General features: G+C 35.5%; 2 protein-coding genes across 2 annotated transcripts; one reads left to right on the top strand and one right to left on the bottom strand.

Moving 5' to 3' along the window:
• Window positions 1-2,886: 2,886 nt before the first annotated feature.
• On the top strand, window positions 2,887-7,416 carry LOC101889532 (cytochrome P450 6d1-like). Its single transcript, XM_005183145.4, has 5 exons — window positions 2,887-3,487; window positions 5,967-6,128; window positions 6,195-6,643; window positions 6,887-7,135; window positions 7,194-7,416. The coding sequence occupies exons 1-5, from the start codon at window positions 2,958-2,960 to the stop codon at window positions 7,352-7,354; spliced, it is 1,551 nt and encodes a 516-aa protein (XP_005183202.1). The 5' UTR covers window positions 2,887-2,957; the 3' UTR covers window positions 7,355-7,416.
• A 19,147-nt stretch (window positions 7,417-26,563) lies between these two features.
• On the bottom strand, window positions 26,564-54,938 carry LOC101888827 (protein FAM107B). Its single transcript, XM_020036608.2, has 3 exons — window positions 54,569-54,938; window positions 33,357-33,666; window positions 26,564-28,098 (listed from the first exon to the last, which is right to left on the bottom strand). Exons 1-3 carry the CDS (start codon window positions 54,624-54,626, stop codon window positions 27,834-27,836), a joined length of 633 nt encoding a protein of 210 aa, XP_019892167.2. The 5' UTR covers window positions 54,627-54,938; the 3' UTR covers window positions 26,564-27,833.
• Between the last annotated feature and the right edge of the window lie 17,151 nt (window positions 54,939-72,089).

Raw genomic sequence — 72,089 nt, forward strand, 5'->3', positions numbered from 1 at the left:
ATTCATATCCTCAATGGACCTAATGCATATTTAGAACACTTTATTGAAGTGAACTTTTTAAATGTTTTGAAAATGAGCAGCAATGTAATGGCCCATAATTTCCTTTAAAATGAAATTATGAAAGTTTTACATTTTTGGGCTAGGCATTCACGACTCTATGTTTGATGATCACCTAAACTTCTTTTTATATGCCATTAAAACTTACATTGTTGTTTGGGGGCAATTGACCCAAGTGCAGATGGGAGTTGTTGTGTTTAGGCACGCGTTCAGTCTGTCGGCCTGTCGGTCATATGCAAAATTGTGTTGCAATAAATTCTATTCAACTGCAGCCACAATAATTCTACACCTTACGATTTTTTACGAGTTTTGACAAGTCTTACATACCAATGTGATGGTGAATTGTGGTAACGTGCCTCCAACTCTTATCTGACATGTGGATCTAATTGAAGAGGTTATTGTAATAACTTGTAGGTTTTCTTACGTTGCTTATTTCTTTCTTTTTTGTTGTTGTAATGGCACTAAAGGCCAATGGCAGCAATAATTTCAAAAGTCATTGGAAATGAAAAACATTTTCAAATCAAAATTGAACATCTAATATGTTTTTTTGCCGCAGAGCTTACGCCATGTTTTGGGAGTGGCATATATTATAAGGTTCAATGAATGGGACTTTGTTATGTATATTTTCTAAATTTTTCAAAATCTCTGAAAATTGTGAATGGCAATTTGTTTAGTTGAAAATAAAAAAGTTAAAAAATATCAGTCAAAAAGTGTATCCCCCAGCCAATGGAGTAGGTACCGAAGGAAATAGGCCAATATTGTCCAATGCGTATAGGACATATATACATATGATATAAATATTGCGACTTGGACTATATCAACTACTTCCTTCACTTTATATCGGATATGTGATAATTTTTAGAAAATGTTCAAATGTGTGTGAGGTACCAGATATAGTCCTCTATGGAGGGTATATGAACTTTGTCATTTCGAGGAGTTACAACCTCGAAATACTCATGTCAGACCCAACAAAGTATATATATTCTTCAACAACGTAAAATTCTAAGTCCATTTAGCGATGTCCGTCTGTCCGTCCGTCTGTCTGTCCATCTGTCTGTTGTAATCACGAACGAATTGAGATAGAAGGCTAGAATTTTGCGCACGTGTTTAGTTTTTCAGTAGACAGGTTAAGTTCGTAAATGGGTCATGTAGGTCCAAGTTTTCATATAGCCCCCATATAGCGGTACCTCTCGATATTCGGTATTTTGATGATTTTAGCGACATTATTCACCGGAATTGTTTCAAATTTGGCATTTGAAGTTCGTAATAGATACTACAGCCTAAGACAGAAAATTATCTGTGCAGGTCCACGTCTTCGTATAGCCCCCATATAACGGTACCCCCGATATTCGGTATTTTGATGATTTTAGCGACATTATTTAACGGAACCGTTCCAAATTTGGTATTTGAAGTTCGTAATAGATACTGCAGCAGGAAACAGAAAATGGGTCATGTAGGTCCACGTCTTCGTATAGCCCCCATATACCGTACCCCCCGATATTCTGTATTTTGATGATTTTAGCGACATTATTTAACGGAACCGTTCCAAATTTGGTATTTGAAGTTAGTAATAGATACTGCAGCAGAAAACAGAAAATGGACCATGTAGGTCCACGTCTTCGTATAGGCCCCATATACCGTACCCCCCGATATTCGGTATTTTGATGATTTTAGCGACATTATTTACCGGGATTGTTTTAAATTTCGCATTTGAAGTTCGTAATGGATACTTCAGCCCATGCCAGAAAATTGTCTGTGCATGTCCACGTCTTCGTATAGCCCCCATATAACGGTACCCCCTATATTCGGTATTTTGATGATTTTAGCTACATTATAAACAAATTTTTCTTCAAGTTTCGCATTTAAATGTTGTAATAACTTATGACAAAAGTTGCCTATGCAGGTATACGTCGTCGTATAGACATTCGGTATTTTTAAGATTTTAACAGAATTTTTAAAGGATTTTTTTTATTTTATTTATTTATTTATTTATTTATTTTTTTTTTTTTTTTTGGAAATTGCCAAATTTGTACCAAATGGTGGAGGGTATTAAAAGTTCGGCCCGCCCGAACTTACAGCTTTTTTACTTGTTTTATCTCACTCCGTATATCATCATCTAATTTCACGGTTATAATGCACCAAAAATGTAATATCAGCCTAAATTGGATAAATTCTTGCACATTCAATCGATTTTTTCCATTTGGCGGAACTCGGCTAGGGTATATATTTTAATTTAATACTTCTCGAAGTGATATCATGTATCCTATAGCGAGGTTATTTGGCATCAGAGGTAAAAATGACTCCGTCAAATTGGGTGAAGATTGTTCTGAGTTAGTTCCCTCCGAAACAAAATTATAACTGCTCTTAAGCCATCTTACCAATTCCCAATATATAATAGTCCAGTTTAACCTTTGCTTACTGGTTTATGCGAAATTAATATGTGGAGAGAATATGGTTCTGCAATCGCTTTCGCGGTGGCCATTTTTTAATATAATTATTTACTGTTCCCTGTTTCCCGAGAGGAATTTTGGGTTGATACGAATGTGGAGTAACATACAACTCGAACATCCCTCACCCCCAATCTAATAATGTATTGTTGTGACAATGATAACGAATTATTTAGTATTTGTCCTGCCGAACACTAACAGCAATGATAAAACTTCGTCACACTCTAATACACCAAATGCACCAGAAAGAGACATCGAAAGAGATTTCTCTTATCTGCACTAGGAGCATTAAGTCGAAGAGTGGTCATCGATTGATAAGAAAAATACATTTATTTTCTCTCTCTCTCTCTCCCTTCCAAAATTACTTAGTTGAGACAATGTTTTGTGCGCGATAACAACGAACCGGCTTTTACTGCGGAACACACACACACCACACCACACACAGAGCACAAAATGTTAATTGTTATTTTATTTATTTTAATAATAACATTTTATTTGACTGTTAAACGTCACTACAGCCAATGGCAACGGCTGGGCATTGCAACGGACGATAGTGGTCCAATACCTTTTGGCTGTTTATATCGTGTCATGAAAAAAGAACTACCCTTGGGTCTGGTGTTTTCAAATATCTATGAAAAATATGAGGAGAAATTTGTCGGAATTTATATGCTATTCAAACCTGCCATCTTGCTGAGAGATGCCATTGTGATACGTCAAATAATGACCACAGATTTTGGTAGTTTCCATGATCGTGGTGTTTATGTGGATGAAGAGTATGATCCTTTATCTTCGCATTTATTCAATTTGAAGGGTCAGACATGGCGTAGTTTGAGGGCCAAGTTGACACCTTCATTTTCGTCGGGAAAGCTGAAGGCAATGTTTGAAACCGTCGATGAGGTGGGGGATAAAATGATACGTCATTTGCTGGAGATGGTTCCGGAGGGGGGAACACATCTTGTGGATGTTAAGGATTTGGCAACGACGTAAGTAAGAATTTGAATTTTATGAGATATTCTTAAACAATTTTTGATATTTTTAAAAATTTTAAGTAGATGCTTCGATGTCCGTCTACCCGTACTTCTTCATGTCTGTCCTTCGGTTGAAAGTTCCATATAGTCCACAGCATTTAATCTAGAGCTTTGAAATTTGGCACAAAGGTTTATATTATATGTAGGTTGATTGGTATTGAAAATGGGCTATATAGGTCCAAGTTTTGATACGGCCTCCGTATGACGATACCTCCCGATTTTCGGTATTTTGAAGGTTTCTGCCACAAATTCCAACCAAATTAGGTGAAACTTGACCATTGAGGTTCGTGGTGGATCTGTTTTCACCCTACGAAATATATTCGCTAAAGGTCCAGGAATTAGTATTGACCTCATATAACGGTACCACCCGATTTTCGGTATTTTGAAAGTTCCTGCAACAATTGCCAATTAAATTAGATGCAAGTTGACAATTGGGGTTTTCTGTAGGTCTGTTTTCTCCCTGCCAAAAATATTCGATTCAGGATTCTCTAATTTGGTATTTCCCCCCTATGACGGTACCTCCCGATTTTCGGCATTTTAAACGTTTCTGCCACAAATTAGCTGAAACTTGAACATTAGGGTTCTTGGTAGGTCTGTTTTCACCCTGCCAAACATATTCGCCAAAGGACCACGAATTGGTATGGACCCCATATAACAATACCTCCCGATTTCCGATATTTTTAAAATTTCTGCCACAATTTCCAACCAAAGTAGCTGAAACATGGCCATCGGGGTCCTCTGTAGGTCTGCTTTCACTCTGCCAAAAATATTCACTAAAGGTCCACGAATTGGTATGGACCCCATTAAACGGTACCTCCCGATTTTCGAAATTTGGAAGGTTTCTGCATCAATTTCCGAACAAATTAGCTGAAACATGGCCATCGGGGTCCTCTGTAGGTCTCCTTTCGCCCAGCCAAAAATATTCACTAAAGGTTCACGAATTGGTTTGGCCCCCATAAATCGGTACCTCCCGATTTTCGAAATTTGGATGGTTTCTGCATCAATTTCCGACCAAATTAGCTGAAACATGGCTATCGAGGTCCTCTGTAGGTCTGCTTTCGCCCTGCCAAAAATATTCACTATTCATTGTCATCGGGGTCCTTTGTAGGTCTCCTTTCGCCCTGCTAAAAAAATTCACTAAAGGTCCACGAATTGGTTTGGCCCCCATAAATCGGTACCTCCCGATTTTCGAAATTTGGAAGGTTTCTGCACCAATTTCCGACCAAATTAGCTGAAACATGACAATTGGGGTCCTCGGTAGGTCTGTTATCCCCATGCAAAAAAAAAAAAAAAAAAAAAAATATATATATATATATATATATATATATATATATATATATATATATATATATATATATATTCGCGACAGGTCCACTAATTAGTATATCCCCCATATAACGATACCTCTCGATTTTCGGTATTTTGAAGATTTCTGCCACGATTTCCAAAAAAAAGTAGCTAAAACTTTACAATTGGGGTTCTTGGTAGGTCCGTTTTCTCTTTGCCCACAATGTTCGCTAAAGGTCCACTAATTTCTATAGTCCCAATATAATGGTACCTTCCGATTGTAGGTATTTTGAAGAATTCTGCCACAATATCCAACCAAATTAGCTAAAACTCGAGCATTAAGGTTCTCGGTAGTTCCGTACTCCCCTTGCAAAAAAATATTCGATTCAGGTCCACTTATTGGTATAGTTCCCATATAATGGTACCTTCCGATTTTAGGTGTTTTGAAGATTTTTTCCATAATTTCCAACCAAATTACTTGAAACTTGACCATTGGGGTTCGGAGTAGGTCTGCTCTTTCCTTGCATAAAATATTCGCTACAGGTCCACTAAGTGGTATAGACCCACATAACGTTACCTCCTGATTTCCGGTATTTTCAAGATTTCTACCATAATTTCCAACCAAATTAGCTGAATCTTGACAATTGGGGTTCTCGGTAGGTCTGTTTTCTCTCTGCAAAAACCGTTCGATTCAGGTCCACTAATTATCTCCCTAATATCTCCCCTTATTCGGTATTTTGAAGATTTTAGAAACTTCATTCACCGGAATTGTTTCAAATATCGTATTTGAAGTTCGTAATGGGTACTACAACCGATCATAGAAAATTGTCAATGTAGGTCCACGTTTTCGTATAGCCCCCATATAACAGCACGTCCTGATATTCGATATTTTGGTCAATTTTTGCGACATTATTCACCTGAACTGTTTGAAATTTTGTATTGGTGGATCTTAATGGGTACTACAACCTATGACAAAAATTACTTATGCAGGTCCAAGTCTTCTTCTAGCCCCTATTTAACGGTTTTTATATAAGGCGTATTTTTCGAAATTCATTGAAATTTTTAAAATTTCTTCCAAATGGTGGAGGGTACTAAAAACTCGGTCCGAAATTGGCTTTTTTTCATTTTTTTTTAATTTTGAATAAAGTTACGCCAATGACATTATTGGATCGGTTATATTTGGTCTGGATATTGATAGTTTCTCGAATCCCAACAACGAATTCCATCTGATGAGTGATGGACTATTCAAGAATCCCAAATCGAATGTTTTGCAGCAAATACGACATGTCATGAACTTCATATGTCCGCCGTAAGTAAAAATTTAAATTTAGCGTAAATAAATAATAATTATATCCTCCCTTCCACCATGCCACAGGATAGCCCAACTTCTCTGTCGTTTGGGTGTTAACGACCCAATAACCTTTAGTGTACGCGATATTGTGCAACGAACAATTGAATTTCGTGAGAAAAATGGAGTGATGCGCAAAGATCTACTCCAGCTGTTGATACAACTGAGAAATACCGGAAAAATATCCGATGATAATGATGACACCATATGGCGTTCTGAATCGGCTGCCGAAAATTTAAAATCAATTTCGATTGATATGATATCGGCAAATTTACTTTTATTTTATATCGCCGGATCGGAAACAACAGCGGCTACCATAGCATTTACCCTATACGAATTGGCGATGTATCCGGAAATATTGTCTAAAGTTCAGCAGGAAATTGACAAATGTTTGACGGAACATAAGTTGAGGGCTGGGGGAGCTTTGAGTTATGATGCCATTAAGGATATGAAATATTTGGATTTGTGTGTCATGGGTAAGTAGATTAGGGTGTAAAATTACCTTATATCAGGGGAACTGAAAAATATTTTGAAATATTAAAAAATATTCTGAACACACTTTATACAAATCTATCAAATCTTTTTGTCTGATGTAGGGAAATAGATTAAAAATAGGTTCCAAAATAGAAAAGGGCTTAAAACTCAGCTGTCCCTCTCAATATAAGCGGTCTATTGGCGAAAATTTTTTATAATACAAATATATCTTCTTTAAATTCTAGAAACAATGCGAAAGTATCCCGGCTTACCTTTCTTGAATCGTGAGTGCACAAACGATTGTCAAATCCCCGGCTTGGACTTCACCATAAAAAAGGGCACGGCCATAATCATACCTTTATTTGGCCTTCACAGAGATCCTGAGTATTTTCCCAATCCAATGGATTATAAACCGGAGAGATTTGATAGAGATATCATGGATTATAATCCCATAGCATATATGCCATTTGGAGAGGGTCCCCGACATTGTATTGGTAGGAGTTCATATATTTTATCATAAAATTTTTGATTAAATAAATTTTTTGTTTTCAGCTCAGCGCATGGGTGTGGTAAATGTGAAAGTTGCCTTGGTCAAATTTTTATCCAACTTTTCAATTGAACCCATGGAACGTAAGGAAGTTGAATTTAAGTTTCACACAACGCCCATCCTTCTGCCAAAAGGAGGTCTACCAATATCCATACGAAGGAGATGATCTGTAGAAAACAATTAGCAAGACGGAGAAGAATAAATATAAATATTTTTAGAGTGGAATAATTGAAAGTTTCTTTTCAAAGAGCAGCTATGGATCATATGGAAATATAGTTTTTCATAAAACAAAAAAAAAGAAGAGAAGGTCTTTTCATTGAAGAGAAGACGAGGTCTTCTCAGAGGACAGCAGAAAAAGGCTTCTTATAGAGAACAAAAAAAGAGATTTTCTCATAAAAGTGCAACATAGGTCTTTTTAGGGAAGAGACGAAGAAGGGATCTTCTTTTGGAGTAGAAGAAGAGATCTTCTTGTAGAAGAGAAGAAAAATTCTTGTTCTAGGAGAGAAGAAGAAGTCTTAATATACAAGAGAAAGGGGGATATTCTCATAGCAGAGAAATAGAGGTCTTCTTAAGGAAGAGAAGAATACAATTCTAGGAGTGAGGAAGAAGCCTTTTTCGAGGGGGAAGACGAATTCTTCTTCCTCGCGAGAAGAAGAATCCGTCTTTTACGAAAGAAGAAGATGTATTTATCTTCTTGGGGAGATGAATAGGTCTAATTCACCTAGGAGATATGAAAAGGTCTTAATCATTTAGGAGTGATAAAGAGGTATTCATCTTCTAGGAGAGATAAAGAGGACGGATGAAGAAGTCTTCTCCCTCTAGGAGAGAAGAGGAGGTCGTCTTCCTCTAGGAGAGAAAAAAAGCCTCAGGAAAATAGAGGTCTTCTTAAGGAAGAGAACAATACAATTATGTATGTCTTCTTCTAGGAGAGATAAAGAAGCTTTTTTCGAGGGAAGAAGACGGATTCTTCTTCCTAGTGAGAAGAAGAATCCTTCTTCTACGAAAGAAGAAGTTCTTCTTCTACAAGAAAAGAAGAGGTATATATCTTCTTGGAGAGATGAAGAGGTCTAATTCATCTAGGAGTGATGAAAAGGTCTTAACCTAGGGGAGATAAAGAGATCTTCATCTTCTAGAAGATGTGAAGAGGTCTTTATCTTCTAGAAGATATGAAGAGGTCTTAATCCTTTAGGAGTGATGAAGAGGTCTTCATCATCTAGAACGGATGAAGATGTATTCCTCCTCTAGAAGAGAAGAAAAAGTTTTACCCATCTAGGAGAAAAGAAGAGGTATTCCTAATTTGGGAGTGATGAAGAGGTTTCCATCTTCTACGAGAGATTAAGAGATCTTCACGCTCTAGGACGGATGAAGAGGTCTTCTTCCTCTAGAAGAGAAGAGGTCTTCCTACTCCAGGAGAGAAGAAGAAGTCTCCCTCTTCTTGAAAAGCTGAGGTCTTCTTCTAGAATATAAAAATCTGAGATCTTTTTCTGCTAGAAGGGAAGAGGTCTTCTTCTTCGACGAAGGAAGAAATAGTTACATGAGAACTTCTTCTAGACGATGTCTTCTCCTTTTTCTAAAAGAAAATAAGTTTGACGTCTTCTTCTTCTAGAAAAGAAGAAAATGAGGACTTCCCCTTCTACAAAATAGGAAAAAGAGTTCTTCTTCATCTCCTCTCGATGAGTAGAAGAAGGTGTCTTCTCTCATAGGATGGTAGAAAAAGATGTCTTGTTTCATAGATGAGAATTGGGTCTTCTCTGATGGATGAGTAGAGGATGAGGTCTTCTCTCATAAATGAGTAGAGGATTAGGTCTTCTTTGATGGGTTTGTAGAAAAAGAAGAGGTATTCTCTCATAGATGAGTAGAGGATTAGATCTTCTCTCATATATCAGTAGAAGATGTGGCCTTCTCTCATAGCTGAGTGGAAGATGTGGCTTTTTCTCAAAGATGAGTAGAAGATGTGGTCTTCTCTCATAGATGGGGGCAAGTAGAGGTCTTCTCTTGAGATGAGCATTAGAAGAGGTCTTCTCTCGTAGATGAGTAGAAGATGTTGTCTTCTCTCATAGATAAGGAGAAGAAGAGGTCTTCTCTCATAAATAAGGGGAAGGAGAGGTCTTCTCTCATAGATGATGGGAAGAAGAGTTCTTCTCGCACTGATGAGGGGAAGAAGAGGTCTTCCCTCACTGATGAGAAGAAGAAGAGGTCTTCTTTTTCTGATGAGTAGAAGAAGAGGTCTTCTCTCACTGATGAGCAGAAAAAAGGTATTTGAGAGTAAATGACTTTTCATAGAAGAGAAGTAGAGGTCTTTTTAAAGAAGATAGGTAAGACTTCATCTTCAAAGGGTCTCCTTTAGAAAAAGACAACTAGGTCTTATAATAACATTATTATATTATTCTAGGAGAGCAGTAGATCTTACTTTATAAGACGATCAGTTCTTCTTTAAGAACTTGACTTTTATATATATTGTCAAAGAAGAGATCTTGGGCATTTTTCAAAAAAGACATCCTGGGACATTTCCATTCGATATTTTTTTCAAAGTAGACCCTCAGCTCTTCTTTTACAACAATACTGTCTGTACTTATAGAAGAAGATCTGTAGGTCTGCTTATAGATTAAGACCTCCTCTAAATTATATTACAGCCGGAGACCTCTGGGTCATCTTATAGACGGAGAACTCTAGGTCATTTTAAAGAAGAAGATCTCTGGGTCTTTTCATAAACAAATGTCTCTTGGCCTTTTTAAAAAATTACATATAGATCTTCATAAAAATAAACCAAAGGATCTTTTTATAGGAGACCATCTCTAGTACCTCATATGGGGTAAGTGCTCTAGCTAATTTTATAGAAGAAAGGTATTTTTTCTTCTTGTTAAAAAAGACCTCTGGATCTTCCCTATATAAGTGTTATGTGGCTTCTTATGTAAAAGCATTGTATCATTTTATTAAAAAAATTGTTTTTTTTAAATACGAAATTTATTGTTAGCCATTTAACAAATTGTCACTTTTTTGAAAAAAAAAACTTAATCTGAAGCAATGCAACCTTATTGAATGGCAGATAATGGAAGCTTTTCTGTGTAAAATACCATAAAATAGTCAAGATGTGGGTCACCATTAAAAGAAGCTACTTACATATTCACTTCATTATTATTATGGCAACTGCAACATCTACGGCATCCACAAATCTTCTACAAAATAATGGAGTGATCAACAGATCGACAAAAGAAAATTTCAACACTTTTCTTTGGCAACAAAAAATTTGTTCAACTGGAGTTTGAAACAAAATAAAATAAATAAAACAGCCAAGACGTAACATTACACAATTCAAACGGCTAAATGCTACAAATATCAGCAACGTAATCGCATACGTAAACACCTCAAAAAACAATGATCTACTGAACAATAATATTAACACAATAATATGATAAAGAAAAGAAAAACAAAAACAACAATGTATGGATATTTGTTAGACAAGTTCGAATATTAGAGACTCTGCTTTTGAAGTGGGGAGGAATATGTAAATCGATGTTATTACGAGGTATGGATTTTATTTTTTAGAAAAAAAATTTATTTAGTCCCCTTTGAGTTATAATCGTAGTTTTTTGAAAAAAAAGAAAAATTCCTTTAAAATCTTAAAAATACCGAATGTAGCCGTATATTAGGGTCTATACGATCTGCATACGCAACTTTTATCATAAGCCTGCACAGACAATTTTCTGGCATAGGTTGTAGTATCCATTACGAACTTCAAATACAAAATTTTAATAATTCCGGTAAATAATGTCGCTAAAATCATCAAAATACCGTTTATCCGGGGTATCGTTATATGGGGGCTTTACGAAGACACAAAAATTTTTCTGTCGCAGGCTGTAATATCCATTACGAACTTCAAATGCGACATTTGAAACAATCCGGTAAATAATGTCGCTAAAATCATCAAAATACCGAATATCGGGGGGTACCGTTATATGGGGACTATACGAAGACGCGGACCTGCACAGACAATTTTCTGTCGTAAGCTGTAGTATTCATTACGAACCTCAAATACTAAATAGGAAGAAGTTTCGGTACATAATGTCGCCAAAATCATCAAAATACCGAATATCGGGGTACCGTTATATGGGGGCTATACGAAGACGTGGACCTACATGGCCCATTTTCTGTCTTATGCTGTAGTATTCAGAACGAACTTCAATACCAAATTTTAAACAATTCCCGCAAATAATGTCGCTAAAATAATCAAAATACCGCATATCGGGAGGCACCGATGCATGGGGGCTATACGAAGACATGGACCTACATGACCCATTTTCAATGCTAAAAGTCCTGCAGACATAATACACATTTGAGTACATTTTTATCAACTTACTTCATTTCGTTCGGAAGCTAGAGTGATTTCGCACCATCGTTGGTTACCGTGATACTGGTAGCGAGCCCCAAGAAAGTGGACAGAAGAAAACAGCAACATCAGCAAAAACGGTTAGAAAAGTAAATATGCGACTTCATCGAAAACCGCGTGGCAGTGGCCAAAAAATAGCTCATGTGCTGAACATATCGCAATATTCCATTCGGCAAATATTAAAAAATGAGCTCGGGGTAAAACCATTGAAATTCCAAAAAGTGCAAGAACTTACACCGCAACAGAAAGAAAATAGTTTTCTCCGTTTCCGATGAGAAAACATTCGTTGTCCAGCAAATTGTAAACATACAAAATGATAGTGTGATCGGCTCTTGCCAAAGAGGTCAGCTGAAAATGTGCAACTTCGGTTGACCACCAGGACTCAAGCGTCGGCCATGGTGATGGTGTGGGCCGCCATAACAGCCGATGGTCGCTCTCCGCTCGTATTAATCGACAGTGGTATAAGAATATATGCCGAATATTATCGCGAAAATATTCTAGAGGATGTATTTAAGCCTTGGGCACGCAAACATTTTGGCCGCAGACCTTGGACATTCCAACAGGACTCAGCACCATTGCACTCAGCACGTGCCACCCAAAAATGGTTAAAAAATGAGGCTCCTCGCATCATTCCAGCTCACAATGGCCACTAAAATCTTCGGTTACCAAACCGTTGGACTATTGTGTCTGGAGTATTTTGGAAAGCAAGGTTGGCACTAAAACATACCAATGTGTCGATCGCCTCAAGCAAGCGCTTCGCCGGGAATGGGGCAAAATATCGCAGAGCAACATTCGGGCAACGTGTGACGGTTTTATTGGCCGTTTGAAGGCCATAATTCGTGCCAAAGGTGACCAATTCAAACAAATCTAAACTTATTCTAAAATTTGAAGCTATTTCCGTATTTTTTTTTTTGCCTTCATTCAATAAAATATACAAAAACAAGTTAGAAAGCAATAAATTTAACCGGCCCGAACTTTGAATACTCTCCACCACTTGGACCGACTTTGGAAATTTTCAAAAAATAAAATCCGTAAACAATTCTGTTAAAACCTTAAAAATACCGAATATTGCCGTTATATTGGGGTCTCTACGACGTGAACCTAAATAAGCTTTGTTTGTCATAAGCCATTACCATATTCAAATTCGAAACTTGAAATAAACGGTGAATAATGTAGCTAAAATCATCCAAATACCGTACATAGGGAGGTACTGTTATATGGGGGCTATACGAAGACCTGGACCTGCATAGACCATTTTCTGTTACAGGCTGTAGCATCCATTACGAACGTCAAATACGACATCTCAAACCATTTCGGTTAGTATTATATATAGGGAGGTACTGATATATGAAGAAATGGACCTGCACAGACAATTTACTGTTTCATATATGGGGCTATATGAAGTCGTGGACCTGCATAGACAATTTTTTGTCACAGACTGTAGTTCCCATTACGAACTCTAAATACGTAATTTGAACCCACTCCGGTGAATAATAACGCTAAAATCATCAAAATACCGAATATAGGCAGGGTCCGTTATATGGGGGCTATACGAAGACGTGAACCTGCACATACAATTTTCTGTCACAGATTGTAGTATCCATTACGAACTTCAACTACCAAATTTGAAACAATTCCGGTGAATAGTGTCGCTAAAATCATCAAAATACCGAATATCGGGAGGTACCGTTGTATAGGGGGTATACGAAGACGTGGACCTGCACAGACAATTTTCTGTCTTAGGCTGTAGTATACATTAGGAACTTATACTACGAAATTTGAAACAATTCCGGTGAATAATGTCGCTAAAGTTATGAACATACCAAATATAGGGAGGTACCCTTGTATGGGGGCTATACGAAGACGTGGACTTGCACAGACAATTTTCTATCACAGATTGTAGTATCCATTACGAACTTCAACTACCAAATTTGAAACAATTCCGATGAATAGTGTCGCTAAAATCATCAAAATTCGGAATATCCGTAGGGGGTCTATATGAAAACTAGGTCCACGGTCCATTTTCGAACTTAATCTGCCTATTGGCAAATGCAAATGTGTGCAAAATTAGTCTTCTGTCTCAATTCGTTTGAAAGATAGCGTGGTTACAACAGACAGACGGAAAGACAGACAGACGGACATCACTAAATCGACTTAGAATTTTACGCTGATCAAGAATATATATACTTTGTTGGGTATGACATGAGTATTTCGAGAAGTTACAAACGGCATGACAAAGTTAATATACCCTCCATAGTATGGTGGAGGGTATAAAATTATAGAGTTTGACTGCAGTTTTTTTATCTCACCCTGTATTATACTCAGATATGAAAAACCTCCATCGAATGAAAACTCATTGTACACACAAAACGATTACTAGTGTCTGAACAAGACAGACAGCAAGGCATTTGATCGGAGGGTGGACGGACGGACGGACGGTCAGGCGGATCGACTTGTATGAACACACCGATCAGACATATGGTCACAAGCCGCAATACAAAATTAAACCACAAACGACTTGTGAGTGTGCGTGTGTGTGCTGAGCGTTCAAACAAACATCTGCGATGCTTTAGCGAGACAATTCCAAAACCGATATAACTTTGCAATTTTATTGCTTAAATTACCAGCTGAAAACACCTGTTGTTGTAACAGCGCACTTCAAAACAAACGGATGGATAAACGATAAAACCTCTACAAACAAAAACAACAACAACAGAAAATGGGACGCACTTGTTGTGAAATGAAATATGAGCAGAGCACGGCAGAGAGAGAGAGAGAGAGAGAGGCAGGGAGGGTAACAGATGTCGGCAGAGAAGCATTAACACGCATTGTAATGCATTGCCATAAAAACAATGTTTAGTGTGGTATTAAATGAATAATTAATTGGAAATTTTATAGCGAGGCGATGAATTAATTAATTGCAGAATAATTACGAAAATATTGTATTTCATTGAAGATGCGAAATCAATGAAAACGGCTGACTGACTTAAGGATTTATCAACACCCAGATGAAACGGCGGAAGCTAGAATCTTCAAACTTTCGATGAGGGTCACTCTTGGTACGAAAGTGTCTGCTAAGGCTGGATTTCTGAAAATTCGTACTAGAATGTCACAAACAGTACATAAAGGTACTAAATATGTAACCCTTTGTATATGACGAACCAGTTGAGCTAGAACTCTTAAATTTGGAATGAAGGCCACGGATGGAGTGCACGATGGATGTACCAAAGGGATTTTGGAAATTCGCATTATAAATCTACGAAAAGTACTAAAATGTACTACATTTGGTACTATTTCATATCATGTGAACGGTTAGAACTAAAAACCAGTAAAGAATGTCTTAAAGTCGGGCGGGGCTGACTTTATGATACCCTACACCACCTTGCCAATTTAGAAGAGGTCCGCATAACAATTAAAAGCTTTTATGGGAGAATTCAATCATACACGCTATGATTATGATTATAATTTAAAGTTCAAAGTTCAAAGGACTAAACATGCCGAAGCATTTGTATCTTTTAAATTCGGACCATTTGGTGCACAATTAATTTGAAATCGGATAAATATATATATATGGGAGCTATATCCAAATCGGAACCGATCTCGATAAAATTTGGCAAAGATATTTCTGAGCTGTATTTGATATATTTCCCCGAATATCGTTATTACGGAGTGCATATTACGGTTGTGGGTAACATATATAACAAATCGGATGAACAATATATATGGGAGCTATAGCTATATCTGAACCGATCTTCACCAACTTTGACATTCTAGCTTCTAGATTCAATTCGGCCTTAAGTACCAAAGTCCATCCCATTTGGATAAATATTAGACGTTTGGTGCACAATAAAAGGTAATTCGAACGAAGTTATATATGGGAGCTATATCCGAATCTGGACCGATCTCGATTAAATTTAGCAAATTTATTTCTGAGCTGCATTTTATATATTTCCACAAATATTGTTGTTACAGAGTGCATATTACGGCTGCGGAGGACAAACAATAACAAATCGGATGAACAATATATATGGGAGCTATAGCTATATCTGAACCGATTTCGATCAAATTTGGCATACTTATTTTCAGATCCAATCTGATCGCACGTGCAAAATTCCTTACTATTAGGACTGATATTGCACGTTTGGTGCACAATAAAAGGCAAATCGGACGAAGATATATATGGGAGCTATATCTAAATTTTGACCGATTATCTCCAAATTCAATAGGGTTCGTCCTTGGGCCAAACAAATGATGCAAAATTTCATCTGGATAGGGCAATAAATGCGAACTGTACTTTGTTTACAAAAATACATGGACAGAATGACAGACGGACGGACATGCATAAATCGACACAGAAGGAACTATGGGTCTATCTCGTTTCCTTTTGCCTGTTACAAACAAATGCACAAAGACATAATACCCTGACCACCTTGTGGTGTAGGGCATAAAAAGAACGTGAAATTTGGAATGGGAATCAAGATTGAGGAGCAGAGTCGATATAAAAGGTAGTTACGAACTTGTGGACTCACGTATACGAAAAGTACCAAACGGTACTAATTTTTGTACAATTTAAATTTCGTGGAACGGATGGAGCTGAAATCCTAAAATGTGAAATTAACATTACTGGCGGGGTGTAGGATTGGAATATGGAGGTGATTTTAGAAATTTTGTAATTGTGCACGAATAGTACTAAATTTGGTACAATTTCAATTTTGGGAGAACCGATAGAGTTGGAATCATGGAATTTGGAAATAAGATTACTAGTGCATTCTAGGACTGAGGTATGTAGGTACTTTTGGAAATTCGTACTTATGTGTACTAATTTACTAAATTTTGTATAATTTTGCTTTCGTGGAACCAATAGAGCTGGAACTCCGAAATTTAGAAATAAAATTACTGATGCATTCTAGTTCTGAAGAATGTAGGTACTTTTGAAAATTCATACTTATGTGTAGTAAATGGTACTAAATTTTATATAATATTAATTTTGGGTGAACCGTTAGACTTTGAATCCTAAAACTTTAAAATAAAATTTGTATTAATGTAGGTAGTTATGACAATTTGTACTTAAGAGTACCGAATAGTACGAAAGTTGGTACAATTTAAATTTGGGAGAACCAGTAGAGCTGGTATTTAAGAAATTGGAAATGAGATTACTGATAATTCGATACCCCAATTGGGATATGCAGTTTTTTTTTTTTTGAAAAATCGTACTTATGTCTACTAAATGGTACTAAATTTGATACAACTTGGATTTGGGTGAACCAATAGGGCTGGTATTCTGAAAATTGGAAAATTGTCGGAGTATAGTATTGTTATATGGAGTTAGTTTTGAAATTTCGTACTTATGTGTACTAAATGGTACTAAATATAGCTTAATTTAAATTTTTGGGAGAACCAATAGAATTTTGAATTAAGATTAGTGTTTGAGTGTTGAATTTGGTTATGTCGGAAGTTTTGGAAGTTCGTACTTATGTGTACTATATGTGTACTAAATTTTGGTATAATTTGTACTTTGGCGAACAGATATTGATGAAATCCCGAAAATGTATAACTGGGGATACTACGGGAGTGTAAGATTATGGTATGAAGGAAGCTTTGGAAATTCGTTCTTATCTCTACCAAATGGTACTAAATTTGGTAAAATTTGGATTTTGGTGAACCAATAGACTTGGAATCCTGAAATGTGGAAATAAGATTACTGTTAGAGTGTAGGGTTGAGATCTGGAGGTGGTTTTGAAAATACGTACTAAAACGTACAAAATCGTACCAAATTTGGCTTTGAGTAAGGGATTGAGTTGGAAGTCCAAAAATTTGATATTAGGATCACGTTGGATCTGTATTTGGAAATATGTACTAAAAAACAAGTAAAAAAACATTAAGTTCGGCCGGGCCAAACTTTTAATACTCTCCACCTTAGGGTAAAAGAAACATTAGAAGAAATGTGGCAAAAACCATTAAAATGCCGAATATCGGGAGGTACCGTTATATGGGGGCTACACCAAAACGTGGACCTATAATTACAATGTTTCGCCACACGAACTAGGACCCATTATGACCCACAAATACCAATTTTTTGGCAAATCCGTGAAAAAATGTGGCAAAAATCATAAAAATACAGAATATCGGGAGGTACCGTTATATGGGGGCTATACCAAATCATGGACCCATACACGCAATGTTTCGCCACCGGAGCTGGAACCCATTATGACCAACAAATGCCAATTTTCAGACAAATCCGTGAAAAAATGTTGCAAAAATCATCAAATTACCGAATATCGGGAGGTACCGTTATATGGGGGCTATACCAAATCATGGACCCATACATGCAATGTTTCGCCACCGGAGCTGGAAACCATTATGACCCACAAATACCAATTTTTATACAAATCCGTGAAAAAATGTGGCAAAAAAAACTAAAATACCGAATATCGGGAGGTACCTTTATATGGGGGCTATACCACAACGTGGACCTATACATGCAATGTTTTTCCACACGTTCAGGGACCCGTTATGACCTACAAATACCAATTTCCAGACAAATCCGTGAAAAAATGTGGCATAAATCATCAAAATACCGAATATCGGCAGGAACCGTTATATGGGGACTATACCAGAACGTGGACCGATATATCTCATTTTCAATACCAACCATCCTAGACACAATACCAATTGCTCTGCTAAATTTTGGCGCTCTACGTCAAATAATGTGGGCTGTATCGTGATTTCAACAGACAGACGGACAGACAGACAGACGGACATCGTTAAATCGACTTAGAATTTTATGCTGATTATGAATATATATACTTTATGGGGTCTAAGACGAATATTTAAGGATGTTACAAACGGAATGACAAAGTTAATATACCCTCCTTTCCAAGGTGGTGGGTATAATAATTAAGTACTAAATAGTATTTCCTTTGGTATTTCGTAGAGGAATCTATCTGAGAATCTGAAATTTAGAGTGAGAATCTTTGATTTCGATTTTTTTTTGAAATTCCTACAATACGTGTACTAAAACTACTAAATTGCACTAAATTTGGTACCATTTGGAATTATGTGCACGGATAGTGGAAAAATCTTAAAATTTGATATAAGAATCAATTTTTGGAAATGGGGTTGATGTAAGGTGGTGGTTTTGGAAATGTTTGCTAAGTGTAAAAACTGTACTAAATGGTACTAAATTCAGTACAATTCCTTTTTTGGGGAACTGCATAAGCTGGTAATTTGAAATTTTGTTATTAGGGGTGTCAGGTTTGTGATAAAGAGGTTGTTTTGGTTTTGTGTATCATGAGTCACGAAAAGTACTAAATACTACTATATTTGCTACAATTTGGTATTGGGTCAAGAGATAGTGCTCAGAATCTGAAATTTGGTATTAGGGCCGCTGTTCATATATAGCCTGGATATATGAAGGTGGTTTCGGAAATGTGTACTATTATTGTACGAAAAGTATAGAGTGGTACTATATTTTGAACTGAGTGAAGTAATAGAGCAGGAATTCCCAAATTTGATATTGAGATTGCTGTTGACATCTGGAATGGTGATATGTAGGTGGTTTTGGAAATGTGTATTATAAATTTACGAAAAGTCCTAAATAGTACCGAAGTTGATATTGGGTGAAGGGATAGTGCTGGAGTCTTCAAATTTGATATTGAGGTTGGTATGGGTTGGTAGGGCTATGTTGGTATCTTCAATTGAGATATGGAGATGGTTATGAAAATGTATTCTATAATTGTACGAAAGGTACTAAGCGGTACTAAATTTAATATTGGGTGATAGAATAGGGCTGGAATCGTCAAAGTCAAAATAAAGCTCTATGTTGGGATCTGGAGTTGAGATATGTAGGTGGTTTTTTGAAATGTCTACTATAATTGTACGAAAAGTACTAAGTGGTACTAAATTTGGTAATGGGTGAAGGGATAGAACTGGAATCCTCATATTTGATGTTGAGGTCTCTGTTGGTACCTGGAATTGAGATATGGCGGTGTTTTTTGGAAATGTACTAAATAGTACTAAATTTGATATTCGCAGAAGGAATATAGCTGATATTTGATGTAGATGTCACTGTTGATGACTGTGGTTATAATGTGGAAAGTTATAATTTGGAAATATGTCCTAAAATTGTTCGAAAAGTACTAAGTGGTACTAAATTGTGCATTGGACGTAGGAATATAGCTAGAATCATCAAATTTAATATTGAGACCTCTGTTGGTATCTTGAATTGAGATATGGAGGTGGGTTTGGAGACGTGCGTTATAATAGTACGAAAAGTGCTGAATAGTACTATATTTGGTATTGGGCATTGGGATAGAGATAAATTTCTGAAATTTGACATTTGGATTACCAATCACATCTGTGTTGGAAATTTGGCGGTGGTTTGGAAATGCGTCTAATTTCTACACAATGTACTAAATAGTACTAAATTTTGGAACGACTAAAGCCATAGAGCTGGAACAGTAAAATTTTATATTGCGAGAACTTTTGGAGCCTAGGATTTAAATATGAAAGCGTTTTGTAAATGAGTACTAAAATTGTACGAATAGTACTAAATGTAACTAAATTTAATATTGAAAGAATGTACAGAGCAGGAATCCCGAAATTTCATATTGAGGTCTCTGTTGGTATCCGGTTTTGAAATCTTGTGATAGTTTTGCAAATGTTTACTATAATTGCTCAAATAATACTTAATGGTACTAATTTTGGATCACTGTGGGCGTCTAGGATAGAGGTATGTAGATTGTTTTGGAGATACGTATTAAATTTTGTATGGGGTCAGAAGATAGAGCGGAAATTCTGAAATTTTAAATTGAGGTCGCTGTTGATTTCTTGGGTGTACATATGGAGACGTTGAAATAGTTTTGGACAGAAAAATTGAATGTGGGTCCATTGTGCAATGGTTGTACTAATATCCTCCTCCGTAAACTTCAAAATTGAAGATTTTGAAGACTTTTTGGTGTAAAATGTAAACATTTTCCTATTATTCTTTCTGAAAAAGGGAATTGAGTAAAATTTATAAAGTTTTGATTTAAAAAAATGTCAAGGCCAAACAGGTACTTGCTAGTCTCTCATAATCCTCTAACAACCCCTTTCCCATAAAAAAATCAAACACATTTTTAAGACTTTGTTTTTTTTTTTAATTTGTTCTTTCTTATTTTTTTGCTACAATAAAACATTTTATTCATCTTCTTCTTTTTTTATTTTCATTTTTTATTGATTATTGAATTGGAATCATCTTTAGACTAAACTATTTTTTACTTGTTTCTTTTTGTTTATAAACTATTTGAAAATAGAGATAATAATAATAATAACATCTAAATAATGTGTATTTAAGAAACTTATCATTCATCGTACATCAAAAATTTAAATTCACTTCTTATTATTTTTTTATTATTAGTAATTAAAATAATTATATATTACTTTACCTCTACTCTTGTTAAACACTGAAAAAAAAAAATTCCAAAAAAATCACATTAACGGAAAAAGTGCTAAAGATGACAGAAAAACAGAATCACAAACTTTATTTAATTTAATTTTTTTTTTTTTTGAGTTTTGATTTTTTTTTTCAACTTTTTCTTGACCTAAATATTTTTTATAATTTTGTTTTTTTGATTTTTTTATATATAGTTTTTTTCTTTTTGTATATATAGATCTGTATATATAGTTAATCATTTTTTTTTTGGTTTTTTATTTTATTTTATTTTTTTCTCTTTTCAAATATATAACCTATGTTATCATCATTCTTTTCCTTAAATAACTTTTCTCAAATTTCCTTATATATTTTTTCAATATATTCATAATTACAAACTTTTTACATCAGGATTAGGAAGGTTTTTTGTTGTGGTGGTGTTCTGGTGAGGGCTACTATTTTGGAAGGTTTGAATTTTAAGCACAAAATATAATAAATAAAACAAAAAAAAAATTAAATAGTGCGAGCTTTGCAATAAGAAAGAGTCATAAAACCCAATAAAAAGAGCAAATGTCGTGCAGGTCTTTTGGGGCACAAAACTACTTTGAATTTTTAACAGAGAGAAAATATACTTAATCGAAATTGTGGTTTCAGATCGCTGCAATGACAACGGGGTCCCTGCAGTTAAAATATAAGCTCTTTCTAAAAAAAATAAAAACTGAAAATTTACAAAAATCGTTGATTTTATTCTTCCCCCTGGATAGGTTGTTATATAGCAGTCTATTTCAATAAAAATCCGTTTGTTCGATTTAGAGTCGACTTAGCTTTCTGATGTCCATATTAACTCTCAGGATTCAGTCCAAACTTTGTTAATGGCAATACTTCTAATAGACCTCAAAGTAGGTTTATATTAGAGCTTTTTGCCGCGTGTATCTATGAGGTTTATTTGACGAATATCCGATGGAATTTACAATTTCAATCCACTTGGTTTCCATTATCCGGTAACCTATAAACGTACTATAAATCGAGTTCGATCACGGTTTTCCCCTCAAAACATCTACTTTATTATTGTGTTAGGTCATATCCCTTCCGATTCACAAAAAAAAGATGTTGACATAAACATTGACAAAGGCCATTCATTCTGCAGAACATGTTCAATGTACGTTTATAGTCTCTCCATTGGTAGAGCAAAGCTTATTCGCTCATATTCCAGTGAGTATTTTCGATTTCTTTGTTTTTCTCCCAGGACTATTCTCGATCTGTATACCGAAATCATTCTGACTTCGGAACGAAATGGAGTAAGTGATAACATTTTACTTACATATTTTATTAAGTCCGTAGACTTGGATATAGGTAAACGATTTGATATATCCTCACACAATTTTTAAAAAAACAGACACTTATACTGCGTTGTGGACCGACAGACTAGTATTGCTAGATCGACTCGAAATACCATAATGTCGATGAGGCAAATTTCGGTCCCCTCGAAATTCAAACAGCTGAGGATTAAGCCAGTAAGGAAAAGTCAAAAGACGGTCAGTGCCGACTAAGAGTTCCCATAACAAAAGAATTTTTTCAAGTAGCAACATATGGCTTTTGAGCAGTTATAGTTTGTTATAGAGTGCATAATATCACTTGGAGAAGGATTATATAAAAAAATATATATCGGAGCCGAGTTGCACAATATAGAAACGTACGTCCCGAATTTCACTCCATTTGGGCTGTTATTAGCCATTATTTGCACAATAAACCTGAAATCGGATTAAGGATATATAGGTGATTGACTTAAACACCAAATCGGATGAAACATATACAGGGTTGCCCATATTCGACGCACGGACGGCCATTTCGATGACTCTTTGGGCCCATTCCAATCGACGAGGCTTGTCCGCAGGCAACATTCTTTGCGTCAATTAAATTTTGTACGGGAACAAATGCAAATCAATGCAAATAATCCGTTGTAAAGTGGACCGAGCCATGCCCAACTGCTGAGAACGGCGTTTTTGGGATGTTCTTGGGGACCTCTCAACACTGGCTCGTACGGCAGCGATATTCTCGGCCGATCGCCTTGGTCGACTTTTATATGGCCTCTTCGGATTAGAAAGAGCCTTACCAGTCGAAAATTTTTCGTATAAACGCTTAATGGTGTTCTTAGAAGGCGCACATCTCACATTCTTTAATGTTTTAAAAGCACGTTGAGTTTTCACAATTGACTTCTTCTGTTGAATGTAAATTTCAACTATTTCAGAGCGCTCGCGTGGCGTGTATTGGTTCATGGTAAAAATCTGCTTGGACTGACGCTTCAAACGCGGTACGTCATTAAGCGATGTGACATCTCTGTCAAAAGTTATGGCGTTGCCAGATGGGTCCGTCGAATGGGCAACCCTGTATATGGGAGCTATACCAATATCTGAACCAATTTTCATGTACTAGCTTCTAGACTGAATTCGGTCGGATGTGCCGAAATTCAGTCCTTTAGGGCTGATATTGGCCATTTAGTGCACAATTAATCTCAAATCGGTTGCGGATATATATGGGAGCTATATCCAAATCTGAAGTGATTTTGTTAAAATTTGATACACTTATTTCAGAGCTGTATTTGATCTCTGGAATGCATATTACGCTTATGAGGGACTTTAAACCCCGAATCGGATAAAACATATGGAAGCTATAGCTATATCTCAACTCCAAATTTTATTAAATGGCTGGTAGACTGAATTCGGTGGGATGTACCGAAATTCAGGTCATTTGGACTTATATTGGCCATTTGGTTTACAATTAAACCGAAATCGTTTGAAGAAATATGGGAGCTATATCTAAATCTGATCCGTTTATCACCAATTTAAATAGGGTTCGTCCTTGGCCCAAACAAATATTGTTTGAAAAATGTCATCTCAATTGGATTATAAATGAGACCTGCATTTTGTTCACAGGAATACATGGACGGACTGGCATGCATAAATCGACTCTGAAAGTAATTCTATGAAGATCCTCAAAAGTAACTATGGGTCTATCTCGCTTCCTTCTCCATGTTACAAACAAATGCACGAAGACATAACACCCTTACCACCCTTATGTGGTATAGGGTATAAAAAGGGTGATATTCGATCAACCAAAAAACCTATATTTGTAGGTTGCTTTTTCATGAACGACACGCCATCACACACCGAAACAAAAAAGGAAAAATATTATGTGAGATATCCCATGAAACCTAGAATCTTCAAAACATTTTAAATTTCTGTAGATCCCACAAAAATAAATAAATAATGATTTCCATTTTTAATTTTTTTCGAATTGGTTCGGTTTTGCCCTCTTAGATAATCATTTTAGTTGGAAGAAATCTATTAAAACAAGTAACAAAGCTGTAAGTTCGATCGGGCCTCATTCTGAATACCCTCCACCAAGTGGGTGGAATTTGGCAATTTTCAAAAAAAAAAAAAAAAAATCTGTTAAAATTAAAAAAAAAAAACGAATATAGTCATTATATTAGACTCTATACGTCAACGTGGACCTAAAAAATCGGTGAATAATAAAAAAACATCAAAGTGCCGCGTATGGAGAGCGTGGACCTACACAGACAATTATCTGCGATAGGCTGTAGTACCCATTACGAACTTCAAATACCAAATTTAAAACAATTCCGGTGAATAATGTCGCTAAAATCATCAAAATACCTATACGAAGACATGAACCTGCACAGACAATTTTCTGTCTTAAATTTGAAACAATTCCGGTGAATAATGTCGCTGAAATCATTAATGTACCTAACATCAGGAGGTACAGTTATTTGGCGGCTATACGAAGACGTGGACATGACCCATTTTCAATACCAAAAATACTGCAGACATAATACACATTTAAGTAAAATTTTATCAACCTACTTCATTTCGTTCAGAAGCTAGAGTTATTTTCACAGATGGTCGGACATCGCTAAATCGAAATAGAATTCTTTGCTGATCAAGAATATATATATATACTTTGTGGAGTCTAAAATGTATATTTCGAGGTGTTACAAACGGAATGACAAACTTAAAGGGATTTTGAATATAAATGTGGCTATAGGTATGTTATTATACCCTACACCACAAGGTGGTCAGGGTATTATGTCTTTGTGCATTTGTTTGTAACAGGCAAAAGGAAACGAGATAGGCCCATAGTTCCTTTTGATGATCTGCATTCTGAGTCGATTTATGCATGTCCGTCCGTCCGTCTGTCCATGTATTTTTGTAAACAAAGTACAGGTCGCATTTATTGCCCGATCCAGATCCTTTGCACACATCATTTGGACTCAAGGACGAACCCTATTGAAATTGGAGATAATCGGTCAAAATTTAGATATAGCTCCCATATATATCTTCGTCCGATTTGCCTTTTATTGTGCACCAAACGTGTAATATCAGCCCTAATTGTATGGAATTTTACATATACACCCAAATTAAGCCTGAAAATGAGTATGCCAAATTTGATCGAAATCGGTTCAGATATAGCTATAGCTCCAATATATATTGTTCATCCGATTTGTCCGGAATATGCACTCTGCAACAAGAATATTTGGGGAAATATATCAAATACAACTCAGAAATACATTTGCCAAATTTTATCGAGATCAGTTCAGATTTGGATATAGCTCCCATATATAACTTCGTCCGATTTACCTTTTATTGTGCACCAAACGTCTAATATTTGTCTAAATGGGATGGAATTTGGCACTTACGACCGAAAAGAGTCTAGAAGCTAGTATTTCAAATTTGGTGAAGATCGGTTCAGATATAGCTATAGAGTCCATCTATATTGTTCATCCGATTTGTTACATTTGTTACCCACAACCGTAATATGCACTTCATAACAACAATGTTCAGGGAAATATATCAAATACAACTCAGAAATATCTTTGCCAAATTATATCGAGATCGGTTCAGATTTGGATATAGCTCCCATATATATTTTTATCTGATTTCAAATTAATTTTGCACCAAATGGGCAACACAAGTCCGAATTTAAAGGATACAAATGCTTCGGCATATTTGGTCCTTTGAATTTTAAATTATAATTATAATCATAACTTGTATGATTGAATTCTCTCATAAAAACATTTAATTGTTATGTGGAGCTCTACTAAATTAGCAACGTGGTGTAGGGTATCATAAAGTCGGCCCCGCCCGAGGTCTAAAGGTCTTAAAATGAAAGCTAAGGTGTGACACCCCAATTCTCAATAGACATCTGATCTAACAAAATCTCGCAACAGTTGCGGGTCTATAGTTGAGAAGTTTATTAACACACCTAATACTTTGTAGTGTTTCTTTTCTATTTAAATAAAAAATTGTTATCCAAGTCAATTGGATCCCCCAAATTCCTCAAATTCAAAATTGTGTCATAATTCAGAACAATTATATATCACTCACAGTCAATTTCAATTTGAATATTGGTTTTTATTTATTCTCTCTTTCTTGTTTTACAAAATACAACTTAAAAAACGAAAAAATAATGATAATCAAAAAAATAATAATAAAGCATATTTATCCACATTTTACTCTTTTTTAATTGTAAAATTAAAAATTTGTCAAATCAGTATTTAAAAAAAAAAAAATGAAAATAAACTCGGTGTAATTCGTTGATTGACATTTAACAAAGAAAAATAAACTTAAATCTATGAAAAATCTTCAAATACATGGAAAATAATTATGACATAGAATATTGGAAATAACACGAAGAAAAAAAGAACATATTAATTTTGGAATACTACAAATTGAATTTTGAAGAAAATATTGGAGGAAATAAATTCTAAATCAAAAATAATAAAAAATTACAAAAATTATTTTTTTAAGATACAAACAAATTTGGATTGATTTTTTCAAACTTAAACTACTCCCTCCATAACGCGAAAGGGAGAAATTTCCATAATTTTTGTTTTATTTTGCATCCGAAAATCATCAGAATGTCAAATTTTCTTAGGGGATTTAAGTTTTTAGAAAATCAACTCCAAATTTGTTTATCTCCATATTTGTTGTTAATTTAAGTGTTCTTTCTTTTATAGTAATATCTTGTATGTATATGTAAGTCTATATGTATTTGTATTTGACAAAGAACAATATATATGTGTGTACTAATAATATAAAGACGAAGAAAATCAGGTTTATATCTTTGCTGTGGGAAAATTTCATTACATTTTTTTTATTTTCCATAGGCTAACATTATCAAATCCATTTTCCATCCATTTTATTTATATTTTTTGTTTTTTGCTTTTTTATAAAACTAAACTAAAATTAAATAATAATTATAATTAATAATAATATATTTTTCTTTACTTATTTCTTTTATTTTTGTTTCTTACAAACGGAAGTGAAGGGAATTACCAAAGTAATGTAGATTTTTTCTTTAAAAAAACAAAAAGAGAAAAACATGTGGAAGAGAGAGAAAAAAGGAGGACAAAAAACTCAACACTCAACTCACAAGATTTTGCAATTAAATTAAAACTAAATGAAAAAAAAAAACATAAATTTTACATACAAATTTGTTTGAATAGAATATAATCTAAGAAAATTTCCTATATCTCGATATAGGTACAATTAAATGTTACTCCAGGGGCAAAGACCTTTCTTTCTTTGTTGGTCTTATTGTCCAAATAATTTTTTTTGCAAAAATAATATTTTTGTTGAATTTCATTTGAATAAAAAATAAATTTCGAGAAGTCCCTCCTTGTTTTGTTTTTTTTTTTTCGTTAGTGTTTGTATGGGAATTGGGGGTTTTCTTTTTCTATATATATTTAGGTATGTGTTTGTGTGGGTGTGTAATTTTCTTAAAAACATAAATTTTTTCTGTTTATTTTATTTTATTTTATTTTATTTTATTTTATTTCAATTCAGTCCTTTGTCCCGCCCGCAGTTTTGCTCTCGCATTCAGATATTCCGGATTGACGTACTGCTTATCGTCGTCATTATTTTCCTGATTTTGAAGGCGGGCTTGTGCATGCTTTTGAGCTCGTTCCATTATCACACGATTGAGTTCACTTTTAAGGCCGTAGGTGGGTGAGGGAGGCTGCTGTTCCATGTTATGCTGTTGCCGTTTCTCATAGGCACGCTGCAGTTCTGTTTTCTGATTTAGAACACTGATGCCCCTGCAAAAATAGAGAGATGGGGAAATGATAAAAAATATATATTAGCAGAAAATATATATTAGCAAAAAAAAAAAAAAAAAAAAAAAAAAAAAAAATAAAAAAAAATTGAAAAAATTTTTTTGAAAAATTTCGGTGGATGCTTTATATTTGGAAGACACCTCTCGAAAACCTCTCAAGTAATGTAACCAATAATTTTGTATAAGCATGCCAATTGCTGCGAACGAGTTCTATAAGATGGGATTTTTTGGAATCCGAGGAAAAAAGTCCCAAAAGGTGTAAAAGATTATACCAATGGTATTGAGGGATGGATAATAGCTAGAACACTTAAGTTATGTAAATATAGGACAGACAATCAAAAAAGTAAAACAGATATAAAAATAGTACTAAGAAGGTACAATAATTACTAAAAGCTACAAATGTACTGAAAGGTAGTCAAGATTGGCGTTAATAGAATGTGCAGAACTTGAAGCTTGAAATTTGGTATGAAGGGGTTTTATGGATTTTAAATATTCGCATTAAAAATGTACGAAAAGTACTCAAAGGTACAAATAAATGTTTATTATTATAAAAAAGTAGTCAAAAAGTATCAGTCGGTTTTGCCGACAGATGTGTACCCTCAACCAATGTTCGATTAAATTGTTGACCTCTATCGAGTAAGTTCAGAAGAAATGGCCCAATGTTGTCCATTTCGTAGCAGGTCACAATAAATATATGATACAAAATACAAAAACCTGCAACCAAACTTAAGCCTGCTGTCATTTCTAAGCCACTCTCCCGACAGTTGTTAAAATTTTTCCCGTGACAGCTCATCATATTGTTTACAAGCGTACAAAAACATTTTGGTGAGAATTTTCCAGAAAAAAAGTTATTCGTGATGGAATTCAAGCGTCATAGTGTGATTTATTTATATTTGGCGTAAAAACTACAAGTGGCTATCGTTAGAGCACTCCAGCATTTAAATGTGAAAAAATCTTGTGTCTCGTACCATCGCTCGTCTGGTGCTGGTAGCGTAGCCCGACGTCAAGGAAGTGGCCGGAAGAAAACAGCAACACCAGCAGAAATGGTTCGAAAAATAAAGAAGCGACTTTGCATCTATATTATCGCAATATTCCATTTGGCAAATATTGAAAAATAAGCTCGGGTAAAGTCTTTGAAATTCCAAAAAGTGCAAGAACTTACACCGCAACGGAAAGAAAATAGACTGACCATCAGAACTCAAGCGCCCGCCATGGTGATGGTGTGGGCCGCCATAACAGCCGATAGTCGCTCTCCGCTCGTATTAATCGACCGTGCATCAGAATAAATGCCGAATATTATCGCGAAAATATTCTGGAGGGTGTATAAAAGCCTTGGGCATGCAAACATTTTGGCCGCAGAACTTGGACATTCCAACAGGTTTCAGCACCATCGCTCTCAGCAAGCGCAACACAAGGCATTAAAAAATACCAAAGTGTTGATCAGTTCCAGCATGCGCTTCGCCGGGAATGGGCCAAAATACCGCAGAGCAACATTCGGGCAGTGTGTGACGGTTTTAGTAGAGCTTGAAGGCCATAATTCGTGCCAAAGGTGACCAATTCGAACAAATCTAAACTTATTCTTAAATTTAATGCTATTTCCGGCGTTGTTTGCTTCCATTCAATAAACGTAAAATTTATGGCGTTTAACTTTTGTTGCAGTGTTTCTATCTCACCCTGTATATTTGCCCCAATCAAAATTATTATGCCCCCAACTCATAGACCTGGCACGTCCTCATATTTGTATCAGACTTTGTCAGTTGTGAAAATGGACACGACTTGTTTTGGCAAGACCTTATAAAAATATTCTTCAAAGATTGACAAATACAAATGTCAAAAAATTTAAATGTTTTAAAAACTCCCCGCGTCTGGTCAAACATGGAACAACATATTAGATGGGCACAAATTAGAACAAATCGGAGACCTCGTTCGCACAGTAAGTGGCAAAACTTTAGCCTTTTGTGAGTAAGGTAGTAATGGAAATAGACCTATGGTTTCTATTAACATTGAAATGACCCAAAATTGAAAAAAAAAACACGGATGACATTGGGATATTTTTGATATTTAAAAAGTAGATATATCTGTGGACGAGATTCCAGAAAGGAAAGGGCAAACATTTATGGAAAACTGCACACAAGATCTAATACTGGTATAAATAATGGCGCTTTAAAAACGAATGCGCATGTCAAATTCAGAATTTTTTACTTTGCGGGGAGGGACAACCAAAATATTTCATTGTAACACCTGAACTATATGACTGCATTACCTTGTGCCAAATTTGGACTACATTGAGTACGTCTTTCGGTTTATATGAGATATTTGTAAATTTATGAGAGATGTACCAGCAAGAGGGGATCTATGTATTCCATTTGATCTAATACTGAGGAAAAAATTGCGAAGTTTGCTCATTTCACATTCTACTTTAGTAATTATTATGTTTTTATTATTCCATATTTTTATACCCTACACCGCATAGTATTAAGGGTGTTATGTCTTCGTGCATTTGTTTCTAACAGGGAGAAGGAAGCGAGATAGACCCATAGTTACTTCAGAGGATATTTATAGAATCATTTCTGAGTCGATTTATGCATGTCAGTCAGTCCGTCCGTCCGTCCGTCTGTTCATGTATTCATGTGAACAAAATGCAGGTCGCATTTATTATCCGATTGAGATGTAATTTTGCAAACAATATTTGTTTGGCCCAAGAACGAACCTTTTTGAAATTGATGATAATCGGATCAGATTTAGGTATAGCCTAACGACCTAACGACCTGAATTTTGGTTCATCTGACCAAATTCAGGCTAGCCGCAAGTACATCAAATTTAGAGAAAATCGGTTCAGATATAGCTATATATCCCATATATATGTTTCACCCGATTGGGGATTTTAAGTCCCTCATATGCGTAATATGCACTACACAACAATGATATTTGGTACCAAACACCTCTGCCAAATTTTATCAAGATCGCTTCAGATTTGGATATAGCTCCCATATATATCTTCAACCCAATTCGGGTTAATTGTGCGCCAAATGGCCAATATCAGCCCAAATGACCTGCATTTTGGCACATTACACCGAATTCAGTCTGGAAGAAAGTACACCAAATTTGGTGAAAATCGGTTCAGATATAGCTACATCTTATATATATATATATATATATATATATATATATATATATATATATATATATATAAGAAATATTTTTGCCAAATTTTATCGAGAACGACTAAAATTTCCATATAGCTCCCCTATATATTCTTGAGCCGATTTCAGGTTTATTGTGCAAATAATGGCTAATATCAGCCAAAATGGAGTGAATTTCGCGACGTACGTTCACATTTTGTGGAACTCCGCTACACATTTTTTATTATATAATCCTTCTCGAAGTGATATCATGCACCCTATAGCAATGTTATTTGTGAAAATCGATTAGTGAAAATCGATTCAGAATTGGATATGCCTACTATATATTAGTTCCCTCTGAAACCAAACTATAACTGCTCAAAAGCCAAAAGTTGGTCGGTCTACTAAATATCCATAGTGGTCTGATAAAAATATTACCATTTCATTAAGTTCACCTATATTAGAAAATACATTTGTTTCGTGTAAGTTTTTTATACCCTCAGCCATATGGCTACAGAGGGTATATATCATTCGATACGGCCAAAAAGTGCCTAGTCGAAATAACGGTCTCTTTGGAGCAAATCCGTTTCAGAACATTTGAAGTCGATCTAACGATGTCCGTCCATCCGTCTGCCTGTCTGGCTGGCTGGTGCGCACGATAACTCTCGAAGGGAGTATCCGATTTGGTCCAAATTGGGTACATCGTAATATTTTTGTCAAACTTAGATCGAATTCGGAGATGGGCAATATCGGTCCACTTCTTCTGGTACCTCCCCCACAAAACGTCGAAATTTGTAAAAAAATATATTTTTTGCACAGAAAGGGAAAGGATAATCCGAATTTGCTCCAACTTTGCAAATCCTAATATTTGCGTCAGTACTAGGTCAACATTTTGAATAATTGCAACTCTCATAAAATGTGATGTAAGAGTCCGATTGTCTTCAAATTTCACACTTCCCAATATTTATATTAATCCAAGGTCTGGTGTTAAGATGAACAATATCGGTCCACTCCATCTGGTATCTCCTCCACAAAAGTTCGAAATGATCAAAAAATATATTTTTGCACAAAAAGAGAAAGGATAATCCGATTCTGCTCCAACTTTGCATATCCTAAAATTTGCGTCAGTACTAGGTCAGGTGTGAAAATGGACAATATCGGTCCACTCCATCAAGTACCTCCCCCACAAATGGTCAAAATTTTGAATAATTACAATCTCATTAAATGTGATGTAAAAGTCCGTTTGTCTTCAAATTTGACACATCCTAATATTTGTATTAACCCATGGTCTGGTGGGAAGGGGGAATACATCGGTCCACTCCCTCTGGTACCTCTCCCACAAAATATTGAAATTTTGTGTACCCATGAAGCTCATAAAACGCCAAATTAACATCCGATTCCATTTAGACTTGGCAGATCTGTCGCAATAATGGCCCACTGCTTCGGGACCTGCTCCATAGAGGGTCAAACGTTTGAATAATCTTAACACTAGTCAAAATATATTTAAATAATCGAACATAGGCTGAGGGTATATATATGGCGGCAATACCGACTGATACTTTTTAACTTGTTTTTTTTTTTTTTTTTTTTTTTTTTTTTGAAAATGTTGAACATTTTTATTGGAGATACTCGAATGAACCAAAAAGTATTTCATTAAACGAAGTATTTCGACAGAAAATTCGAAGCCTTCCAAGCTCCACAAATCTTGATGCATCCATATATAAGAATTGACCTAATGAAAATAATTGCTTTGGAAAGCCCTCAAAGTAAATTGTCTTCTTTTTATCCACTATGAATACACAATACCAAACTTCAGTCAATCCTTTGCAAAATGTTGGCTAGAAATTTCACAATTTCAAAATCTAAAAAATAATAGTCTTCTTTTAGGAAGACTGAATAAAAAAAACTAAACATAGCATCATCAAAATTTCGAAACACTCAACATTTTATTGCGTTCATTGCATTTTTTTAAATAGGCTACAAAATACTTTCAGAATTCGCCCGACAAAAATAATTCCAAAATAGCAACATTACTCCACAAAAAAAAAATCCGCAGCAGCCAACAAATTCACGCCAGTCATCGAAAATAATTTCCGTTTCAAAGTGGGTATCTACTTACATTTTTGTATTGAATTTTAATTCTCGATGCAGTTGTTTGCGATCCGTTGACGTTAGACAGGGATTTATGAGTTTCTTTGGTAATATCAGGCCATTGGCGTCTGTTTGTACTCCCGGTGGTGGAGGTGGTGGTGGCGTTGGCATCATCATTGTTGCTAATTTCTCTTTGATATCACAACCGTTTCCAAGCTCGTCAACTTCGGTTCTGCTATGCGGTCTAAAATCTCCACTGGCTGGACCGTCGACAAAGTCTATCGCCGATGCTGATGGAGATGGAGATGCCGATGATGCTGATGTCTGGTGTTCACAATCTGCAAAAAACAACATCGGAACAGACCGACAATAATAAATGATCAGTACGAGACACAGAACAAAATTAAAAAAAGAAAACGATTCAACAATAGATTTTTAACAATCACACACACACACACACAGAGCAGACACAAAAGAGAAAATTATCAGAATTGAATGGAGAATTATGAGTTTGGCGAACAAAAATAAACGATAAATGGATTAAAAAAAAAAAAAAATCCAAAATAGCAACATAAGGGGGGGTTAACTTTGTGTTAAAAAAAAAATAAATAAATATAATAAACAAAATAATTTATGACAAATCACGGTAGAATTCAGAGAGAAAACTGTAAAAAATACCCCATCTCAGTTGGCGAAGATACCAATGGCATTTGTTCTGCAAAGAATTCGACTAACCATTCTCGTTGACTAGTTAAGTTGAATGATAAATGGTTCGTTCTTCTAATGCTGTCATCCATAACGGAAATTTTGAAAACCATTTCAAAACAAATCAATAAAATCATTTATTTTAATAAAAATCACAAATTATGCGAAAATGATTTGTTGTCTCCGAGAATGAATTGATGGTGTTGAGATTTACAATGGCGTCTAACATAATAAAAAACGGTATTGAATGATAAGGTCATTATTTTTTTTATTAAAAAATATGGCCTAAAAAGTATCAATATGTATATACGGATATACGGATTTAGAATTAGTGGGATAAAAAAAAACGTATTTGTGGGTGATCTGTATATTCTCTTATTTTTTGAGAAGTTGTTGACTCTTTTTTGAAGAAGATAAAGTGTTAAAGGGAACGGAGATTTCTTTTAAAATATATGTGGCCATTTATGCGAGTCGTGAATCGATCAAAGTTTGATGCTCTTCTCAAGAGATTTAGATTTTTTAACTTTTTATACCCTCCGCCATTCTATGGAGGGTATATTAACTTAGTCATTCCTTTTGTAACTCTTCGAAATATTCATAATAGACCCTTCAAAGTATATATATTCTGGATCAGAGTAAAATTCTAAGTCGATCTAGCGATGACCGTCTGTCTGTCTATCTATCTGTTCGTCTGTCTGTTGTAATCACGCTATCTTTCGAACGAAGTGAGATAGAAGCCTAAAATTTTGCATACATGAATAATTTTCCAGTAGGCAAGTTAAGTTTGTAAATCATGTCGGTCCACGTTTTCGTATAGCCCCCATATAACGGTACCTCCCGATATTCGGTATTTTCATGATTTTAGCGACATTATTTACCGGAATTATTTAAACTTTCGTACTGGAAGATACCAATGGGTACTACAGCCTATGGCAAAAATTTTTGTATACAAGTTCAAATCTTCGTATAGCCCCCATATAAGGGTACCTCCCGATATTCGGTATTTTCAGAATTTTTTTCGGAATTTTTTTATTTTTTTTTTTTTTTTTTTTTAAATTTTCAATTTCTTTCGAAATGGTGGAGGGTATTAAAAGTTCGGCCCGGCTGAACTTAGCTTTTTATACCCTACAACACTATGTGTTGGGGGTATTATAAGTTTGATTGGGCCAGAATTTATGTAACACCTCGAAATATTGGTTTCCCATATAGGAAAGTATGTATGGATCTTCCTAGCTCGCCGAGCTGAGTCGATCCAGCTATGTATGTCCGTCCGTCCGTCTGTCCGTCTGTCCATGTTAATTTGTAATTACTCTACAGGTCGCAATTATGGTCTGATCTTCACGAAATTTAAAATGAAGGTGGGGGGGAGGGGTTAGCGTCAGAATAGAAGCCTATTTCTTTTGAGATGATCGCTAAATGTTTAGGGGTTGAAATGGACCAAATCCTGAAAAAATATCGGATTTTGCAGTAGCTATACAGGTCGCAATTATAGACCAATCGACGCGGAATTTTGTATGTAGCGGGCGGGGAAGAAGCCTACCAATTTGGGTGGTCATCGGATAATATTTAGCGGGTAAAATAGACCATATCTTTTGTGTTGAAAACATTCAACATTTTTCATTAAACCGCTATATATATGTCTATCAAAGAAGATATGCTTGAAAGATCTCTTATATGTCGAGAACGGCTGAACTGCTTTCGACAGTTCTCATTAATTCAGAATGGCCTCTTGGCAGGAAAGAAAAAACGTCTAAAAATCGCATAAAAATATCTCTCTAAAGATGAAAATATTGGTTTTGTAAAATTTTCTCATATTTTTTCAATTTTGTCATATTTTTGGCATATTTTCATTTTGAATTAAACATTTGGTTATATTTCTACAGCTAACAAAACTAAGTAGTTAGGATATCAGGATATCATATACAGATCGCATTTATGGCCCGATCTTTACGAAATTTTGCATGGGTATAAGATGAGGGTCAGAATAGAAGCCTACTCTTTTTGGAGATGATCGCAATATATTTAGGGATTGAAATGGACCAAAAAACTGCAAAATTGTCAGCAGGTCGTAATTATCGCCCGATCCTCACGCACATTTGAATGGGGGTTACCGGAGATTGCAAAAGCCAAGCAGTTTTGGATGGCCATCCAAAAATATTCAATGTGTGAAGGAGTTTGCCAACTTTTGTAGACAAAATACGAAAATGTCCATTCCAGTGACTCTTTGGAGAATTCACAAATACAGGAAAGACCCACTTCTGACTATTTCGTTAACGCTGATTTCATGAAGAATATAGTCAAATGTCAGTATCTCATATAGATGCGTTTCAGTCAAAAACCAATAATAAATGTTAATCTTTTGCCACTTCTGAGAGATTATAGGTCTTTGGGAAATATTGGTTCCAGATCTAGGAAGACCATTTACGTGCAACATCTGCCAATAAATTGGAAATGAGCAACTTAGTTTAAGTTGTTATTGGTCTAAAATTAGAGAACGAAACCTGATGGCTTTCTTTTATTATTTGTCACAATATCTTGTGGAATTCTTTCGAGTATCTCGCCTATATAAACAGTATCGTTTATTATAGTGTTGTAGGGTATTCAATGGTCGGCCCCGCTCTACTGTAGCCTTTGCGTACTTGTTTTACTTGTTTTTTTAGAAGGGTTAGTTCCTTCTCCTTCCAAGGTTAGAACTTTTCCTTTATGTGGATGACCTGCGGAAGATCTCCTATTTATAGAAGACCACTGAAAGGTATTTTTTGCTCAGAAGCATTCTTAAGAATCTTGTGTGTGTAGAAGATCTCTGAAAGGTTTACTGTATTGTAAAACCAGTAAGGAAAGATTAAAAATGGGGTAGGACCGACTATATGATACCCTACACCACTATGCATATTTAGTAGAGCTCCCTTAACAAAAGAATTTATTTGAAGTGAATCATACCACCTATCAACATTTGCTTATAGTTTGGTTTGGGAACTAATATGTGGGAGGCATATCCAATTCTGAATTGATTTTCAATAAATTTGACGGAGACATTTTAATCTTTTATACCAAATAACATTGCTATAGAGTGCATGAGTTCCGCCAAATGGAAACGTATTCCCGAAATTCACTCAATTTAGGCTAATATTAGCCATTATTTGCACAATAAACCTGAAATCGGATTATCGATTTATATGGGAGCTATATCCAAATCTTAGCCGATCTCGATAAAATTTGGCAAAGGTATTTCCGAGCTCTATGAGATAGCTGGTACCATATATCATTGTTTTCGAATGCATATTACGAATGTGAGGGATTTTAACACCAAATCGGATGAAACATATATATGGGAACTATAGCTGTATCTGAACCGATTTCACCAAAATCGTATGCGCTTGCTTTTAGGCTGAAATCCATAGGAAGTGCCAAGATGCAGCTCATTTGGGTAGATATTATCAATATGCTGAACAATAAACCTAAAATCGAATAAAGATTTATATGAGAGCTATATCTAAATCTGAACTGATCTAGACCAAATTTTAAACACTTATTTCTGAGCTGTATCTGATATCGGGTACCATATATGATTGTTGTGAAATGCATATTACGCATGTGAGGGACTTTAACACCACATCGGAAAAAACATATACAGCGTGAGATGAAAAAACTGCAACCAATTTCAGACTGCTGTCATTTCTAATCCACTCGTCCGACATCTGTTTAAATTATTCCAGTGACAAGCGTACAAAAGCATTTTGATGAGAATTTTCCAGAAAAAAAGTTATTCGTGATGGAATTCAAGCGTGATAGCGTGATTTCTTTTTATTTGGCTGTAAAACCACAAGTGGTTATCGTTAGAGCACTCCAGCTCTTAGATGTGAATAAATCTTTTGTATCTCGTACCATCGCTGTTACCGTCATGCTAGTAGCGTAGCCCGACGTCAAGGAAGAAAACAGCAACATCAGCAAAAACGGTTCGAAAAGTAAAGAAGCGACTTTATGGAAACCCGCATCGCAGTGGCCGAAAAATGGCTCTTCAGCTGAACATATCGCAATATTCCATTCTGCAAATATTGAAAAATGAGCTCGGGGGAAAGCCATTGAAATTCCAAAAAGTGCAAGAACATACACCGCAACAGGATTAGCTTGGCCGAAAGTGGTGAACTGTCGAATTTGGTTTTCTCCGATGAGGAAACATTCGTTGTCCAGCAGTTTGTAAACAAGCAAAATGATCGACGCTTGCCAAAGAGGTCAGCTGAAAATGTGCACCTTCGATTGGCCACCAGAACTCAAGCGCCGGCCATGTGGTGTGCCGGTGTGGGCCGCCATTACTACCGATGGTCGCTATCGGCTTTAATCGTCCGTGGCATCAGAATAAATGACGAATATTATCGCGAAACTGTTCTGAAGGGTGTATTAAAGCCTTGGGCACGCAAACATTTTGGCCGCAGACCTTGGACATTCCAACAGGACTCAGCAAATTCGCCCTCAGAACCCAAGAATGGTTACAAAATGAGGTTCCTCGTTTCATTTCCCGCGCACAGTGGCCACCAAAATCTCCGAATACCAATCCGTTGGACTATTGTGTCTGAAGTATTTTGGAAAGCAAGGTTGGCACTAAAAAATACCAAAGTGTCGATCACCTCAAGCAAGCGCTTCGCCGGGAGTTGGTCAAAATACCACCGAGCTACATTCGGGCAGTGTGTGACTGTTTCATTAGCCGTTTGAAGGCCATAATTCGTGCCAAAGGTGACCAATTCGAACAAATCTAAACTTATTCTAAAATTTGATGCCATTTCCGACATTTTTTGCTTTCATTCAATAAAATTTAAAAAAAAAATGTAAAAATGATGGTGTTTGACTTTGTTGCAGTTTTTTTTTTATTAGCTCAAGGTCTGATGTGAAGATAGGCAATATAGCCAAAAATGTTCAAAGAAAATATTTTACTCCAAAGAAAGTTAAATGGTCATTCGATTTAATTCAAACTTTGCAAATCCTAATATTTGTATAAGTCAGACAGGTCAGGTTGACAATATCAGCCGACTCCATCCAGTACTTCCCCCACAATATATCAACATTTTGAATAACTCTTATAAAATATGAAATAAGAGTCCGATCGTCTTCAAATTTCTCATTCCAGTATTTCCACTAATACAAGATCTGGAACCTCCCCCACAGAGGGTCTACATTTTAAATAGCTCATAAAGCGCAAAATAACTTCCGATTCATTTTAAATTTCACCCATCCCAACATTATTATCAGTATTTGATGAAGTAGAAAGCATCGATCCACTACATTTTCTAAAAATTATCCCATATCTTCTAAACCCATAAAAGAGGAAAATGTTTGTACGTTTGATTGTTTGTAATTTGTGGACTCGAACCTCGCAGAACAGATTGTTTTGAAAATGTCAAATTGTACTACAACATCGCCTGAAAGTAACATAGGCTATATATGTACATTTTTGAAATTCCACTAGGAACATCAGAATCGGAGGTTCCTCCAAAAAATTTGATTTCATATACACATATCTATTAATCTATTACAGATATGTTACAAATTAAGAACGTGTAACGGAATTTGGAACAAAAAAAAATTGCCAAATTATATTGAAATCGGTTCAGATTTGGATATAGCTCCCACATATATTTTCGACCGATTTCATATATTTGATGCATCAAACACGCTTTGTATACCAAAATTTCAAGGAAATTTTGGAATCTGTGATGGAATTTGGTCTAAAAATGTATTTGCCAAATCATATTGAGATCGGTTCAGATTTGGATATAGCTCCCATATCAATCAAACAAGCTGTATATACCAACATATTAAGGTTTAACGGAAATTGGAACAAAAATAAATTTGCCAAATTATATTGAAATCTGCTTAGATTTGGATATGGATCAGGAGGATATATTGTATATATTGATATAGATTTGGGTATATTTGTAAAATTATATTGAATCACCAAACACGCTGTATTAGTCAAATTTCAATAAAGTTTGGAATGTGTGACAGAAAGTGGCTAACTAAGAGAACAGTAAAAAAAACTACAAAACAACTTAATTGAGGCTACGATTATTACGGGGAAATATGTAAGTTGATATATGTTGCTACCTAGAATCCCTCCAATGTCATCCAATATAATTTTTGTAAATTTTCAAACTTTTCTACTCGAAACCTCTTTCCTTTCCACTGTTTTATTTCTAAAACCAAAAGTGTTATTAACTCTAATTTTAATGACATTTTCACAAATTACCCGCATCATACGGCAATTATATGCACAAATGAACACTTCCAAATATGTGTCTTAATAAAATTCCCCAAAATTACCCTAATCTGATGACAACGAAATGGAAAACCCTCTCAATTTCCATAATCGTTTTCAATATATGCATGTAATTATGTAAAAACACTTAATCATGATTAAGACTGCTGTCGTAATATTTATTGCAGCGCTTAATAACGTTTGTCTGTCTATCTGTACTTATTGTAATTGTTATTGGGATATCATTTCGGCTACTGTCATTTTCTCGGCATTTTCTTTTGAACGACTGCTGGCAGCAGTAGATTTACGATAATCATCTGGGCTGCTCCAAGACTCGTCTTATTGAAAGAGAAATGAACTGAAGTACCCGCAGCAGCCACAGCCACACACACACATGCACAACTGCCAATCACTGCCGCCGATACCATCAGCAGGCCGGCAGGCAGCATCAAGCTTTTAAGAGGAAGGAAATGTTAATTTTTATGTTGTTGCTCTTTTCTTTTTTAATGAAAACAAATGATGTGGTAATTGATCGTAAGACATTGTATCAATGGATACTGGCAAAAAAAATTGGAAAATGTTGTAATAATTTTGAAAAAAAAAAAAAATTATTTATAGTTACATAATTAATAGGGAAGTATCGCAACTTTATACAGAAAAAATAGGAGTAGTGGAATAAAAGAAATATATAACCAAGAATATTCTCTAAAAAATTCACTTGTTTATTTTTTTTTAAATCTCATGATTTTTCTTCAATATGAAAATTGAAAAAATATAGAAAAATGTCATTGGTTAAATTTTTTTCCATAGAAAAATTGTCATTGGTGAAAAGTTTTTGATAGAAAAACTTCATTGGTGAAGGTTTTTCTATATCTTCACTTCGTTATTGATGATTTTTCTATTGAAAAACTTCATTGGTGAAGATTTTTCCATAGAAAAATTTTCATTGGTGAACATTTTTCCATAGAAAAATTTTCATTGGTGAACATTTTTCCATAGAAAAATTTTCATTGGTGAACATTTTTCCATAGAAAAATTTTCATTGGTGAACATTTTTCCATAGAAAAATTTTCATTGGTGAACATTTTTCCATAGAAAAATTTCATTGGTGAACATTTTTCCATCGAAAAATTTCATTGGTGAACATTTTTCAATCGAAAAATTTCACTGGTGAACATTTTTCCATCGTAAAATTTCATTGGTGAACATTTTTCCATCGAAAAATTTCATTGGTGAACGTTTTTCCATCGAAAAATTTCATTGGTGAACATTTTTCCATGGAAAAATTTCATTGGTGAACATTTTTCCATCGAAAAATTTCATTGGTGAACATTTTTCCATCGAAAAATTTCATTGGTGAACATTTTTCCATCGAAAAATTTCATTGGTGAACATTTTTCCATCGAAAAATTTTATTGGTGAACATTTTTCCATCGAAAAATTTCATTGGTGAATATTTTTCCATAGAAAAACTTCGTTGGTGAACATTTTTCGATAGAAAATTTCCGCAGGTGAACATTTCTCTATAGAAAAATCTCATTGGTGAACATTTCTCCATCGAAAAATTTCATTGCTGAACATTTTCCCATAGAAAATTTTCATTGGTGAACATTTTCCCATAGAAAATTTTCATTGGTGAACATTTTTCCATCGAAAAATTTCATTGGTGAACATTTTTCCATCGAAAAATTTCATTGGTGAAGAGTTTTCCATAGAAAAATTTCATTGGTGAACATTTTTCCATCGAAAAATTTCATTGGTGAATATTTTTCCATCGAAAATTTTAATTATGGGATCTTCTTCACATAGGAAAATTTTTTTGATGGGGAAAATACATTTTGTCATAAGGGAAAGTTCCGCGAAAGTGGAACACCAAAGTGAAAATGCCACAAAATCATGTTTTACGCTTGCCCTATTAGTTTCCCCCACCGGCATTTATTAGCGTAAAAGAACACAATAGGCCTCTATACGCTTTCATTTTCACCGAACAACGTAAGGGGCGAATGTCTAGTGCAACGTCTGCATGCATACCAGCATGTCTGGTGACTTTTGATCCCTCAAATGAAAAAACGGAAAAGAAAACATGTCTCCTTGTGTTCGCTTTGTAAATTCAATTAAACCAACAAATTAAGGTTAGTTTAAATAATTTACAAAGAAAAATGAAAAGTTCTGCGGACTCATAAAGCTAATGCCATGCCCATTCCATCCCAGCCATCCATGCATCCGACCAACCATCCATCCATCCATGGGTGAGAGCATTCAAAACAAGACATGAATTTAGTTTACAAGCAACTGGATCGCTTTACGGTGGTCTTTACCGTCAGCAAAAGAGTGACCCAGTCGGACGCCCGCCTCACTGAAGTTGAGTAGCTCCCATCAGAAGTTGTCGGCACTCGAAAAAAACAGAAACGAGTGAATAAAAGAAATGTTGTTGTACTCAACAACCACAACAACAACAACAACATTTGTCCAATGATCTTTGAATGCCTCTGTCATGTTGTCGTCGCCTTGTTTGTTTCTTTCTTTTTTTTTTGCTTTTTTTAATAACTTCAAGAATGTTTATTGTGTTACAAGAGAGGTTATTATGTCAATTTTTGTATGCTTGGATAGCTAACTGCCGGGCCAAGTGGCTGACTGGCTCAGCGACCGGTTGTCAATGTGACTATTTTGAATTAGTCGCTTTTTCCACTTATTTGTAAGCTTTTAGATGCTGGACTTTTAATGGCCACAAAAACAAGAACTGCCAACAACAATTTCTCTTAAAAACTTGCCAAACACTGACAACGACAGCGGATAAAAAACACCAACCACTTTCTTCTTTTTGTGGGGGGGCTAGGCTACAATAAAACAACAATTTTATTCTTTCACTTCCACTCAGGGTGGATGGTTGCGAAGAGACTGTTCCCGTTAGATTCTGTCAACCAAAAAAAAAAAAATAAGAAAAAATGTTCATCAACGAAATTTTTCTGTGGAAAAATGTTTACCAATGCCATTTTTCTATGGAAAAATTTTCACCAAAGGCCATTTTTCTATGGAAAAATGTTCACCAATGAAATTTTTCTATGGAAAAATGTTCACCAATGAAATTTTTCTATGCTCACCAATGAAATTTCTCTTCTCTGAAAAATGTTCTCCAAGGAAGTTTTTCCATAGAAAACAGTTCACTAATGAACTTTTTCTATGGAAAAATGTTCACCAATGAAATTTTTCTATGGAAAAATGTTCACCAATGAAATTTTTCTATGGAAAAATGTTCACCAATGAAATTTTTCTATGGAAAAATGTTCAGCAATGACATTTTTCTATGGAAAAATGTTCACCAATGAACTTTTTTCTATAGAAAAATCTTCACCAATGAACTTTTTTATATAGAAAAATCTTCACCAATGAACTTTTTTCTATTGAAAAATCTTCACCAATGAACTTTTTTCTATAGAAAAATCTTCACCAATGAACTTTTTTCTATAGAAAAATCTTCACCAATGAACTTTTTTCTATAGAAAAATCTTCACCAATGAACTTTTTTCTATAGAAAAATCTTCACCAATGAACTTTTTTCTATAGAAAAATCTTCACCAATGAACTTTTTTCTACAGAAAAATCTTCACCAATGAACTTTTTTCTACAGAAAAATCTTCACCAATGAACTTTTTTCTATAGAAAAATCTTCACCAATGAACTTTTTTCTATAGAAAAATCTTCACCAATGAACTTTTTTCTATAGAAAAATCTTCACCAATGAACTTTTTTCTATAGAAAAATCTTCACCAATGAACTTTTTTCTATAGAAAAATCTTCACCAATGAACTTTTTTCTATAGAAAAATCTTCACCAATGAACTTTTTTCTATAGAAAAATCTTCACCAATGAACTTTTTTCTATAGAAAAATCTTCACCAATGAACTTTTTTCTATAGAAAAATCTTCACCAACCAAGTTTTTCTATAGAAAAATATTCACCAACGAAGTTTTTCTGTGAAATTTTTCTATGGAAAAATCTTCACCAATGAAATTTTTCTATAGAAAAATCTTTACCAATGGAATTTTTCTATGGAAAAATCTTCACCAATCAAATTTTTCTATGGAAAAATCTTCACCAATGAAATTTTTCTATGGAAAAATCTTCACCAATGAAATTTTTCTATGGAAAAATCTTCACCAATGAAATTTTTCGATGGAAAAATGTTCACTAATGAAAAACTTTTTATGGAAAAAAGTTCATCAATGAAGTTTTCTTATAGAAAAATATTCACCAACGAAGTTTTTCTATAGAAAAATCTTCACCAACGAAGTTTTTCTATGGAAAAAACCTCACCAATGAAATTTTTCTTTGGAAAAATCTTCACCAATGATATTTTTCTATGGAAAAATGTTCACCAATGAAGTTTTTCCATAGAAAATGTTCACCAATAATTTTTTTCTATAACAAAAAGTTCACCAATGTAGTTTTTCCATAGAAAAATCTTCACCAATGAACATTTTTCTATAGAAAAATCTTCACCAATGAACTTTTTTCTATAGGAAAAATCTTCACCAAAGAACATTTTTCTATAGGAAAAATCTTCACCAATGAACATTTTTCTATAGGAAAAATCTTCACCAATGAAGTTTTTCGATGGAAAAATCTTCATCAATGAAGTTTTTTCTATAGAAAAATCTTCACCAATGAAGTTTTTCGATGGAAAAATCTTCACCAATGAAGTTTTTCGACGGAAAAATCTTCACCAATGAAGTTTTTTCTATGGGAAAATCTTCACCAATGAAGTTTTTCTATAAAAAATCTTCACCAATGAAGTTTTTCTATAGAAAAATCTTTCTATAGGAAAAATCTTCACCAATGAGAATTTTTCTATAGGAAAAATCTTCACCAATGAAAATTTTTCTATAGGAAAAATCTTCACCAATGAAAATTTTTCTATAGGAAAAATCTTCACCAATGAAATTTTTCTGTGGAAAAATATTCACCAATGAAATTTTTCTGTAGAAAAATCTTCACCAATGAAGTTTTTCTGTGGAAAATCTTCACCAATGAAGTTTTTCTATGGAAAAATCTTAACCAATGAACAGTCCTACAACAGTCCTTATTCTTATTGTCTGAAAATTATTTTTTTTAACATTTTTTTTTTACATTTCGTTTTCTCCATCTTCAGCGTTTTGCTAATTCAGAAATATTTTTTGTGTTTTGTAAATAAACTTCATTTTCAGTTCTTTCCTAGTTTTGGTTGTTTGCTGTTGTTGTTACTGTTGTTGTTCTGTAGTTTTGTTTTTTTTTTTTTTTCTGGCTAAATTGTCATATTAACCCAAATCCGCATTTCTATTTGCGTAGCTTTTGGCTTACTTTGCCTTCGCTCTTAAGTTCTTTTGTAGCATTGCGCGCTGGCTCATCTTCTCCGGCTACAAGATAATGGTGATGATGACGCCGACTATTAACTGTGGTTTATGTCGTTAACTTATGAAAACGATATAACCAAAAAGAAGAAGAAACGACAACAACAACAGCAATAACCACAAAATACAACAACTCTTGTAGCATTTAAATGTTGTAGACTTAAAGACGTCCATCTGCATTTAAATTAATGTGAATTGTATCCGTTTTGTTATTCATTTCTTTGGTTTTCTTTAATTTATTTACAACAACAACAACAGCAACACAACTTGTTTTTGGCTTTTCTTTGAATGACGAGGAAGAGGGGAAAGAGGAAAAAAAATGTATTTCTGTTTTAAAGAACATCAGATGATCGGCTCAAGTAAATTGGCTTAAAATGTGACCAAAGGCCCATGAAATTGGGTCACTTCAGTTAGGGACACCAAAGGATTTTATGGTCCGATAAGATGTGTACGCTTTGTGGCGAAGAAACAAAAAAGACACAGCTACAAGTTAATCTGCAATTTACATAATTGGTTTAATTGTGAAATTATTTCAAAGAAAACAAAAAAAGGGGAAAATGAAATGTGCCTTCGATTCGATGTAGGAAATCCTATACATGCGGCAATTACAGAACTATTGATTTTTTTATTAATTCTAATAAAAGAGGCCCTCATTGGGAAGCAACATGTGGTATAAAATGATTATGAGAGAAGTTTTGCATACCTAATTGGTTCAACTAAAAATTCCATCGATGAAGATTTAAAACCCTACCCTTTGAAATTTTCAAAAAATAAAATCCTTAAAAAACGCTGTTATAATTTTAAAAACACCGAATATAGCTGTAATATTGGGGTCTATACGACGTCATAAGCCATTACCATATTCCATTCCATTCGAAACTTGAAATAAATGGTAAATAATATAGGTAAAATCATCAAAATATCGTATATAGGGAGGTACCGTTATATCGGAGTTGTGCGAAGACCTGGACCTGCATAGACAATTTTCTGTCAGAGGCTGTAGCATCCATTACGAACTTCAAATACGACATCTCAAGCAATTTCGGTGGGTATTGTACCTAAACTCGTCAAAATGGCGTATATAGGGAGGTACTGATATATGAGGGCCTATATGAAGACCTGGACCTGTATAGATAATTTTCTGCCACAGACTGTAGTTCCCATTACGAACTCTATATACGTAATTTGAAACTATTCCGGTGAACAATGACGCTAAAATCATCAAAATATCGAATATTGGGAGGTACCGTTATATGGGGGCTATACGAAGACGTAGACCTGCATAGACAATTTTCTGTCGTAGGCTGTAGTATCTTTTTCGAACTTCAAATACCAAATTTGCAACAATTCCGGTGAATAATGTCGCTAAAATCATGAAAATACCGAATAACGGGAGGTACCGATATATGGGGCTATACGAAGACGTGGACCTACATGGCCGATTTACGAACTAAATCTGCCTACTGGAAAAATCAACATGTGCGCAAAATTTTAGCCTTCTATCTCAATTCGTTCGAAATATAGCGTGATTACAACAAAAAGACAGACAGACGGACATGGCTTAATCGACTTAAAATTTTACGCTGATCAACAATATATATACTTTGTTGGGTCTGACATGAGTATTTCGAGGAGTTTCAAACGGAATGACAAAGTTGATATACCCTCCATAGTATGGTGGAGGGTATAAAAATTCTGGGAAAAAATTGAATACTGCGAAAAATTGTCCCATGAAATAATAAGGACTCTATCTTGATTTTAACTAATAAATAGGCGGACGTTTGTATTTGCTAGTCAAGAATATCCGCAAAAAAAAAAATGAAAAAACACATTTTATGGCCTAGAAGGCCTTGTATATTTCGAAAATTCATATTTTTCTAAACTAGAATTTTTATGAATAGAGAAAGGTTTCAGCAGTCAGATAGTTAAGATCTCGTATACACAGGGTTAGATGGAAAAAACTGCAACCATATTCAGATCGCTGTAATTTTATTGTGCGCCATATGTGTAATATTCGGCACATCCAATCGAATTTAGATCATATTAAATGGACCTTATTAAAAACCGAAAATCGGTTCAGATATAGCTATAGCTTCCATATATGCGTATCATCCGATTTGGAGTTAAAGTCGTCGACATTCGTAATATGCGCTTCAAAACAGTTATATTTGGTATCAGATATCAGATGTAGCTCAGAAAATATCTCTGCCAAATTTCATCAAGATCGCATCCGATTTGGATATAACGCCCATATTCAGACTTCTGTCATTTCTAAGCCACTCGTCCGACAGCTGTAAAAATTATTCCAGTGACAGCTCATTATATTGTTTATAAGCGTACAAAAGTATTTTGGTGAGAATTTTCCAGAAAAAAAGTTATTCGCGATGGAATTCAAGCGTGATAGTGTGATTTCTTCATATTTGGCTGAAAAACCACATGTGACTATCGTTAGAGCACTCCAGAATTTAAATGTGAATAAATCATTTGTGTCTCGAACCATCGCTCGTTTCCGTGATACTGGGAGCATAGTCCGACGTCAAGGAAGTGTTACTGGTAGCGTAGCCCGACGTAAAGGAAGTGGGCGGAAGAAAACAGTCACATCAGCAGAAATGGTGCGAAAAGTAAAGAAGGGACTTTTGGGGAGTGGGTGTGTTAAACTTGATGAGTGGACCGATATTGTCCATTTTCGCACCTGACCTAGCAATGATGCAAATATTAGGATTTGTAAGGTTTGAGCAAAATTGGATTATTCTTTCTCTTTCTGTGCAGAATTTTATTTTATTTATTTATTTATTTATTTATTTATTTTTTTTTTTTTTTTGAAAATTTCTACATTTTGTGGGAGAGGTACAAAAAAGAGTAGACGGATATTTCTCCGAACTTGATTTAAATTTGATAATAATAGTACGATGTACCGAATTTGAAGAACATTATATACTCCCTTCGAGAGTTATCGTACGCAGACAGACAGAAGGAAGGACGGATATCGCTAGATCGACTTCCAATATTCTGAAACGGATAATGGTATGTTTTGGGCGTATCAAATGATATATACCCTCTCTAGCCACATTACTGAGGGTATAAAGATTAGTTAAATAACTGTCTGATCAAGAATCCACGCCCAGACGAAACAGCTGCAGCTTGAATATCAAGTTACGCATTTTACGAGGATCAGCCTTGGGCCGTAGGTGTGTGATATGGCTGGGTTTTAGGAAATTTGTACCAAAAAGATACGAAACATACTAAAATGTAATAAATATTAAATACTTAGAAATTTTGGCATATGAGTCACTGATGAAGTGCAGGTTAGAAGAGCCAAAGGGTGTTAGGAAATTCGAAATTTAAGGTTACGAAAAGTTCCAAAATGGTACTAAACTTCTAAAATGGTTACTATTAGTACTATGTGAACTGATAAAACTAAAAAGTAGGTGAAAAGAAAGCTGGAATTGAGGGCTTTTTTGGTATCTGGTGGCGGTTTTACAATGCGTACTAAAATTGTTCGGAAAGTACTAAATGGTACTAATTTTGGATCACTGTTGGTGTCTAAAAGGAGAATTGTAGATTATTTTGGGTATGTGTACTATAAGTGGACGAAAGTATTGGTTGAACAGACACTGCTTCAACTTTAGTATTAGGGTCATAGGTTACAAAATTCTACTCGAAATTTGATATTGGGTGAAGGAATAGAATTCGAAAAGTACCAAATGTTACTAAATTTGGTATTGGGCACATGGATATATCTGAAATTGATGAATTTTGGTTGTCTGAAAACTGTAGGCGTTTAGAATTGAAATATGGAATGATTTCGCAAATGAGTACTAAATTTATATAAAAAGTACCAAAAGCTACAAAATTTGGTGTTAGTGAATGTTGTAATGTAAAGGTCTCTGTAAGAAGTACTAAATTTGGTATTGGGTGAAGGAGTAGAGCTGAAATCCTGCAATTTGATATAGATGTCACTGTTGGTGGCTGTGGTTGGGAGAAGGAGCTGGTTTAAGATAAACGTACTATATTTTCACTAAATGGTACTAAATTTGGTAATGGGGGAAATTAAAGAACTTAAATCCTGAAATTTGATATTAAGGTCACTGTTGGTATGTGAAGTTTAGATTTGGGGATGGTTTTTCAAATGTGTACTAAAATTATACGAAAAGTACTAAATGTTACTGAACTTGTTAATGAGTGAATGTATCGATCTGGAATCCCGAAATTTGGTATTAATGGAAAAGCACTAAATTAGGTATCGGGTAGAGCTGAAATCCTAAAATTGCATATTAATGTCATTGTTGGTGTCTGTGGTTACGATGTGGAGGTGGTTCTGGAAATGTGTACCAAAATTATTGTAAAAGTACCAAATGGGATTCAATTGGGTATTGGGAGAGGGTATAGAGCTGAAATAACGAAACTTGATATTGAGGTCTCTGTTTTCCAGGGCTATTAGTCAATCTCTTAAATATTTTAGGACAACAGGTCTATGGATGCATTTTTATGAAATTTCTGATTAGCGAGTTGACCATTCGTTTTAAGGGTTTCGGAAAGATCCAATCCTCATCATTTTCGTTCGTTTTTGTCTGAGCACATTCTCCCCAGGAATTATTTCAAAATAATTGCTATGACAAACTTTGTTTGTTACCCAAGTGACGAGATTGTAAGCTCAATAGAAGAGGATTGAATTGAATTAAACTAAAATTCTTTGGGCATTTTTCCAAATTTTAAAAACGCATTTATAAACATTTTCATCTCTCACCAAGGGTCATCAAACGAAAAAAAAAAATGATTTAAAAAAGAACGTTATTTTACCTCCTGTAATTGTACCATGGTTCGTAGTATTTATGTCAGATTTGGATCCGGCAAGACCCACACAAATAACAACCCTCAAGAAATGCGAAATGCTTATCTTATTTACCTTAAACCTCGAACATTCAAATGTGAAGATTATCGTCTTAAACGAATTATTAGGACATGTTCCGACCAATAAGACATTTTTATACCCTCCACCATTCTATGGAGGGTATATAACCCTTGTCATTCCTTTGTAACTCCTCGAAATATTCGTGATAAACCCTACAAAGTATATATATATTCTGGATCAGCGTAAAAAGACGATTTACTGAAGTTCGTCCGATAGTCTGTTGTAATAACGCTATTTTGCGAACGAATTGAGATAGAAGGCTAAAATTTTGCATACATGCATATTTTACCAGCAGGCAGGTTAAGATAGTAAATGGGCCATGTCGGTTCACGTTTTCGTATAGCCACCATATAACGTTACCCCCCGATATTCGGTATTTTCACGACATTATTTACCGGAATTATTTTCGTATTTCGTATTTGAAGTTCGTAATGAATTCTACAGCCTATGACGGAAAATTGTCTGTGCAGGTCCACGTTCTATAACCCCCATGGTACCTGCCTATATTCGGTATTTTGATGATTTTAGTTAAATTATAAACAGATTTTTTTTCAAGTTTCGCATTTGAATATTGTAATAGCTTGTGACAAAAGTTGCCTATGCAGGACCACGTCGTCGTACAGACCCTAATATAAGGTTACATTCGGTATTTTTAAGATTTTAACAGAATTTTTAACGGATTTTATTTTTTTGAAAATTGTTAAATTTGTACCAAATTGTGGAGGGTATCCAAAGTTCGGCCCGGCCAAACTTACACCTTTTTCACTTGGTTGTTTTGTTTTTTTTTTTAATATTTAAGGATATTTTAAAAGCCAATGATAATTTTCTAGGGATTTTTTTCAAGAACCGGGAAAAGATCACATAACCAAAAATACGAAGGAAAACTTAAGAAAGTCTATCTGAAATATAGAAATTTATGTCTATCAAGAATATCCAATTCATAAAATCTTCGACGAATATTTCGAAGCATTACGAAGGGATTGACAATAGGGTAAGTGTGCCTAAGTTCGGCATGTCCCAGTAGTCGGCACTTTTTATTTTTAAGCCCAAATAAATGAAACTATTATAACTAAATGTATTTTGTTTACTTCAAATATATTGTCAGCTATCTTTGTGCACAATTTCGCTAAGAAAAGATGAATTATTCTAATAAAAATTAATTTTTTGTCTGTGAAGGTCCTCAACAATCCATATTCTTAAGAAAAGTACAATAAAGACGTCGAATCAGTTTAACTAAACAAAAATATTATATTTTAATGAATTAATTTATTATTATTATTAATTAATCTTACAAAAAAATTGGTATGCCGACTGTTGGAAAATGCCATACCGACAATTGGCAAGTGGTGCCGACTACTGGCAAAAAAGCATTGTTTTAATAAAACTACAAATTTAAGAAATTTAATAAAAAGTTATTAAAACTTTAATTATTATTGCAAAAACTATACAAAATTTCGAATCTGAATAAATTAACTTTGTAATAATTGAAATGTTCCACTCAGAATGGTGAGCGATTAAAAACGCGAAAATCCTAAAAATGCCGACTACTGGTACACTTACCCTATTTATCTAATCTTCAATTTATGGAGAGTTAGAAAAGTTCAATAATCCTGGTTTTCCTACAAGTGACAGATCGTGATTTGTATTTCTTAATATTAGTGGGGTTTTAATGGTAGATTCATCTTTGGCCCTTTAAGTCCTTCAGCAGATAATTTAAATATCAAAAAATGTTGGTTTTTTTTAAGAAGTCTAATGAAGTATTTAACTTTTTGTGAATAATATTTTTATACCCTACAACACTATGTGTTGGGGGTATTATAAGTTTGATTGGGCCAAAAATTATGTAACACCTCGAAATATTGGTTTCCCACATAGGAAAGTATATATGGATCTTCCTAGCTCGCCGAGCTGAGTCGATCTAGCTATGTATGTCCGTCCGTCCGTCTGTCCGTCTGTCCATGTTAATTTGTAATCACTCTACAGGTCGCAATTATGGCCCGATCTTCACGAAATTTAGAATGTAGGTGGGGCTTGGACCAGAATAGAACCCTATTGCTTTTGGAGATGATCGCCAAATGTTTAGGGGTTGAAATGGACCAAATACTGAAAAAATGTCGGATTTTGCAGTAGTTATACAGGTCGCAATTATAGACCAATCGACGCGGAATTTCGTATGTAGCTAGAGTTTAGGGCGGGGAAGAAGCCTACCAATTTGGGTGGTCATCGGATAATATTTAGCGGGTAAAATAGACCATATATTTTGTGTTGAAAAAATTCAAATTTTTTCATTAAACCGCGAATATTTTAAATCCCGGCGAAATCACAAAGCCATGACAGGGTTACTTCTCATCTTTACATTGATGTTAACATCCAACAAATCGGATATATAGCAAAATATATGCGATATATATGTCTATCAAAGGAGGTATGCTTGAAAGATCTCTTATATGTCGAGAACGGTTGAACTGATTTCGACAGTTCTCATTAATTCAGAATGGCCTCTTGGCAGGAAAGAAACAACGTCTAAAAAATCGCATAAAAATATCTCTCTAAAGATGAAAATATTGATTTTGTAACATTTTCTTATATTTTTTTCAATTTTGTCACATTTTTGGCATATTTTAATTTTGAATAAACATTTGGTAATATTTCTACAGCTAACAAAACTAAGTAGTTAGGATATCAGGATATCATATACAGATCTCATTTATGGCCCGATCCTTACGAAATTTTGCATGGGGATTAGATGAGGGTCAGAATAGAAGCCTACACTTTTTGGAGATTATCGCCATATATTTAGGGGTTGAAATGGACCAAAAAACTGCAAAATTGTCGGCAGGTCGTAATTATCGCCCGATCCTCACGCACATTTGAATGGGGGTTACCGCACATTGCAAAAGCCAAGCAGTTTTGGATGGCCATCCAAAAATATTCAATGTGTGAAGGTGTTTGCCAACTTTTGTAGACAAAATACGAAAATGTCCATTCCAGTGACTTTTTGGAGAATTCCCAAATACAGGAAAGACGCACTTCTGACTATTTCGTTAACGCTGATTTCGTTGAAGAATATAGTCAAATGTCTGTATCTCATATAGATGCGTTTCAGTCAAACACCAATAATAAATGTTAATCTTCTGCCACTTCTGAGAGGTTATAGGTTTTTGGGAAATATTGGTTCCAGATCTAGGAAGGCCATTTACGTGCAACATCTACCAATAAATTGGAAATGAGCAAATTAGTTTAAGTTGCTATTATTCGAAAATTAGAGAACGAAACCTGATGGCTTTCTTTTATTATTTGTCACAATATCTTGTGGAATTCTTTATTCAACGGTCGGCCCCGCTCGACTGTAGCCTTTGCTTACTTGTTTTTTTTTTTTTAATATTTTTAGAATAGTGACCATAAGTAAATACGGAGTACTGGTCAATAAGATATAACGCTGTAAAAAATCGTCCTTTTCAGTTGCCGCAGATAGAATATCTCCATTACCAAACTTCAATGGTTTGAGGGGCATCTAAAATTCGCTTTTGCACAAATAAATACCAAAGTTATATTTTGTCGATTTTTACACAATTTATATGCAGATCCGCTTGGAAAGAAATGCATCTGCACCTTATGCTTTTATTTTTTTTTTCAACATTTTACGAATTAATTTTTTTGGGATTATTTATATATACATGATCCGTAGCCTTTGTTTTTTTTCTTGTTGTGACGAAATATTGATTTCTCTAAACAATCGATTTCCTTGTCATGTCCTTCAAAGCCGAGGAACATCCTTGGAAATCTGCAAAATGTAGATGACATTTGACCTTAACATCACAGGCACTTGCACAAACAAAGGAGGTTGAAGGTTAAATTTGCATTGGCACATGTTCAGATGCCATGATTCTTCTCCCAACCCTGGTTGGTGGCGGATGTTGCACAATTGTTTGAAATAAATCAATATTCACTATTTAATCAAGCACAACATTTACATTTTAACTCACTTTCAAACATTCTGATGCGACTCCGTATATCCGATGAGATTTGCGTACGATTCGTCATGTTGTTGCACAGAACTCCAGCACAGAACGATGCAAATGAAAGCGAAAGCGATTTGTTTTCTTTTTTCGTTTTTGATTTTATTGGTCAATCAAACTATGGAGAAACGAAATCAAATGAGGCAGAAGAACGCGTTGTTAACACGTCCGATCAATTACCGACACTAAATTAGATTGCAGCGTTTTCCACTTGTTTTTAATTGAATTTGAAAAGAGCTTGGACTCGCTGGCATTAGAACCAAACAAAATTTTCCAAAAAGCGATACTTTTTTTTTCGCCGACGTTTTGTTGTTTACGAAAAATCAATTGCAACAATAACACAAACAATTGTCCAGCCAGCCGGACGCGTGAGCACAACACAAACAGCAATAAAAACAACAACAACAATAGCAACGATACATCAAGAACAAAAATGGTCAATAACAAGCTCAAAAAACACAACAACAATAAAAACAATCAGCTGTGTTGCAATTGTTGTGGGTCGTTGGTTTCAGTTTTTATTTTTCGCCACAATTTTGGAAAAACTGGTGTTTTCCGTTTCTAGATTTTTTACGGCCTTATAAAGATTTGTATTTCGTTTTTTTTTTTTTTTTTTCATTCTCCACCAAAACACTTAGGCCAGCTCTTAACACAGATTTCGGAAAATTTCTGTTTGAAATTCTAACGTTGTTCTGTTTTTTCTGTTTTGTTTGCGGCTTGGTAAGGGCGCTATGCGAAACTATTTTGAAATTTGCCCCAAAAGCGACTCAAGAGCTATGCATTGTTTTTGATATTATTATTATTCCGGATGCAACAACAGCAACAACATCTCCATCAAAATTCTCAAAACGACAACAGCTTTGAGCCTCCGCTTGGCCAAAATTGCAGGTTACAAATTTTGCACACATCTGCGTATCCGTGTCGTTTCACTTTTTTTCTGCAGCCGTATGGAAATACTAAGAGGCAGCCAGCCAGCCACTCGGCATGGCTGTTTGTTCTACTAAGGAATGTCGAAAGTGCAACCAAATAACCAAAAATGTGGATGTGGAAGAATTCCAAGAACAACGACAACAATAGCAACTAAAAGCTGCAGCAGCAACACCACCTCTCATCGTCGGCAAAGTCACATCGAAATGTGTGTGGATGCCAAGCGACATGCGCCAGGTAGAAGGACAGTGGGTTGAAATATTAATAAAATGTGTGTGAAAAGCTTTCGAAGATTTTCTGAGCGGAGAAGAGCTTTTGAAGACTAGAAACGCTTCAGAAGATCTTAAATCTATAAAATAAAGTCTCAGAGGGTTCCCCTTGTATGGAATAGATTGGGAAGGTCTTTTAATGTATAGAAGAGCTTTTTCTATATGTATAGAGGAGCTCAAGCAGGTCTTCTATGTATAGAAGAGCTTTCGCAGCTCTCCTACACATGGAAGACCTCCTAAAGCTCTTCTATACATTAAAGACCTTCTAGAGCTCTTCTATGTGTAGAAGGAGATCATTTATTAATGGAAGAGCCCCAGGATGTGTTCTATGTATAGAAGAGCTCTAGGAGGTCTTCTATGTATAGAAGAGCTCGAGGAGGTCTTCTATGTATAGAAGAGCTCTAGGAGGTCTTCTATGTATAGAAGAGCTCTAGGAGGTCTTCTATGTATAGAAGAGCTCGAGGAGGTCTTCTATGTATAGAAGAGCTCTAGGGGGTCTTCTATGTATAAAAGAGCTCTAGGGGGTCTTCTATGTATCGAAGAGCTCTAGGAGGTCTTCTTTGTATAGAAGAGCTCTAGGAGGTCTTCTATGTATAGAAGAGCTCTAGGAGGTCTTCTTTGTATAGAAGAGCTCTAGGAGGTCTTCTATGTATAGAAGAGCTGTAGTAGGTTTTCTTTGTATAGAAGAGCTCTAGGAGGTCTTCTATGTGTAGAAGAGCTCTAGGAGGTCTTCTATGTATAGAAGAGCTGTAGGAGGTTTTCTTTGTATAGAAAAGCTTCAGAAGGTCTTCTACCCATAGAAGAGCTGTAGGAGGTTTTCTTTGTATAGAAAAGCTTCAGAAGGTCTTCTTGCCATAGAAGAGCTTCAGAAGGTCTTCTAACCATAGAAGAGCTTCAGAAGGCCTTCCAGCAATAGAAGAGCTTCAGAAGGTCTTCTAGCCATAGAACGGCTTCAGAAGGTCTTCTGGTCATAGAAGAGCTTCAGAGGTGAGGTCTTCTATGTATATAAGAGCTCTAGGAGGTCTTCTATGTATAGAAGAGCTCTAGGAGGTCTTCTATGTATAGAAGAGCTCTAGGAGGTATTCTATGTATAGAAGAGCTCTAGGAGGTCTTCTATGTATAGAAGAGCTCTAGGAGGTCTTCTATGTATAGAAGAGCTCTAGGAGGTCTTCTATGTATAGAAGAGCTCGAGGAGGTCTTCTATGTATAGAAGAGCTCGAGGAGGTCTTCTATGTATAGAAGAGCTCTAGGAGGTCTTCTATGTATAGAAGAGCTCTAGGAGGTCTTCTATGTATAGAAGAGCTCTAGGAGGTCTTCTATGTATAGAAGAGCTCTAGGAGGTCTTCTATGTATAGAAGAGCTCGAGGAGGTCTTCTATGTATAGAAGAGCTCTAGGAGGTCTTCTATGTATAGAAGAGCTCTAGGAAGTCTTCTATGTATAGAAGAGCTCGAGGAGGTCTTCTATGTATAGAAGAGCTCTAGGGGGTCTTCTATGTATAGAAGAGCTCTAGGGGGTCTTCTATGTATCGAAGAGCTCTAGGGGGTCTTCTATGTATAGAAGAGCTCTAGGAGGTCTTCTTTGTATAGAAGAGCTCTAGGAGGTCTTCTATGTATAGAAGAGCTGTAGTAGGTTTTCTTTGTATAGAAGAGCTCTAGGAGGTCTTCTATGTATAGAAGAGCTTCAGAAGGTCTTCTAGCCATAGAGCGGCTTCAGAAGGTCTTCTGGTCATAGAAGAGCTTCAGAAGGTCTTCTGGTCATAGAAGAGCTTCAGAAGGTCTTCTGGTCATAGAAGAGCTTCAGAAGGTCTTCTGGTCATAGAAGAGATTCAGAAGGTCTTCTAGTCACAGGAGAGCTTCAGAAGGTCTTCTAGTCACAGGAGAGCTTCAGAAGGTCTTCTAGTCATAGAAGAGCTTCAGAAGGTCTTCTGGTCATAGAAGGCTTCAGAAGGTCTTCTGGTCATAGACGAGCTTCAGAAGGTCTTCTAGCCATAGACGAGCTTCAAAAGGTCTTCTAGCCATAGAAGGGCTTCAGAAGGTCTTCTAGCCATAGAAGAGCTTCAGAAGGTCTTCTAGCCATAGAATAGCTTCCGAAGGTCTTCTAGCCATAGAATAGCTTCCGAAAGTCTTCTAGCCATAGAAGAGCTTCAGAAGGTCTTCTAGCCATAGAAGAGCTTCAGAAGGTCTTCTAGCCATAGAAGAGCTTCAGAAGGTCTTCTGGACATAGAAGGGCTTCAGAAGGTCTTCTAGACATAGAAGGGCTTCAGTAGGTCTTCTAGACATAGAAGGGCTTCAGTAGGTCTTCTAGCCATAGAAGAGCTTAAGAAGGTCTTCTAGCTATAGAAGAGCTTCAGCAGGTCCTCTAGCCATAGAAGAGCTTCAGCAGGTCTTCTAGCCATAGAAGAGCTTCAGAAGGTCTTCTAGCCATAGAGAGCTTCTAGCCACAGAAGAGTTTCTAGCTATAGGAGAGTATCTAGCCATAGAAGAGTTTCTAGCCATAGAAGAGCTTCAGCAGGTCTTCTATATATAAAAGAGGTTCAGCAGGTTTTCTATCTATAGAGGAGCTTCAAAAGGTCTTCTATCTACAGAAGAGCTGCAGAAAATCTTCTATATATGGAAGGGCTTCAGAAAATCGACTATGTATAGTAGAGCTTTAGAAGCTCTTTCACGTATAGAAGAGCTTAAGAAGCTATTTTGCGTAAAAGAGAGCTTTAGAAGTTCTTCTGTGTATAAAAGAGGTTTCTAAGTTCTTCTGTGTATAGAAGAGGTTAAGAAGTTCTTCTGTGTATAGAAGAGTTTTAAAAGCTCTTCTACGTATAGAATAAATTTAGAAGCTCGTCTACGTATAGAATAAATTTAGAAGCTCGTCTATGTATAGGAGAGCTTTAGAAGCTCTACAATGTATAGAAGAGCTTTAGAAGCTCTACTATGTATTTATATGTCTTCTAGGCTCACAAGACCTTATGTGATCTATATATATATAAGAAGGCTCTCTACATCTAAGGTCATTAAAAATTGTCAAAAAATAGACTATGTTACCTGTTACACATAGTGTTATAACTCTCCTTCTTCAATCCCTGATCCAATTTCCTAATTTTGAAAGCTTACCTAAAAAGAGAAAGAGAAGAAAATAAAATCATTAAAAATTGAGATCTAGAACCACAGTGCATTTCTTGCAGAATAATAACAATAACAAACAACCTTGTCAATGTTTCGTCATTTGGTCGTACTGTCGGTTGGTCGGTCAGTCGGTCGTTCGGCAGCCTCCATGGCTTGTGGTGGCAATAGAAGGCTGCTGGTTGTTATTATTGTGCAGCTTGTTGGTCTCTCTGTGGCTGCTACTTTTGTGGACTATGGCAACCAACCGACCAACCAACTAAGTGAGAAATCAATAAAACGTTGGCTGATGTGCAGAAAACTGACACACACACACTAGCAAAAGCAGATGGAAATGCATGCAATACAATACAGAACAGAATACATTGCACCTACAAAAAATAAGACTACAACAACAATAAAAATAACATCTCGAACAAAAGCCCTACAAGGTAAAACATCTAGCCAGCAAGCGAACACATCCCCAACTGCATAATCATACCAACAACTCAATCAAGAGGCCAAACAATGTTGCATTTGAACAAACATGGACAACGGGCCCTTGCATTTCTCGCGCGCTCTCTCTCTCTCTCTTCTCGTTTTCCGCGCTATATATCCTCAAGTGGAATATTTTTCCTTTCAATTTAACACAAAAAGTGGGAGGTGGGTTGCAAAAAAGTTTTCCGTACGCTCGTTTTGTAACATTACCTTATTTGGTCCTTCATCCAACCCCTGTGAAATACCCCTCCGTTGCAAATAACACGTGTGAGCTGTAGTCCTCAAACTGTGTGGGCTGAATATCTGGGTGGTATTATGCAAAAATATACAACTATCATTGCCAGATTATCGTTTTATGCACTGAGACATTTTATAGACAATATTCAAATGCGAAACTTGAAAAAAAATCTATTTATAGTGTAGCTAAAATCATGAAAATACCGAATATAGGGAGGTACTATGGTGGTTATAAAACGTGGTCCCGCGCAGACAATTTCTTGGCATAGGCTGTAGTATCCATTACGAACTTTAAATACAAAGTTTGAAACAATTCGGGTAAAAAATATCTCTAAAATCATCAAAATACCGAATATCGGGGGTGCCGTTATATAGGGGCTATACGAAGACGTGGACCTTTACAGACAATTTTCTGTTTTAGGCTGTAGTATCCATTGCGAACTTCAAATACCAAATTTGAAACAATTCGGGTAAAAAATATCGAATATATGGAGGTACTGTTGTATTGGAGCTATACGAGGACGTGGACCTGCACTGACAATTTTCTGTCAGAGGCTGTAGTATCCATTACGAACTTTAAATGCGAAATATGAAACAATTCCGGTAAATAACGGAAGAGCTTTAGAAGGTCTTCTAGCCATGGAAGAGCTTCAGAAGGTCTTCTAGCCATAGAAGAGCTTCAGAAGATCTTCTAGTCATAGAAGAGCTTCAGAAGGACTTCTAGCCATAGAGGAGCTTCAGAAGGACTTCTAGTCATAGAAGAGCTTCAGAAGGTCTTCTTGTCATAGAAGAGCTTCAGAAGGTCTTCTAGTCATAGAAGAGCTTCAGGTGGTCTTCTAGTCATAGACGAGCTTCAGATGGTCTTCTAGTCATAGACGAGCTTCAGATGGTCTTCTAGTCATAGACGAGCTTCAGAAGGTCTTCTAGTTATAGACGAGTTTCAGAAGGTCTTCTAGTCATAGACGAGCTTAAGCAGATCTTCTAGCCAAAAAAAAGAGCTTAAGCAGGTCTTTTCGCTAAAATCATCAAAATACCGAATATCGGGGGGTACCGTTAAATGGGGGCTATACGAAGATGTAGACCTACATGGCCCATTATCTACCTTATGCTGTAGTATCTATTACGAACTTCAAATACGAAATTTGAAACAATTCCGGTAAATAACGGAAGAGCTTTAGAAGGTCTTCTAGCCATGGAAGAGCTTCAGAAGGTCTTCTAGCCATAGAAGAGCTTCAGAAGGTCTTCTAGCCATAGAAGAGCTTCAGAAGATCTTCTAGTCATAGAAGAGCTTCAGAAGGACTTCTAGCCATAGAGGAGCTTCAGAAGGACTTCTAGTCATAGAAGAGCTTCAGAAGGTCTTCTAGTCATAGAAGAGCTTCAGGTGGTCTTCTAGTCATAGACGAGCTTCAGATGGTCTTCTAGTCATAGACGAGCTTCAGATGGTCTTCTAGTCATAGACGAGCTTCAGAAGGTCTTCTAGTTATAGACGAGTTTCAGAAGGTCTTCTAGTCATAGACGAGCTTCAGAAGGTCTTCTAGTCATAGACGAGCTTAAGCAGATCTTCTAGCCAAAAAAAAGAGCTTAAGCAGGTCTTTTCGCTAAAATCATCAAAATACCGAATATCGGGAGGTACCGTTATATGGGGGCTATACGAAGACGTGGACCTGCACATACAATTTTCTGTGTTAGGCTGTAGTATCCATTACAAACTTAAAATACGAATTTTGAAACAATTCCGGTAAATAATGTCGCTAAAATCATGCAAATACTCCATATCGGGAGGTACCGTTATATGAGGGCTATACGAAGACGTGGACCTACATGGCCCATTTTTAATACATAAAGTCCTGCAGACATAATACACATTGGAGTAAATTTTTATCAACTTACTTCATTTCGTTTGGAAGCTAGAGCGATTTCTATAGACGGACAGAAGGACCGACATTGCTAAATCGACATCGAATGACATGAGTATTTCGAGGTGTTACAAACGGAATGACAAAGTTAATATACCCTCCATAGTATGGTGGAGGGTATAAAAATCAGGAAACCTGAAGGTCGTCAGTCTATAGGAGACCTATAGAAGGTCTTCCATACCTGGAAGACCTGTGAAAACAGTAGAGCAGAAATCCTCCAATCTGGCAACCTCATTAGCTACCCAAAGTAACCGAATAAGAGGATGAGGACGAAGGAGAACAGAACAAAACAACACAGAAATGTAACACGACCAAGTATTTTAAATAATCGTTGATGACCTACATTTCCCCAGATGCACTCGGCAAAAATTTTTCGAGGAAGTGGGGTCTGGGCGGAGGTCGGTTCGCCTGGCTTGTATATGCGATTATTCGCTATGAGTGATTACTCGTGTGTTTATTTTTACATGTATGGGTGTTGTGTCTAACTGAGGCCATAATCGGTTAATCTGTTTCCCATAGTTTGCACTATTTTCCGACTCACTCACTCGCCCACCCGCCCGCTCACTCACTCACTCACTAAGTATGTCAGTTAGTGAGTCAGTCACTTGTGTATCGATGGCACTCGTCGTTGATGAAAATGAAAGCTTTTGCAGAAAGTAAGCAAAGGGAGGGGGGTTAACTTGCAGCGTGTTGTTGATACTGTCACGGTTATGATGACTTTGTTTTCCCCATGAATAAATGAGCGAGGGAGCGAGGAAACGAAAACTGCATTTTCACTTTCGTTACAGGTCTTCTTCGAACACATACACACACACATATTCATATATACACATACACAACCCCCCCCCCCCCCACCACACACACACACACATAATAATTAAGTCTTACACACTTTTCCTTTTTGGCCCCAGTCAAAAATTGGTGGGTGTAAAGCCACCACGAGCTACCTTCCTCCTCCACACGGTGATTTGAAGGACACATATTTCTTTCGTTGTTGGTGCTCTTGTTGCTGCCGACTTTATGCCCCCCAAAACAAAAGGCGCCTCTATGTCAGCTCTCCAAAAAAATATATAAAAACATGGCAAATCTCATAAACATCCTGAGAGGATATTCAGACAGCCAAAGTTGTTGAAAAAATAAAATCGTAGTTTCTATTATTGAACTGGGTGGCCCATATATTTATGTTTTGAGTGGATCTCTATTTTGAGAATAAAGACCTAGATATGTTTTTTTTTTCTGCGAGTGCCAACTTCAATAGGATAATTTTATTTTTAGAATAGAAAAGAATGCTGTTTTGACGAAAAAACAGCAAAACATCCGTGTAAATAGGGAAGTAGGAAACTGTGTCATTTTTTGAGAGAAGGATTTTATTATGTTTATGTGTGTGTGTGTGTTTTTTGTGTCAATAACAAAATGTGCGATTTAATTTCAGAATAAATGGAAAAATAAATATTTTCTTAAACCTCAAATATGAGGACCATAGAAAAAATGCCTCAGCTTGATCCGAGGCCTGATTTTTTTATTCGAAAACAAATCTGTTAGACTAATTTACATAATTTGTATCGATAAAAAGATGCCTCAGACTACCGAGGTCTGATTTTTTTTCTAGAGAAAAAAATGTCTAAGGGTACTGTCCATGTTATTTATTAATCACTCCTACGGGTTGCAATTATGGCCCAATCTTCAAAAAATTGCACGGAGTTAGGGCTAAGGTCAGAATAGAAGCCTATTGTTTTTGGAGATGATCGTAAAATATTTAGGGGCTAAAATAGACCAAAAAAACAGAAAAATTTGACACGGAATTGAAGCGGAATTTTGCAAGAGGTCAAAGTCTTAGGAAGGGTAAAAGCCACCAATTTGGATGGCCATCAGAAAATATTTCGAGGATGAAATGGACCATTATTTTTGTTAGAAAAATAGCAAAATTTAAATTGAAGCGCGAATCTGAAAAATCGCAAATACATGCAGACGTCTCATCCGACCGTTTAATTGATGCTGATAGCCAAGATAACGGATACGTGGCAAAATATATACAATCTATCTTTATTAAAAAGAGAGTAAAGTAATTGACTGACTGACTTCAGGATTCATCAACGTCCAGAGGAAACGGCTCAAGCTAGATTCTTGAAATTTTGGGTGAGGGTCACTCTTGGTCCGAAGGGGTCATATAAAGCTGGGTTTGTGGAAATTTGTACCAGAACGGTACGAAAAGTATTAAAATGTACTAAAGCGGTCCAGCTAGAACTCTTAAATTTGGAATGAGGGTCTCTCATGGAGTGTATGTACAGAGTAAGATGAAAAACCTGTAACCAACTTCAGACTGTTGTCATTTCAAAAGCCACTTGTCCGACAGCTGTTAAAATTGTTCCAGTCACAGCTCATTATATTGTTTACAAGTGTACAAAAGCATTTTGATGAGAATTTTCCAGAAATAAGTTATTCGTGAGGGAATTCAAGCGCGATAGTGTGATTTCTTTATATTTGGCTGGAAAACCACAAGTGGCTACCGTTAGGGCACTCCAGCATTTAAATGTGAATAAATCTTTCGTGTCTCGTACCATCGCTCGTTACCGTGATACTGGTAGAAAGAAAGAAATTAGCAACATCAGAAGAAATGGTTCGAAAAGTAAAGAAGCGACTTCATCGAAAACGGCGTCGCAGTGGCCGAACAAAGCCTCGTGAGCTGAACATATCGCAAGATTCTATTCGGAAAATATTAAAGAAGAGCTCGGGGTAAAGCCATTGAAATTCCAAAAAGTGCAAGAACTTACTCCGCAACAGAAAGAGAATAGACTCAAAAGAGCTAAAAAGTTGCTTCGCTTGGCCGAATGTGATGAATTGCCGAATTCCGTTTTCTCCGATGAGAAAACATTCGTTGTCCAGCAGTTTATAAACAAACAAAATGATCGTGCGATCGGCGCTTGCCAAAGAGGTCAGCGGAAAATGTGCACCTTCGGTTGGCCACCAGAACTCAAGCGCCGACCTTGGTGTTGGTGTGGGCCCCCATAACAGTCGATGGTCGCTCTCCGGTCGTATTTATCGACCGTGAGATCAGAATAAATCCTAAATATTATCGCGAAAATATTCTGATGGGTGTATTAAAGCCTTGGGCACGCAAACATTTTGACCGCGGACCTTGACATTCCAATAAGACTCAGCATCACCGCACTCAGCACGCGCCACCCAAGAGTGGTTACAAAATGAGGTTCCTCGCTTCATTTCCAGCGCACAATGGCCACCAAAATCTCCGGATATCAATTGTTTGGACTATTGTGTCTGGAGTATTATGGAAAGCAAGGTTGGCGCTAAAAAATACCAAAGTGTCGATCACCTCAAGCAAGCGCTTCGCTGGGAATGGGCCAAAATACCGCAGAGAAACATTCGGGCAGCGTGTGACGGTTTCATTGGCCGTTTGAAGGCCATAATTCATGGCAAAAGTGACTAATTCGAACAAATCTAAACTTATTCTAAAATTTGATGCTATGGGTAGACGGATATCTATTACATTCACACAGAATCTTGCGTTAGTTAAAATATTAAAATGAGTGAAATTTGAAGAGAATCGGATACTGATTTCGCACTTCATGAGCGTTTCGGGTAATCAAAATTGTGACCCTTTGTGGGTGAAATATTAAATGGGGTGGGCCGATATTGTCCGTTTTCTCTCCTGACCTAGTACTGATACAAACATGAAAATTTCCAAAATTTGGACAAAATCGGATGATATTTCCTTGTTCCAGAAGGTAAATTATTTTTCATGAAAATGTTGACCTTTTGTGGGGGTAATACCGTTGTCGGAATCCGAACGCAGTTTTAAAATAATAATATTACGATTCACAAAGATTGCACCAAGTCGGATACTCCCCTCCAGAGTTGTTGTGTGCACTAATCAGACAAAAACAGGCAGACTGACGGAAAGATTGACACTCCCAGTTCGACGCCGAATGTTCCACAAATTTGGTCCGAAGTTATTTAGTACTGAAAAACTAGTCTTGAATAGTTGTTTTTATACCCTCCACCTTGGAAAGGACATTCCGTTTGTAAAATCTCTAAATATTCGTCGTAGACCCCATAAAGTATATATATTCATAATTAGCATAAAATTCTAAGTCGATTTAACGATTTTCGTCTGTCTGTCTATCTGTCTGTCTGTTGAAATCACGATACAGCCCACATTATTTGACAAAATTTAGCAGAACAATTTTATTGTGTCTAGGATGGTTGGTATTGAAAATGAGATATATCGGTCAACGTTTTGGTATAGTCCCCACATAACGGTACCTCCTGATATTCGGTATTTTGATGATTTTTGACACATTTTTTCATGGATGGGACTGAAAATTGGTATTTATGGGTCCTAATGGATTCGAGCTTTTGTATAGCCCCATATAGCGGTACCTTCCAATATTCGGTATTTTTATGATTTTTGCCACATTTTCCCACGAATATGTCTAAAAATTGGTATTTGTGGGACATAATGTTTCCTTTACCCTAAGATGTTTTATGTTTTTTACTTGTTTTATTTTAACAATATGTTGTTTCATTTCTGTCATCTATTTCTGTGTGAAGTTGTTTGCATCGATTGCGGTTTTGTGGTGCAAGTGTAAAGAATAAATTTACATTAAACCAAAAAAAAAAGAACTTAATGAAACTTTGCCGACGACTGCGGTGATGTGTGTGCGTGTGGATTTTGTGGCAACTATTGTATGACATAATTACTCTCAACTAAAAAAATATATATGTATTAAGTTGTATCAGACCGACACAGCCAAGTGCGAATAGAATGTCATAAATACGCATATAACTAAATTTAGCTGCGGCATTATTTATGGTCTGGGTTCGATGCTTGTTTTGTAGTGACAGTTAATTGACAAAATGGTGAGGAATTGTGGTCTACATCTACATCCACATATGTAAATATGTGTGTTGTTTTCATTATGTTGTAATGTTATTGGGAGTGTGGTATTATTTTACAAACATGGTTGCAATTAGCGGAGAGGAAATTAATGTCGAGCATGGCTTATAGAGTGTGTTTGACGAGAATAATTTAGGGCAGAGTTAAAAATTTAATAAAAAAGGAAATTATATAAATAGTTTTAAGTTGGAAATGAATATGTACCAGAAATAATCTAAGTGTGAATGTAAGGAAAAAAAGTATATGAAAACAAGTTAGCAAAGGCTATAGTCGAGTGGGGCCGACCATGTGATATCCTACAACACTACAATATGTTAGAGCCCCCCTTATGTCCAAATCCATTTTGGAAGAATTCGCTTTTGAAAGTATGTCATATAGATAGCACTGCCCAGATATACCCTTAGATTTTTGACCAGGGACATTTGCAAAATATTTACGCACTCCGTCATGCTGTTAGTTGTTGTGGTCCATTTTACAGCTATATATAATCCAATGGTCATCCAAAACACTAGAATTCTTCTCTGTCCTTAACTCTCTTCTCAGGCGTGTCGATTGACTTCAATTGTGTGATCAGATTTTTTTTTTTTGTTTTTGGTTCATTTGAATTCCTATATCTTTTGCAATTATCTCCAAAAAGAGACCCCTCTTTATCTCCAAATTTAGACTCATCTATATGATTTGTCTTGTCTACGATATTTGTCAACGAAATCAGCATAAAAAGTCAAAATTTCGCCTTTTTGTATATCGCCTGTAAGTTGCTTTCAGCGTTTCGGTAGACCACAAAATTTGTAGTCCATTCAAACCCGCTGTCCTAAACTCTAACTTCATGCGAGACGTCGTGTCCTTTGGTTTCTGTTTGTAACCTTTATAACGGTTGCAAAATCAGCAACATTTCTAACTGTTGGTCCCTTTCAACCCCTAAATATGTTGTCACAGTCGACCTGTTCGTCTATTTATGATTTTGCCGGGATTAAAAATATTCGCGGTTTAATTGAAAATTTGAGTTTTATTTGAAACAAATGTTATGGTCTATTTCAACCACTAAATATTACACGATGACCACCAACATTGAAAGGTTTCTGCCCAACCCTAAGCTCTAGCCCCATGCCAACTTCCGCTTCGATGGGTCTATAATTACGATCTGTAGAGCAACTGCAAAATCAGGAAATTTTTCAGTTTTTGGTCTATTTCAACCTCTAAATATTATGCGATCATCTCCAAAAGCAATAATTCTATTCTGGCTCTAGCCCCACCTCCATTCTAAATTTCGCGAATATTGGGCCATAATTGCAAATTACAAATTAACATGGACAGACCGATGGACATGCACAGCTAGATCGACTCAGCTCGGCAAGATAAGAAAATCCATACATACTTTCCTATGTGGGAAATCAATATTTCGAGGTGTTACATAATTTTTGGCCCAATCAAACTTATAATACCCCCAACACATAGTGTTGTAGGGTATAGAAACATTGTTTTAGAGAATAAAATTTACTGGATCCTTTATTAAAATTTGAGCTTAGATGTTTACTCTAATCCTCAATTCTGATCCAAATTTATTTTGACTGACCAAAGTTTTTCATTTACTAGGTGTCTATATATTGCGTATCTACTAAATCTCAATGATCTTAATAATTTTTGTTTTTTATATATAATTTTTTTATCTAATCTATCACAACCTCACATCATCTCACCATAAAAGGGGCAATAAAAAAAATATATGGTGTCAACAAAAAAAGACCTTCATAACTTTTATTAGAATTTTTTTATATACCTCCACATCATCATCACCATCCGAGACATTATCACTATCTCTGCAACGTCAACTGTTATTGGCAAAGTCCTTGAAAAAAACAAAGACTTTGAAAATAAACCGAAGGAAATAATTGCAAATGTGAAGGACATTTGTGTGGCGACTCGCTCAACTCAATTACTCATCTTGCCGCAGGACTGCAGCTGGCTATGAAGCAGGGCTAGGCAGAGAGCCTCAAAAATTTTTTGTGATTGTATGTGTTTTGAAATAACAAAATATTGCAAGTGTTTTTTGCCTCTCTTTACAGAGTGAGAAATAATTGGTTATCTTTAAATTTTCAATTTAAAATTTTCCGTTTTAAAAACAACTTCGTTGTTAAAAATTAATATTTTGATCAGACAATTCGAAGATATATTTGCACAGTTATTTCAATTATGTTTGATTTTGAAATAAAAAAATACATAAGTTGACATTTTCAAAAATTTTATATAATTTTTATTAAAAAAAATTTAAAAAAAAATTTATTAAACACAAATAATAATTTCGGACTTAACATCCTAACCATCTAGGTTGATCCTTTAAAAATTAATACCGATTACCACAGGCTGACATACGCAAATAGTTGTAGAAATTTATGCTGATCAGAAACGCATATCCTGCGTTGGGTCCTAAAATATTATGTCTATGAATTACAAACAGAATGACAAACATCACATCCTGTTATTTTCCCTAATATTGACTAAGAACGTACTATATGTACAGAGAAATCAAGGGATATGAAAATGTCCATTAATTTGGAAGGATAATAAATTTGTCTAACAATATGAAATAAATTTCTATTCCTAACATGTGAATTCGTATGCAAATTTTATCAAATAGAATTCAATCAAAAAAGATAAATCTTAAATTTTTAAATTTTTCCAAATTCGGAAATATTTGTTCCGAATATGTAGTAAGATATATTTGTGCTCCAATATTTCTTACGGTGTATTCATAAAAATATCCGACAGCACCTTCCTCAGCGACTGCTCGAACAAAACTAAATATTCTCCCAAAACCATTTTGACAGAAAATTCAAAACAATTTATTTTTTACAATTGTGTTGGTGAACACACAGATATCCCAAGGGATACTCTTTGCCTAGCCTTGCTATGAAGGTCATTTGTGTTTACTTATGTTTCGCTGGATGTGTGTGTGAGAGTTTTTTCGTACCAAGTAGAAAGACATGTCCTTAAAAACTCATCAAATCATCACCGTTGTAATTAATTCAAGGCGAAAAGAAAATGGACCAACTGGAATAAATTACAGTTTTTTGTTTTGTGATAAATATTTAAAATATTGTCTGGATGGAAATTTTGCTTTTCTTATTTATTATGCACATAATTGATGTGAAAAATATAGAATTTCTTGCTTTGTAAAACAATCACTGCTTAGGACTGAGCCATTTTTACCCATAGAAAAGAAAACACAGTCAGTTTTTTTTTTTTTTGAAAAAAAAAATCGGGCCTCAGCAAAGAGGCATTTTTTTCTATAGAAAAAAATCGGGCCTCAGCAAAGAGGCATTTTTTTCTATAGAAGAAAATCGGGCCTCAGCAAAGAGGCATTTTTTTCTATAGAAAAAAATCGGGCCTCAGCAATGAGGCATTTTTTTCAATAGAAAAAAATCGGGCCTCAATTCGATGAGGCATTTTTTTCTATAGAAAAAAATCGGGCCTCAATTCGCTGAGGCATCAATTCGCATATAGAAAAAAATCAGGCCTCAGTAATGAGGCATTTTTTTCTATAGAAAAAAATCAGGCCTCAGTAATGAGGCATTTTTTTCTATAGAAAAAAATCAGGCCTCAGTAATGAGGCATTTTTTTCTATAGAAAAAAATCAGGCCTCAGTAATGAGGCATTTTTTTCTATAGAAAAAAATCAGGCCTCAGTAATGAGGCATTTTTTTCTATAGAAAAAAATCAGGCCTCAGTAATGAGGCATTTTTTTCTATAGAAAAAAATCAGGCCTCAGTAATGAGGCATTTTTTTCTATAGAAAAAAATCAGGCCTCAGTAATGAGGCATTTTTTTCTATAGAAAAAAATCAGGCCTCAGTAATGAGGCATTTTTTTCTATAGAAAAAAATCAGGCCTCAGTAATGAGGCATTTTTTTCTATAGAAAAAAATCAGGCCTCAGTAATGAGGCATTTTTTTCTATAGAAAAAAATCAGGCCTCAGTAATGAGGCATTTTTTTCTATAGAAAAAAATCAGGCCTCAGTAATGAGGCATTTTTTTCTATAGAAAAAAATCAGGCCTCAGTAATGAGGCATTTTTTTCTATAGAAAAAAATCAGGCCTCAGTAATGAGGCATTTTTTTCTATAGAAAAAAATCAGGCCTCAGTAATGAGGCATTTTTTTCTATAGAAAAAAATCAGGCCTCAGTAATGAGGCATTTTTTTCTATAGAAAAAAATCAGGCCTCAGTAATGAGGCATTTTTTTCTATAGAAAAAAATCAGGCCTCAGTAATGAGGCATTTTTTTCTATAGAAAAAAATCAGGCCTCAGTAATGAAGCTATACCAAGACGTGGACTGCAAGGATAATTTTCTGTCATAAGCTGTAGTATCCATTACGAACTTCAAATACCAAATTTAAAACAAATCCGGTGAATAAATCTTCAAACTGCCGACAATCGGGAGGTACCATTATATGGGGGCTATACGAAGACGTGGACCTGCACAGACAATTTTCTGTCATAGGCTCTAGTATCCATTACGAACTTCAACCGACATAATGGCGTCAGTACGCTGAGGCCTTTATCCTATAGAAAAATATTTTAGTTCGCTGAGGGATTTTTTTCCAATAGAAAAAAAAAATCCGGCATCAGCAAAAAAAGTCGGTCCCCAATTAGCTGAGGCGTTTTTTTTTCTTTAGAAAAAAATCAGGTCCCACTTCTCTTAGGAATTATTTTTCTATACAAAAAAACCGACCAAGGTAACGAGGTATTTTTATCTTTACAAAAATGTTAATGGAAATGATTCTAATGGAATTCCTCATGCCTAGCCAGGTTCGAATGCAACCTCCTTTCCCTCTAACTTTTTTTTTTGCTGAAGCAACATGCTATCATCAGTTCACCTTGCCGTTGTTTTGTTTCCAAATGTCTTTTGCTAGTCGTTGACATGTTTGCCACTAATCATATGCCGTCGAATAACCTAAAAAAATACAGAGAATGTGGCAAGGGAGATACCCAAGAAAGCCATGGCAAATATGGAAACGAACTATTTTGAGGCCGACGAGAAAGAACAAGAAGCAACAACGACGACACACATCTGCAAAAAAAAAAAAAAAGAAACCGACAAATTACCAACGTAACAGGCCTAGAGTGACAGTTAGACGTCGCCAAATGTTATTAGCGGTACCAACCCGTTCCATGTTACCAGGTAGTTCAGAATATGGATTTTTTTCTTCTACTTCTCCTTCTGTTGTTGCAAAAAAATACTGCCAATGTGGCACGTGTTGTCGTTAGCTATTTGTTGAAAGTAAACAATCCGCCCTGAAATACCACCACATGGTGGGGAATCTATTGCGAATTAATGTTCCAAGGGAGAAAATATGTGCGTCATTCAGTTGGGTGAGTTCGTTTGATTGTTTGGGTTAACGTATATATTTTCTTAGCTGCAAATAGAAAATGGAAGTATGCCAGTAAGATGAGGCAAGGGAAGAGCTTTTTTTTCATTGGAATTCTTTAAATAAACCCATGTATAAACTACATGTAGGCGTTGTAATTGATAAACAAATATTTATTTTCGGTTTGTCATTCATCGCGAAATTGGAAATAACAAATACAAGAATTGTAAGCAGTTTAATTGATATCGTAAAAAATAGCTGATCAACTTAGTCC

Source organism: Musca domestica, unplaced genomic scaffold, assembly GCF_030504385.1.
Source record: "Musca domestica strain aabys unplaced genomic scaffold, Musca_domestica.polishedcontigs.V.1.1 34, whole genome shotgun sequence".
In the NCBI taxonomy this organism is placed as follows: domain Eukaryota; kingdom Metazoa; phylum Arthropoda; class Insecta; order Diptera; family Muscidae; genus Musca; species Musca domestica.

What these genes read in the sequence shown, in the direction of transcription:
- LOC101889532 (XM_005183145.4), top strand. Translation starts at nt 2,958, where the DNA reads ATGTTAATTGTTATTTTATTTATTTTAATAATAACATTTTATTTGACT. An exon ending in GTTAAGGATTTGGCAACGAC is followed by an intron (nt 3,488 to 5,966) that starts GTAAGTAAGAAT and finishes TTTTGAATAAAG; the next exon opens with TTACGCCAATGACATTATTG. An exon ending in GGGTCCCCGACATTGTATTG is followed by an intron (nt 7,136 to 7,193) that starts GTAGGAGTTCAT and finishes TTTTGTTTTCAG; the next exon opens with CTCAGCGCATGGGTGTGGTA.
- LOC101888827 (XM_020036608.2), bottom strand. Translation starts at nt 54,626, where the DNA reads ATGACGAATCGTACGCAAATCTCATCGGATATACGGAGTCGCATCAGA. An exon ending in TCGCATCAGAATGTTTGAAA is followed by an intron (nt 33,667 to 54,568) that starts GTGAGTTAAAAT and finishes TGTTTTTTGCAG; the next exon opens with ATTGTGAACACCAGACATCA. An exon ending in TTAAAATTCAATACAAAAAT is followed by an intron (nt 28,099 to 33,356) that starts GTAAGTAGATAC and finishes CTATTTTTGCAG; the next exon opens with GGGCATCAGTGTTCTAAATC.